Below are 51,193 nucleotides of genomic sequence, written 5' to 3'. Positions count from 1 at the left end.
ATATTTAAAAAAAAATTATGACAATCGTCCATTTTTTTGGGCTCACAAGGAGCTGACACTATTTTGGTAGGAGATTTTCTGTGCGCGTTTCCGTATATCCGTATAATTATCCACAACTAAATTAAGCCTCAATAGTTTTGATGAAAAACAAAAATGGCTACGGCTAAATTTAGGAAATTTTAAATTACATTCTATTCGCTTCGCTTTATTCGCCTTTCAATTAACTACCTTTGAATTCATGTTTGGTGAATGCCCGTTTCTTGTTCTGTTCTGTCCATGAATAAAACCAGTTCTAAGCAAATAAAAGTATATAAATAATCCTGTAGAAGCCGCGTCAGTAAAAGTTTGTCACAAAGTGTTTCTAATTATTGCGTTTATGAGTTTCTCATCAAAACGTGGCCACAAGACAAGTCACGATAAGCTTTGTGGTGGTCATTTCCTTCTTAGACAAACAAACAAAACAGAAAATGATTTTCCTGACTGACAGTTATAAGTGAAACTGTTACGCCTTCTAGTGCCTGGCATCTTACATATGAACGTACATAAATATCTTCTTCGGAAATTTTTTGTTTTGAGGTGTCGCTGTCCATACATTAGAGTAGCCTCCAGATACAGTGAACCAAAAAGACACTGGGACGCTAATATTCAAAAATTCAAATTTACAAATATAAATCAAGAACTTATTCACAGATTTTCAAGAAATCATTTGTGTTTAATTTATTTCATTTTTAAGTAAACAATCTGCTTACAAGATCAAAGCAGCAAGCAAACTAAAAGAAATCACGCACGGTCTGATGCATGACTCTCTCTGTGGAACACTTACAAGACTCATAGAAAACAGACTATCTGGCTTCCAAGAAAAAAGACTATAAAATGCGAATACCCGACAGGAAGGATTAGCAGACCAGAGCGCATCGTATGTAACAGAATGCAAGAGTTTTTAGAGAAACCAATAGGGCTTTCCCCAAACCAATATGGCTTTAGAAAAGGCCGTTCAACCATAGACGCAATACAAGCTGCAATGAGTATTGCTCGTCAAGCCACTAGCGGCAGGAAATGGAAAGGTGCAAAAAATCATAGCAAGCTACGTTGAAAACAGGATCCTGCTTTATGATACTGACAACGGAATACGCACATACACGGTTTGATTAAAAAGTAATGAGCCTTCCAGCACGGAGCGTCTGCCAAGGGATCAACCGAATCGGCTGGTGGGAGAAAATGATCATTGGACCTTCCCCATCCACTAGAAACCGGTCCCAGTTCGCTGGCAACAGCGGTGCAGTCAACATCGCTCCGCGCGTGAAAGCTGTTTTAAAAGTGTGTTCGGATTAGGCAGTGGCGAAAATGCAGCGATCGTTGGAGCAACGTTACTCGATCAAATTTTGCGTAAAGCTAAACAAAACGAGTACCGAAACCATTGGGCTACTCAAGGAGGCTTACGGGGACCAATCTCTATCCAGTGCTCAGGTAAAACGGTGGCACAAGTCGTGCAAGGAAGGCCCCTTCATCACTTCAATTCGCTTCAAATCACTTCAATTGGACCCATCATCACGACAATGCGCCAGCGCACACCGCCTTCCTCTGCACCTCTGCATTGGCCAAGATGGGAGTTCCGGTGCTTCCCCACCCTTTCTACAGCCCAGACCTGTCCCCTCCGGACTTCTTCTTGTTCCCGCGCCTGAAAAGAAAGCTGAAGGGGAGGCGTTTCGACTCCATCGAGGCGATAAAAAATGTTTCCTGCAGTGGAAGGACCGCTACCAGCAGTCTATTGACGCTCAAGAGTCCTATTTTGAAGAATATTAGTTGTATAAGCCAAAAGGTTTAACGAAACTGCTTAGAAAAAATAAGGCTCATTACTTTTCAATCGAACCCTGTATAAAGTAACTGGCGGTGTTCCACAAGGTTCGGTGCTTGGCCCAACCCTTTGGAATACTGTGTATGACAATATCTTCAAGCTTGACCTCATTGGGTACGCGGACGCCATTGCGTTGGTGGTAGTGGAAAAGCATCTGGACGTGCTGCAAGCGTTATGCAACGATGCTATTGTAAGAATTAGAAGATGGCTTCGAAATGCGAAGTTAGAACTTGCAGCTCAAAAAATTGAAGTCGTATTACTGACAACACGATGGGCACGCGAAGAGTTAGTGACTACGGTAGCTGACCGTGACATAAGGTCGCAGCCATATATTAAATATTTAGGAGTACTCATTGACTCGAAACTGACTTTTAAACAACATCTGCAGTCAGTCAATGAAAAAGCCGTAAGAATAAATAACGCATTATCTAGACTAATACGTAATATTAGCAGCCCTCGCGCAAGTATACGGATACTCCTGTTAACAGTCATGAGCTCAGTGATTCTGTACGCAGCACCAGTCTGGACAAACACGAAGCCATCGTACCTCCAACACATACGAGCCACATACAGACTTGGCGGCCTGTGAGTAGCCAGTGCCTATCGCACTGTCTCAGATGACGCAATCCATGTGACTGCGGGAATGGTGCCTATCGACCTTCTCGCGGTTGAGATGTAGGTATAGGTTACATAACACCATTGGGCAGAAACTGTCGGGCGTGGTTAAAAGAGAAGAAAGGCTGCGAACAATTGAAGAATGGCAGATACGGTGGGAGCAATCCAAGAAAGGTAGGTGGACCTTTGAATTGAGTCCAAACATTGCGAGGTGGATTGAGCAAAAACACGGAGAAATTGATTTTTGTATCACACAGTTGCTTACTGGACACGGTTGCTTCAAAGCATACCTACACAAGTTCCATCTTGAGAACGACCCATACTGCCCGCAGTGCTCCGAAGGACAAGAAACGGCGAGACATATCTTGTTCCAATGCTCGCGTTTCATTAATGAGCGAAATATGCTTGAGAGAGCGTTTGGTGAAAACATAAGTGAGAGAAATCTTCTCCCATATATAGTATGTATGTGCGAAAACGAAGAACCTGGAAAACTGCATGTGTAGTGGCCGCAAATATCGTGAAGAATCTTCAATACGCGGAATATGCACGTAGGTCCTTGTGTTAAGAAGACAATGTACAGAACAGAATGACAACAACAGATGATTGAGTAATACTATACTCACAACGGCCTCCTGACGTACTACATAACGGTGAAGTTCCAGGAGGACATACCGTAGGACATTAGGAGGGGTTTAGTTGGGTTAAAGTCCCACACCACGGCTTCGTCCATAGGCTTTTGATGCTTCCCCTCCTCCACAAACAAAAAAAAAAAGACCAGAGTCATATCAGATGGTCACCACATTTACACTGATGGACAATGGCACTGGATCGAGAGTGTACTTGAAACAATTATCCGTAAATTGCTTCTTAAGACTCCTAGATCGGTGTAGTGTCTTCGAAGATGAGATCTACGTTGTAGAAAAAGCAGCAAAACCAATAAGACGAATGGACTTACCTCCAGCAAACCTTACAATTTCTGTTGATAGGCAAGCAGCGATCAAGACACTGCCCTCAGCACACGCCAACTCAAGATGCAGGAGGTCGCTCTCGCTTATTCAAAAACACGACAAATTACCCTACTGGGTCCCCGACCCCGAGTGGAGGGAAATGAAAGAGCGGATGAGTGTGCAAGGAAAGGCTCTAAACTGGGCCTTCAGCGATGGTAGAGGACATAAGCTTTCCTCTCAATGAACTATACACTGCGATTGACTTGAGCGTAATTGCGGAAACCTATAGAAGGTGGGCTCTAACTACTAACTGCGGTGTCTCCAAAGCGCTCTGGCCAAAACTGAATTCTAAAAGGACAAAATATCTGCTTTTGGTTTCAACAAAACAACTACCAGCGTTCTCACAGGTGTTATAACGCGTCACTGCACTATTGGCAGCCTAGTCAGTAGAATGGATGTACCTCACAATGATTTCTGCAGGAGTTGTGGAGATGAATAAGAAATTGAGTTGGTACAACATCTCCTCTGTGAATGTCCTGCACTTCAAAAAAGCTGTACCAAATATCTTGGCGATTATTTCTTTGAAGAGCTGGGAAATTTGCAAAATGTCTCACTGGAGGGACCAGTTTCCTTCTTAAAACGATCTAAGTGATTTAAGCAACTTAGTTAAGGGATGGGCATCGAATGCAGGTATCACAATGGGCTTTAGGTCCATCGAGTGCCTTGTCTTAGACAAGTAACTTAGCTAACCTAAACTGACGTTACGTACCTTTTTTGCTTTTGAAGTGAAACTTCTTAGGCGTCGATGGACGGGCGAGAATGGAGAGTAAAATTTCAAGGCCATGCAACGTTTTGGGCATTTTCGTTCCGCGAGAGAGAAAAAAGATAAAACGTAGAGGAAAAGGAGAGAGAGAGTTATACCTTATCTATATCTTATTTTCTATTTATCTATTTTTCCTGAGTTTTTCCTTGTGGTTGCTAATTCTAGTGAGAAATAACACTACCTACTTTTTGGCGCTTGTTTGTTGGTGCAAACTTGTAGGTAATATATTTTTGGTGCCTTCTTTTTGGCGTTATATTTCCTTGGTGCCTACTGTTTGGGGCGTTTTTTGGTCCAAATTTTTTGGCGTTTTTTTGGTGCCTACTTTTTGGCGCTTATTTCCATTTCCTGGCTAGTGCTTCTGCGTACTATAAAGTGCTATCCATTCCGGCGTCAGACTTATTGGTATTGCCTTGCGGTGCCGTTGCCGCGGTCCTGGAATTGCTGCATTTGTGCGGGTGATAAACGCTCTGAGTAGTGCGCGTTGTTTCCACGGTTTGTGTCCGGCGTTTACCTACACCGATCGACCTTTCTCCGTTTTTTGTTAATTTTGTCGATTTGTATTCTCTGCAAATGTTGTGAATTTATTTAGATATACATATATTCTTTCTCTCTCTCATTCTCTCGGGAGAGACCCGTCTTTCCTTGTCTGCCTTGAAAGTTTCACTTCTGTTATGAATACTACGCTACACTCACTTTTTTTATTGATAAAAATACTGGATTTTTGGGTAAAAGTCATTACTTATTTATTACTCGAAAATGTTCGGTACGGCTTTAAAGACCGATCTTGGGTCGTTTTTTAGTGTTAACTAATCTTTTATATAAGAATACGGTATTAAAATGGAATTTTTGTCTGCCTGTTTGCCTCAATTAGCAACGAAATGCACTAAGCAGACTTTCAATGTCAACTGAGGAGCTTCTAATGGACTCCTTTCTGTCGTTATAGCCATGATATATTGCACAAAATTTGATGGTTCTGGCATTGAGATGCATGGAATTCATAGATATATATTAGAAAAAAATATTGGTTTGTTTGTAAGTTCCGTAATTGTAAATCAACTGTGAGTGGCGGTAAAAATCTAATTTCAGAGTAATAAGGGTAATAAATTGAAATAAAGTTATGTATATTTATAATATTTAATACCGGCATGCAACTCTTAATACAAGAAACTAATTAACCTCATATCCATAAACAAGTAAAGTTATTGGCGTACTTGGCAAGTTGATAGCTACAATCGCTACGTAAAGGCCAGGTAAAAGGGCTTAGCGTGGCGCAATCATACTTGTAGACACACACTTAGTAGGTTGTTCAATAAGTTTTGCGGTTATCGAAAGGACATGACTACTAGCCAAATTTTGTTTGTTATGTTGGTGCACTCTTCAACGTGTGGGAAGTTTAATTTCAATCTGTCAATTCTTTCTTTGTTTAAAAGCCATTTATTAGCGTCGACTTTTGACAGTATTTTCTACAATAGAAAAAAGCAAATATCGTGCAGTGATTGAATTTTTATTTTTGGAAGGCTTAAAAGCAAATGAAATTTATCAACGAATGAAGTATTGGGTTTCAGTAAGTATTGGGATTCAGTGACCGCACAATGGGTGCCGCATTCGCCAACAATGGAACAACACCACATTCGAATGCAACTTTCTCAGCAACATTTTGAGCGTTTTCGAAAGGATAAAATGGATTTTGAGCGTATGAGACTCATCTCTGTATGAGACTTAGGCATATCACCATGATCCTAAATCAAAACAAGAGTATAAAGAGCGGTATGAAACTCGTTCTACTGTTCCGAAACGAGTTCGTTTTTTTGGAATGTGAAAGGAATTTTTTGTGCGTTACTTGCAAACTAGTAAAACAATAATTTCTGAATATTACTCTAACCTTTTAGATTAGCTGACGGAAAAAATTTATAACAAAAGTCTCAGTTTGAAAAAGAAAAAAAATCAGGACAATGCACCGTGTCACAAGAGCATTTTGACAATGGCTAAAATCCGTAAATTAAAGTTCGAATTGTTAGAGCGTCCCCGTATTCACCAGATTTGGCCACCAGCGACTTCCATCTGCTTCCAGAGCTAAAAAAATTCATGCATGGCAAATATTTTTTATTAAATGATGAGGTCGTAACAGATGGGATGGACTTCATAAATTGGAATCTCATTGGTAGAAGTTTTTCAGGGAGACTATAGTGAATATTAGGTGCGCAACTATATGCCGCCAGCAGTGTGTGCTAGTCGATTCTAACATTAACTTGAACGTCATAAACCAATCTTACAGGTAGACATTTGATAAACGAACTACTTCGACACATTAGTGATTTTGTTTTGGTATCATAAACTTTTGGTTTTGTGAAAATGTCTGATTTTGTGCCGAATAATCGTCATTTGCGGGAAGTGTTAATTTTTCTCTTTCATTGGAAAAAATCGGCGGCTGAAGCTTCTACGTCGTCGCCTCGGCCGAATATTCACGCTGCGAAGGTTATTCTATGTATTTGGTGGGACCAAGTTGGAGTTATTTATTATGAACTGATAAAACCGAGCGAAACCATCACTGGGGATCGGTATCGACTTCAATTGATGCGACTGAGCCGATCACTGCGCGAGAAGGGGCCGCAAGACGCGGCGAGGCATGAAAAAGTGATTCTAGAGCATGGCAACGCTGAGCCTCACGTTGCCAAATTCGCTAAAACCTACCTGGAAACACTGAATTGGGAAATCCTACCCCACCCGCCATATTCTCGAGATATTGCGCCGTCCGATTATCACCTGTTCCGATAGATGGCACATGGTCTAGCTGACCAGCAGTTCCATTCATTTGAAGACATCAAGAAATGGCTTGATTCGTGGATAGCCTCAAAAGATGAACAGTTACCGCGACGATATACGAGATCTACCAGAAAGAAAGGAAAAAGTAGTAGCCAGCGATGGGCAATACTTTCAACGATTCACTTGTAACCATTTTTTCAGAATAAAGTTGTATTTTCATCAAAAAAACAGCGAGAACTTAGTGGCGCACCTAATAATAAAATGCATTTCAAACCATAAAATTGTGTTTTTCTTACCGAACCGCAAAACTTTTTGAACTACCTAGTATGAATCTAATTTATTAATATGGTATATTTGCCTTTGAACTAATTTCAATAAGCAGGGTAATGGGTTATTTGTATTGTACAATAAAATTGCAATGAATTACCTGATTTTACTCAGTGGTGCAAATTTTTACAAATCCACATTTCATGCATTTTATTATACTAATTAAGTGATACATGTTTTTGTAACACAAAAATGTCTAAAATGATCAAAAACCAAACACCACTGGTCTCAAAACGGTAGCAGCTCATCATTTGATCCATGCGAGACCACCGGACTATTGACAAATACGAGGTGAGTTCAAAAAATAAGGTGAATTTTCAAATTTCGCGGGCTAAGTACATTCGGCTTTCGATTATTATTTGTTTTTTTATGTTGGTACACTCGTCTCGAAGCTATGTTCACGGTTTCAGCAATATTGCATATTTAGTTGTTTGTGAGAGACTAAAATTAGGTAAGTGTTTTGCGTGTTCGGCGATTTTCTGCTATCAAAAAAAAAAACAAAATGGAGCAAAGAAGTGGCATCAAATTTTGTGTAAAAAATGAAACTAACTGCTCAAAAATACTAGTGGTCTACGGTGAGAGTACTCTGAGTCAAAAAAAAATTAGTGGAAAAAAATGCATGGCTTCATGGTAATGCACCTCCTACCTCATCTTTGCTTGTGAGAGATTATTTGGCCAAAAACAACACCGTTATCATGCATCGGTCACCGTATTCACCAGATTTGGCCCCTGAGACTTTTTCCTGTTCCCAAGATTGAAGAGCCCCATAAAAGGACGTCGTTTTGCGATGATTGAGGAGATAAAAACCGAATCGCTGAGAGAACTCAAGGACATTCCAAAAAGTGCATATCAGAACTGCTTCGAGGATTGGAAAAAACGCTGGCATAAGTGTATTATATCTGGAGGGGACTTTTTGACAGATATAAAATAAAAATTCATTAATAAATAAATAAATAATAGGACTATGAATAAGTTCGTGCGGTTTTACAACAGATGGCGTAACTTGATTATTATTCCATCGATCCACATTTCCAAACATTCATTGGAGAGCTACTGTCGTAAGGCACAAACGTCAGTATAAGTTTTTTATTTGAAGCGTAAACAACAATATTTTTACCACACTTGAAAAGTGGGTCCATTACGACAATCCAAAACGTCGGGCAACGTATGGATACCCTGGCCATGCTTCAACATCGACGTCGGCGCAGAATATTCATGGCCTGAAGGTTATGCTGTGTATCTGGTGGGACCAGCTGGGTGTTGTGTATTATGAGCTACTGAAACCGAATGAAACGATTACGGGGGATGTCTACCGACGACAATTGATGCGTTTGAGCCGAGCACTGCGAGAAAAACGGCCGCAATACGCCGATAGACACGACAAAGTTATTTTGCAACATGACAATGCTCGGCCACATGTTGCACAAGTGGTCAAAACATACTTAGAAACGCTCAAATGGGATGTCCTACCCCACCCGCCGTATAGTCCAGACCTTGCGCCATCCGATTACTATCTCTTCCGATCGATGCAACATGGCCTGGCTGACCAGCACTTCCGTAATTACGATGAAGTCAAAAAATGGATCGATTCGTGGATTGCGGCAAAACCGACCGAATTTTTCACAAAGGGAATCCGTGAATTGCCAGAAAGATGGGAAAAAGTAGTAGTAAGCGATGGACAATATTTTGAATATTAAATTTGTAACCATTTTACGTCAATAAAGTTTCAAATTTCGAAAAAAACGCACGAACTTATTCATAGTCCTATTAATTATTTTTTGAGAAAAATAAAATTCACCTTATCTTGTAAGATATTTTTCTTAAGAATTATTTTTTGTTATATTAAATTTATGTAAATGCAAACATGTGGCAATACCCAGCTGAACGCCAAGTAAATACATAAACCAGCAAACCTACTCAAAGCTGAAAATGCAGGTTAACTCACGATACCACCTTAGAAACTAACTTCTCTATGATATAGACTGAGACATGGTGGGAGGGAGCGAAAAGATCCGACAGCGGTGGCTCTCCCTGAAATGATATTCACACGTGGGCTGAAAAGTCCCGGGCCTACCACAAAGATGGCACTAGTTTTATTGCACTCACCTCTCTTTCAGTTAATACTGGCCTTGAAAAGGCAGCTATTCAAATTTCACGAAAGCGCAACAATCGGCTGGAATGGTTAAGACCTCGGTATTTTGGGATGTGCCACTATCTTAAGAAGGGAAACACCATCGACTGTGACTAATATATTGCGTTATTGAAGCGCTTGAAGGCCGTCCACATATGGCAAAGAAAAAAATGTGTTTCATCAAGACAACGCACACTGTGACTTTTTATCGTTTTAGGATGCCAAAATTAAAAAAAAAAAGTTCTGCGAAAATGATTTTCTTTCGGTATGTTGTGTAAAAATTACCAAATTTTACGACAGTGTACTCAAAATGTATCAAAACTATAGTTTTAAGAAAGATAACCGTTTACAAACACAAGCCGGTGCGTCAATTGAATAATTTTTATTTATTATCCGAACATCGCTGTGAAGTTTGTCAATAGATATAATACGAATAAGTATCAATTTCATAAAATTGAGTACTTGCTGATTAAATTTCAACAATTTTGTACTTCAGGGGTAAGTAAGAGGATTATAAAGTTTTTACTATCGATACAAATCCGCTCAGTAAAATATCACTAAAACAGCCATAGCCTAATATTATTTTTGATATTTTACTGAGAAAAACTTATATTGGTCCATCGAGTTCCGTCCATTCTTTAACAGCGAAACGACCTTTAGGTTTCTGTGTCTCAGATACTGGAATAAAATTTTGCTACAATTTGCTACCACAGCTTTAAAAGAAGTTTTCATGGTGTTCCTCGGGAAGAACTTTTTGAAATTTGGCTGACGAGCTCAAAAGAAACGCGTCGTGATGCGGTGTTAGAGCAAATTTTTGCGGTGATCGGAAGAGACGTGGATACTAAAAAGCTAAGAGAGCGTATAAAAAAACTGTGTTACCAATTTTCTTCAAAGTGGGAGGGATCTTGCCGAGTTAAGGCCCGTGTTCTAGCCCGTAATTATAGTTGGTTTTCCAAGAGTGAAGACTTTGGAAAATACCATCTTGATGTTGGGCCATCAACTTCATCCTCTATTAGATCCAATGTAGGTAGACCACATGTGGTGTTTTCCGATTCTTCTCTTCGCACAAAGAAAAGAAAAGCAAAGAGTCTTTTGGCAGTATCAAATAGCGAACAAGTATTAATGGCGGCAGAAATGGGGCTTATATCAAACGGTAAGAGAAATTCCGCAATATTATTTAAAGAGCTGTGTTTGTCTTCACCGTCAAGAGGTTCTGTGTTGAAAAAATCTCGACTTTCGAAAGAGCGCAACAAAAGTTTATCGCCAGATTCAACATAAAATACTGTTCCATTCAAGACATATAATATCGTCATGCATGGTTCCTATTGGTCAGCTTTCCGAAGAAGCGCAAGAATCGAGAAATAAAGATGTAAGAAATTATCGCGAATGGTATACAATGAAAAGTTCACGAACTCAAACCAATGAGGATTTATTGCACAGGCTTCTAATATCATCCGATCCCTATATTTGCAGCTTACGTAAGCCATCGAAAACCAAGCGCTGGACTTTGCCTCAAGATGTAATTGCATTGCTGGCCCAGGAAGAAGTATTATGAATAATTGCTTTCGAATAAGTGTTTATGTTTTGTTATTTTTAATCTTTAGAAACTGTTTATTGGCTTACTATTAATAAAATAAAGATTAGTGACATATTTATCATTGAAACAATTTGTGATTATCTCCTTCATTGAGCAGTATAATGTAGTATGAAAAGGTGCCCAAGGGCTGAATGAAATCTTTTAAATATTAGTCATAAGTCTCTAAGCTAAAGTTAAGAAATCTAAACAAATTGTATTTAAATTGGCACTGGAAAATGCTTTTAAAGTAGAAAATATGATTATGTGAAATTTTACCTTATATGTGGGCAGGGAGAAAAAGTGGTCGTATTACGCCCATTTTTATTCTCAAATCAGATTTAGGTATCTGCAACCACACTGCAAAATTTGAAATGAATTGCTCCATCGGTTTGGCTGTTATTAATTTTGGCATCCTAAAAGTGAAAAAAGTCACACTGTGCAACGTACCGTGTCACAAGTCAATCAAAACAATGACAAAACTACAATACATGAATCGAACTTCGAATTGCTCCCACATTCACCGTATTCGCCAGATTTGTCTGCCTACTGGCCGTTCGCAGACCTATAAAAATGCTCGCCGGTAAGAAATTGCGGTCGAATGAAGAAGTTATCGCTGAAACTGAGACCTATTTTGAGGCAAAAGATAAATCGTGCTACAAAAGTGGTATTGAAATGTTAGAGCGGCGCTGGAATAATTGCGTTGTTCTTGATGGGGATTACGTTGATGAATAAAGGTAATTTTGAGCAAAAAAAAAAACTGATTTTCTTTGTTGGGCCGGGACTTTTCAGCCCGTGTGTTACAGTTGGTGGTAATAGACAGATGCAACATCTGACGTATTGCATCAGGACAGTAACTGACGGTGAGTGTAAAGCTCCTTCTGCCTCCCGCCGAAATACTTGACGATAGTACCGAGGGGATCGGTACTTTTATAATAGGATATTTAGTGCGGGTTAAAGTCCCACAATGACGGGGAAAAATGCCCGACGAATTGAGCGAAATCCCCGACGGAGGCAAAATATCTGACCGTAGCATCCGTCGCATGCTGAAAAATGATCTCAAAGTTAAGCCTTACAAGATCCAAAAGGCGCATGACCTCACACCAAAGCAGCAACAAGTCAAACGTGAGAGAGCGAAGGAGTTGCTTCGCTTGGCCGAAAGTGGTCAATTTCTGAACATTAACGAGAAAATTTTTCAAATTGAGCAATTCGTAAACTCGCAAAACGATAGAGTTTATTTGATCGACCGTTCATACGGGAATTCGAGTCATCGATTGGGCACCAGGAGGCAGCACCCGCTACATGTAATGGTGTGGGCCGCTGTAACCGCAGATGGCCGCTTCTCAATCGTTTTCATCGAACCTAGCGTCAAAGTTAATGCTAAATATTATCGGAAAGGTATTCTGGAAGTTTCTTTGAAGCCAAGGGCGGACAAACATTGCGGTGGCAGACCATGAACGTTTCAACAGGACTCGGCATCGTCTCACAAAGCTCGAGTGACCCAAGAATGACTAAAAAACAACATTCCTAACTTCATAATGTGCACACAATGGCGTTCAAATTCACCAGACGCGAAACCGATGGATTATTCTCTTTGGGACATTTTGGAGAGGAAGGTCTGGACTAAAAGATTCACCAGTCTCGAGCCGCTGAAAATAGCCATTGTCCGTGAGAGGGTCAGTATATCTGTAAATCACATTCGGGCAGCTTGCGATTCGTTTCTGGTTAGGCTTTCGCGACTTCCTCCTCTTAAAAAGAAAAAATCTGTACATATGAATATGTATGTATGTATGTGCAGATGTAGAACTACGTAGTTTTAAGACCACCCTTTTATTCCCGTTTCCAAAACGCCACATTGAAATTGACAAACAAAGTTAAATGTTTTCGTACGAGTATATTTGATGCTTAATTGTGAGTTCATTATAAAAATATTTACTACTAAATAAGACAAAATTCTTTACATGGGAATTTACCTATCACAGTTTAATTTACACGATTAAGTTGTTATTTGTTTTAAAAGTAGTTGGGTTCTTTTTCTTGTTTTTGTTTTTTGTACAAAATAAAATGTTAATATTTTTAATTTACTAAATAGGCAGCACTGGTAGCACGCCGCTACTCTACCGCAAACGCTTTCGCTATAATCAACTTTCACTTCCTAATCTACAAAAATGCATTCGCTCATTAATGCACTTTAGCGCGCGATAAACTTATTTGACCGTTACTTCCTGCATCTCCACAGCAGTCGCTTGATATCGCTGCGATTTGACGCCAGTGCGGAACTGATCTTCAATGGCGAGCAGCGTGCGTCCACGCGTCTCCGGCAGCACTGTGTAAACATAGATCGCCGCCAAAAATGCCATAATGCCATAGCTCACAAAGCAATACTCATTGCCCCAAGCGCCGCGCAACGAGGGATATGTTTTGATGCAAATAAAGGCAAAGCACATGCCCACGGCCACTGTCAGTCCGGAAGCAGCGCCACGCACTTTCTGTGGGAACAGTTCGGATATCATGAAGAATGGCAGCGTGTAGAGCCCAAACGTACTCAAAACGATGAAAGCAATTATGGCTATGACCGGTAGATATGGTATGCTTTGTAGCCACGAATTCCAATTGTGAGTGGCCAGCAGAAACATGCAGAGGCACATGCCGAACGCCGACACCATACCCGAACGACGGCGTCCCCATCTCTCGAATATAGTACCCAATAGAACTGTGGTGCCCACGCGCCCAATGCCGATCAGTACAGCGCACATAAATGGATCTATGGTGACGCCAGCATCTTGCGATATCTGCACAGCATAAACGACAACGACGAAGATGCCCGTCAACTGTTGGAAGGCGAAGAGACCCATTAGTATCAGCAGCGGCTTGTACACTTCAGGTTCACGAATGCACTTCAAGAATGGTGTTTTCTTCACACCCTCACCCAGCTGTATAGACTTCTGTAGCAAATTGAATTCGGCCTGGACCTCGGGATGTGTAATTTCACCTTCATTCAAGAAGAAATGTAAAAGAAATGAGAGAAATAAAATAATCGTTTATTCATTTCTATAAATTACTTGATTTTTCCAAGCCACGAAAGTAGTTTAGCGCCCGTTTTGCCTCTTCATAACGCCCTTTGGACACCAGCCAACTGGGTGACTCAGGCATAGGAATTACGCAGAGCATTGCCACGATTTGATAGGCACAACAAAGCATTGCAATTAGTTGCCAGTCATTGCGTATGAAATAGCCAACCAAATAGATTACCATAATGCCCGCAGCAATCGATACCGAGGTGCCAAGAATGAGTCGTCCACGTATGCGCGGCAAACTGATTTCGGCGGAGTAGACGCCAACCGGCGCACTTGCAATGCCCATGGCAATACCTAAAGGCAGAAAAATGTAACAAGAAATGTATGTAAATATTAATGAAGAATTTATGAGAAATCAATAAAGAGAAATTAATAAATTTTTTTTAATAATTTAATTGTTAAGCAAAGCAAATAAGTATCAGAAATTCGCTTTGTATCGATTCAACCAGTCACCACCACAGGTGGAATACTATATAATCAAAATCTCGCTCGCAATAAAAAGCCAATGAAAGAAAGAAGCTCGAACGTCATTTAGTTAGTTATTTAAATATTTTTTTTTATTTTTCACATACATACATACAGCCCCCAATATAAGTACTATAGTATATTTTCGCCACTTTTGTCAAACTTTTTTATTTTTTATATTTCCAAAAATCTTAAAAGTCAAGTCACGCTACAACAAATATCACACAATTCATAATTTCGAGCTTTTTTAATCAGAATTACGAACAAAAGCAATTTGGTACACAATTTTATGACCCCTTTAATTTTAGTGCAAGTTTGGAGTGGTTCAAATTCTTGACAATTTTTGATAATTTTTTTCCCTAGCGGTGTTGCTTTTTTTCTCCATATAGCAAATGCACGAAAAGTAATAAAGTCGGTTAAGTATAGAAAATCCCGTTATTATTTATTACATTTTTTATATTAAACTGTGTAAATTATTTGAAATAAAATATTATTGACAAAAAGGTGCCATTCATACAAATGCCAGAATTACAAAAAAAAAAATATTCAAAAAATATGCAACTTTTTGGAATTGGAATTTTATTGCTAATTTTTTTATCTAGGGTTTAAATATTTTTAATGTCAATCATTATAAAAATAAACTCTGTTTGTATGTTTTGAGGGGGCAGCTCCTTCAGCGCTTTCAAATTTTTCCGACAACGGAACCCAAAACTCGTAGCCTTGCAAAGGCAGGACACTCACAGAGAAAGTGCTCAGTGCTATTCGCCTCCTCCAAGCAAGACAAGTATATTGGGTCCTCAATGCTTCCAATGGGGCTCATATGCTGACCCCATGGGTTGTGTCCTGTAATGATACCGACCATCAACGGAACGTCTTTCCCTCCAAGTTTTAGTAGAAAGTTTGACAATGTTCTGTTCGGACTTGTCACACAACACAGCGTTCGAGACCGGACCATCGCTCTTTATGTAGATTGCCTACATAATCGCTGATCCAATTCATGATTCCTGCGGAACTGATTCCGATTATTGGCTCTGGTCCCTTTGGGGAAACCGCTGATGCACGGTTGGTCAATTCATCGGTAATTTCGTTTCCTTGAACACCGGAGTCTCCTGGAACCTATATAAATACAAGACTAGTTTGTCTTGCGACAGAATTAAGATTTTTTTCACATTCTTGAACAATCCCCGAGGTTTGCTTCGCGTTCTCCAGGGCCTTCAGTGCAGCCTGACTGTCACTGAAAACTCCAATTTGTTTCCCGCTCCATCTCCTCTCGATTCCTGACCCTATTTCAGTCTTGGACCCATCGGTAAAGAAAATATCTGTCAAGAAGGATGTTAATTCCAGTACTATTCCAAAACGTTAATATAGCGATCGCTTAAAAAAGGGATGAACTATTCACGAAAAAGTGTAACCCATCCCCCAACACCATCATGCGAGATATGCGTGCAACCAGTGGGAGGTAGCCCAAACGTTGGTCGCAGCTAAAATCATGACTCAAAGTGATTGGAAACGCAAGGGGATGCAGCAAGAGCTACAGCTGCAGCAGAGAAGGTGGACGGTTTAGACGAACCGACGAGAAGCACAGACTTTTGAGTGAAACACTCACTTTAATATAGCACAGCAGACAAGTCAGAAGTGGGTTAATATAGCTTTAGAACCACCTATGAACACAGTGAGAGTGAATAGGACTATCGATGGGGTATAGCCTTCATAAGCCTGTAGAAGAGAAAGCTGTTGTGTCATCGGACATAAACTCGGCTCCATTAAACTGTTACACTTTTATGTAGAATTTAGCCGAGGTGGGCGAATTGTTATAGTATTAGTGAGAGCGTACGCCACATACCTTTGGCGTGACGGCGCCTTTGAGATGTTTCTGACATTTTGATTCAAACGTTCTCCAAGAAACAAAAAAAAAAATTACTCAAAATTAGTTTTTTATTTGGTAAAAAAAAGTTGTTCTAAAACCAAATTGGATGATTATTAAAAATATTTATAAAAACTCGGTAAACTTTCATCAAAAAGTAAAAGTTTTTAACCACAGTTTTTAGAATTTTTGCAATTTTATAGTCCATTTAATATTAGTATAACAAATTGCAAGTTTGAAGTAGTAAAAGGTTCTAGTTGATATTTGATCATTTTCTCTATATAAAAAAAATGTCAAGCATTCCTTACAAAAGTTGTTGAAAGCTTTGTTAAGGCTATTTTTGCAACAATGCATTTTAATATTTATATTATAAATGGTGCGACAAAAATATAGCGCATGTTTTCTACATAAAATACATCCTTTACCGCATATGGGCCCATATATAGTGTTGCAGTTTTAATTCAATTTTATTACCAAAATATTATTATAAAATAAATCAAACTATTTTAATCCATCAAATATATATTTAGCAACAACAAAACGTAAAAAAATTGTCCATGATTTTATGGCATTTCGCGAAAACCTCACTTTTATGCGAGTGGGTAAAAAAGCAGAATAGAAGCGCCAGTGATTCATTTTGAAAAACCAATAATAGAGTAAACGTAAGTACTTTTGGTCACACAAAAAAAAAATATTTTTCATATTCATCTTTTTCGAAGACTAATTTTTTATTTATAAAGCGCGGAGTGGACTTTGATAATTTCACAGAGGCATCCTAAGCATTTTCTTATAAATATTTTCAATATACCAAAAAGTGAATTGTTCTCTTAAGGTTAAATATGGCCTAATAAAATTTACACTAAACAACACGATGATACAGGGTCCGGCACTCGAGGTGTAACCAATTAAAAAGGTCATAAATTTAGTTTCGAAAATTACCTTTATTCAATTCAAAGTAAAAAAAGTCTGAAAAGAATACAAAATTAAGAATCAATTTACTCTGGCTCGACATGACCACCTTTTGCCTTGACTATGGCCTTGAGACGCTCCAGAAATGAATCGCAAGCTGTCCGAATGTGACTTGCCGGTATTTTGGCTCACTCGCAGACAATGGCTTTTTTAGCCCCTCGAGACTCGCGGATCTTTTAGTTTGGATCTTACTCTCCAAAATGGCCCAAAGAGAATGACCCATCGGTTTCGGATCTGGTGAATTTGAGAGTCATTGTGTGGACCTTATGAAGTTCGGAACGTTGTTTTTTAGTCCTTCTTGGTTCACTCGAGTTTTATGAGACGGTGCCGACTCCTGTTGAAATGTCCATGGTCTGCCACCGAAATGTTTGTCTACCCACGTCGTCTAAGCAACCTCCAGAATACTTTCCCGATAATATTTCGCATTTACCTCGACACCAGGCTCGATGAAAACGATTGGAGAGCGCCCATCTGCGGTTGCAGCCGCCCAAACCATTACCTGTGGCGTATGCCGCCTCCTGTTGCTGGTGGCCAATCGGTGCCTCAAATTCTCGTATGAATGGTTGGTCAAATAAACTCCATCGTTGGGAGTTTACGAATTGCTCAATTTTAAAATTTTGTTGACACAATTGACCGCTTTCGGGCAAGCGAAGCAACTCCTTCGCTCTCTCAAGTCTGACTTGTTGCTGCTTTTGTGTGAGGTCATGCGCCTTTTGGATTTGTAAGGCTTGACTTTGAGATCATTTTTCAGTATACGGCGGGTGGGTCAGGTATTTTCAGTTCTTTCGCCATTTGATTGGTACTTCATCGGGGATTTCCCTCAAGTCGCTCCTTAACTTTTTGAACCTTTTCCCGAGACGTTGCAGTCTTTTGATGACCACCTCCATGACGCTTCGCGATGCTACCAGTATCATTGTAACGAGTAATGGTGCGATAAACAAAAACTTTATTTACTTTAAGGTGCTCGAGTTCTCGAACAATCGCTGGTTGTGATTTCCCAGCCAATGCAATCTCACTACTACGTTTGAAATCCATTACTGATTTTCTTTTTTGCGTTTACTCCCGGCAAAATGCTTCCGCGCTCTTGTAAAAAATACTTTGGGCTGTTATTTAGCCAACAAACAGACAGCTGATGCCCGTGCATCAACTGCGCGAGCAGTCTGAAATTGGTTACACTTCGAGTGCCGGACCCTGTATGTATAACTAACTTTTCACAGGGCTGTTGAGAGTAAACTTAACCAATATGCGATTCAAGTCTTTCAGAGGAAGTAAGCATCAAATAAAAGTAATTTCTACTCACCAATACAAAATCGCGACACCAGCAACTGTATAAAAACCACATCGGTGTTACTTTCCACCGCTGAAGCCATCAACGCCCAAGCAACCAGCGCAATCACATTCAATACAACGAGAGTATTTTTGCGACCCATTTTGTCCAACAGAATACCAGAGAGTAGACCACCTAGTGGACAGGAAAGTGTGTTGATCGAAGCTAATAAAGATAGAAATGGAAATCAGTAAAAAACTGAGCGAAATAATTCAGTTGCATACAAACATATTTACATGCATATATACGTACATCTGTACACACATTCATCCGCAATACGTTCACATGTTTACTTACCAAACCACGACGCCTGCGACTCGCTGAGATGGACACTCTCATTGGGATCAGTCAGCTGACGCATGGTGACCGTTGGCATGCCCAAAGCCATGCCGGCCGAGAGGAGCCCAATATTGCCCAATAAAACCATGAATCCTTGGCGTCGCACTGCACGACTCTGTTCGCCGAGCGGTATATGTTGGGCTGGCCTATTCAGGTCTGAAACGATTTGTGGCAATTTTCCATTCTTCGTAGTCAACGACACCAATTCCTCTGGTTTGGCCGCTTTCAGTTCCGCCATGCTGTTATGGTGGCAGATGAAAAACTACGCTTTTATACATATAAAATAAAAGGAATACTAAAAAAAATTATGTTTTATAGCGAAAAACTATCCGCCTAAGTGTTGATCACTATGTAAGTGTCGATTATTGTACGCCAATGAGGCTTATCAATAATTTTATTATTTGTTTTTTTTTAAGTAGTTCCTGACCCTATTTGAACCCTAATACGAAATTATATTCGATTACTTATATTTATTACAGATTAAGTGGCGATCATTTAAAAATATAATGACGTTAGAAGTAAATCAAAAACATACATATTTACACCTGTGTACACAATAATAGCAGCGCGACATATTGCGTGCTTGTACTTCATTTTTATTAAATTTGTATAGGGTGATCAGATTGGAGGCTCTCTTTCCAACAGGGTTTCTTGACAGATCACGCGTCACTGCTGTCAAACTACATAAATACATTTTTTTTTTCAGTATTCATTGACATTTCATCACGGAAAGAAAGAACGTTTACAAATCGAAAAATTGTAAAGGGTGGTTAAGTTTCAAGGGCCGGTGTTGATTGTGAATAAAATACAATTTTTTTCGGAAATTATTATCATTTCTCCGTATTATGATAATACTCTTATGGCTCAATCACGTACAAAACAAAATATCGACCAAATGGCCACTGCAGCCTCGGCGGCACACCTCCATCCGATGGTTCAAATTTTCGATAACGCTGAGGCATAATTGAGGTTCTATGCCGTTAATGTGCCGAATTATCTCATCATTTAGCTCTTTAATTGTTGCTGGCTTATCGACGTACACCTTTTCTTTCAAATAACCCCAAAGAAAGAAGTCCAACGGTGTCAAATCACATGATCTTGGCGGCCAATTGACATCGCCGCGACGTGAGATTATTCGGCCATCAAATTTTTCGCGTAAGAGAGCCGATGTGTGACCAGTGGCACCGTCCTGTTGAAACCACATTTCGTCCACATCCATATCTACCAATTCGGGTCATAAAAAGTTCTTTATCATCTCACGATAGCGAACACTATTCACAGTAACTGCCTGACCAGCCTCATTTTGGAAAAAATATGGCCCAACGATGCCACCGCCCATAAACCGCACCAAACAGTCACTCTTTGTGGGTGCATTGGTTTTTCGGCAATCACTCTTGGATTATCATACGCCCAAATGTGGAAGTTCTGCTTATTGACGAATCCACTAAGGTGAAAATGTGCCTCATTTGGACGATTAAATTGACCGAAAAAATCACGAACTGCGCGATATGCATTTTGATTTGAACGCCAGTTTTCATAGTAAGCCCGAATAACTTTAACGCGTTGTTTGATTATATTATATATCTTTCCATGGTTCAAATTGAGTTAGTCTGGAATTGAAAAATGTCAAATGAAATGTAAGAAAAAACTTGACGTTGAGGTGCGGTTCAACATCGGCCCTTGAAATTTAACCACCCTTTATTACGAAAACCGACGCTCTCTGAGTAAGTGTTCATCGCGCGCTTAGGGCAACTTTGGTGTTCACCGATGAGGACCATTTTTGGCTTAATGGCTAAGTCAAAAAGCAAAATTTCCGCATTCGGAATGAAAAGCAACCCGAAACTATTCAAGAAGAGCCATCACATTTATTAAAGACAACCGTTTGGTGCGGTCTACATGCTGGAGGAATCATCAGCCCATATTTCTACAAAGACGAAGCTGGCGCCAATATTTATTTATTTACTTATTTGTCTTTGAATGGATACATTCTTACCGACTATGATAAGCTAATGTACAATAGCTTAGTAGTTACTAAGAAAAAACGATTTAAGATGATTGACTAAGATGCCATACGGCCGTATAAAATCAGCAACAGAAGAATTGAAAAACATATTTAAATCTGCATATGCCCTAGGAATCGGAGCATTCACCCCGTAGTCGGTTCTCGAGAAGCCAATTTTAACGGTTTCATATTGTCGGAGCCTCATATTGGGAATATTAAATTGAATTTTACTTAAAAGGCAAAGACAATCAAAAGATCCAGAAATGATAAGAATAATAAATGAGCACGATAGAATAGATCGTCTGCTATCAACGGATTTTAAGTCAATCAATAAACATCGAGAGCAGTACGATAGTACAGGATCAGAAAAGTTTAAAGATCCAATCTCGCAAAACGAAGAAAAACTTTCTGAACTCTCTCAACCCGATTAGAGAAATCTCTTTGGTACGGTCTCCAAATAACAGCGGCATACTCTAATCTTGATCTAACAAAAGCAGTGTTAGAGTGTGTGGATTGATAAATGCAGAACAATTTCGGCGTACAAAGGCTAGCACCGAGTATCACCGTCTTATGACATGGTTAACATGGCTAGTGAAATTCAGCTTACAGTCGAAAATAACGCCTAAGTCTTTAATTTCTTCAACGGATTGCAAAGGTAAGTCAGCATGAACCAATATCGTTAATAAAGAGAATAAAAAGTAGGGGTCCTAGAATACTTCCCTGGGGGACACCAGAGGTCGCAATAAATGTACGGGATGTCTTCTTATCAATAGCTACAGCGCGGATATTGGACAAGAGTATTCGGTGCGATACTTTGTCAAACGCTTTAGAGAAGTCTGTAGAAATTGTTTTAACTTGAGATCTTTTCTGGTAGGCTGAAATGCGGTAATCATAATAGACAAATTAGTGACCTGGAGCGACCTGAAACGAAACCATGCTGGTTGGTAGATATTAGCAAAATATAACAGTGAATGGCGAACGCTATCGCGCCATGATGAACGACTTTTTAATGCCGGATGTCGGAAATTGAAGCCGTGATCTGTACAACGTTTGGTGCCAACAAAACGGCGATATTTGCCATACAGCCCATGAAACAATGGATGTACTCCGTCGTTGTTTTGGTGAGCAGTTTACCTCTCGTCTCGGAACAGTAAACTGGTCACCAAGATCGTGTGATATCAAACCTTTGGACTTTTATTTGTGGGGGTATGAAAAGTTTAAATCTTTGTGGATAAACCAGATTCAACTGAGGCATTGGAAGCCAATATTACTAAAGTTATTCAAGAGATACCAAACGAAGTGCTCCAACGAGTCATTCAAAATTAGGGTTTTGGTGTTTAGAGATGGCCGAATTACGGCGTAGTTGCGGCCAACATTTAAAAAGGATTATTTTTAAAAAGTAAATGTCATAAATGGTTCTACACAAAAATAATAAAGACTGAACAATTAATTTGAATTTTTGTTGTTTTATTTCAATTTAAAACCTCTAAATTGATCACAATTTATTTAATACTAATCCTACAGACTGGCACTGCTCCCTGAAATATTATATGATACATCAGGTTCCCTGCCTCAATTTCGGAATTGGTTGAAGGCCAAGTTCTTTCAGTAAACTTTCCACTTTGCGGACAAGTTTCAGAATGTTTGCAACAGGAGCATTCATGATTTCATTCGGATCCATTTGATCTCGATGAAAGATATGCCGTCTTGTCTTTGCCAAGGCAGGTTACTGTTAAGTTACAGGCAATACGGACAACATAAGCTCTAGAGTTTCATCATCCTCCAGACAGAGTCTATACTCTGCTAATTTAAGTAATAGTGAACTGTCGGAAACCAACTATTTTCCTGATGTCTATTTACGCATATTATACGCTTCCCTATTGTAGGTAAAAGGTCTTATAAGCCTTTTGGCTTGACTGAGTTCTTGTATGACTTCCAAATGGGTAATTCTTAGAGCATTTTCCGAACTGTTTACCCTGAATTTAGCTTCTGCCCAGTTGATGCCCAGATATGCAGTGTCCCGCTCTAGCAAGTTCATCAACAATATTTTTCCAGAGTGACCCGGAACCCATCAAAACGTGCGCTGGTATCAAAACGGCGGTTCAGTGCTCCTTGAGGAATGGCAGACTTGCACTTCAACCATTTCACCTACCTATCTACCTTCCCGGAACCCAGCAGAGTACAATTTCATTTACTGCACTATGTTGGTTAAGACGTTCGTAGACTAGTTTTGATTCCACAGAATGTGAAGCTATTGCTTTTCATGCAGCTTGAGTTGCTGAGTATAGAGTTTTGTGTTGCCCCTCTTGCCCCGCACAGAGTGAATAGGCTTCGCCCATTGGTTCGGAGATTTTCTTGTTTGGACCTTAGATTCCCGCACTGACTCCAGTATTTCTTTCCGAACCGGCCGTGAACAATTCCAGAATTCTGGTATCGACTTAAGGTACTTTCAGCTTCCATTCATTGCGGTCTGAGATATGATTATGAGACTATTTATATGGGAATATAAAAAAAATTCGATAAATTTTCATAAAACTTTCAAACTTTGAAATCAGTCGGCCTAGATGCACGAGTATTCCAAAAGTATAGTTTCTATTCTGACCTTAGTGCTATTATTCACGCTTGGCTCTAGTGGGCGCGAATAAATGTAAATCTTTTTTTAACTTGGTTACATTTTGCACACTTTACTTCCAACATTGGTCACAACTATTCTCTGCCTTTACGTATAGGTACTGCAAAACCAGTCGCGTACTAGTGACCAATAAAAAGCAACAGAACAACTGCTGAAAAACGGCATCAGCATTCATAAATCTAGTCAAAATAAGAAATGAAATTATTGTGTAATAAACAATTAATTTAAAATCAATCAAAATTAATCAAAATGCTGTAGGCGCATTGATGCGAAGCAGCGGTCAACTTGAAGAGATGTGATAATTTTTCAGCAAGCGGCTTTAATTGATTCTGTTTGGGGACGGGAGTGTGTGAAGCCTGATGCCATTATTTGGTACATGCATGTATGTATGTATGTATCTGGCATTTATGTTTGTCTCTCTCGGCAACTAAGGCGCACAGGCTTGTACGTAGCATATCGACTTGCATCTGTAAGCGGAGCATTCGAGTCGCATGCCTCGGGCATGAAAGTTCTAGTAATTGCCGCTTCATGCATTTGCTGACTGCACAAGAAAATCTATCTTTTTGCACATAATACTTTATCAGAGGATTTAAGATATTTTTAAATTTATAAATAACCTATGTATGTATTGTTACTCTTACTTATAATCAATTGAAAAAATAAGAAAATAAAAAAGAAAAAAATTGTGTTTGCCATATAAATTCTCTATATGCAGTGCCTTCAACTTCAGGTTATCTAATATCGCAGCATATGGCAGTGATTAGAATCTTTATTGCCATGCGAGGAGTGTGGGTATTTATTATATTTATTAAACAATTCACTATTGACACTTTAGTCACTATAGACGCACGTGCAAGTCGAATGTTGAAGCAGAATTTTCTGCAGTTTTCGTATTTTTATTTTGTGAGCTCAAGGCCGCATTAATAATAAAACACCGATTTTATACAATAGACTATCTGGTTTCCAAGATAGATCTGAAAAAAGAGTGTAAAATAAGAACATCCGACAGAAAGGCAAACCAAAGTCATATCAGATGGTCACCACATTTACACTGACGGCTCAAAGATGGGCAATGGCAGTGGTTCGAGAGGATACTCGGAACAATCATCCTTAAATTGCTACTTAAGACTCCCAGATCGATGTAGCGTCTTCCCAGCTGAGATCTACGCTATAGACAAAGCAGCAAAACCGATAAGACGAATGGATTTGCCTCCGGCAAACCTTACCATTTCTGTTGATAGGGAAGCAGCGATCAAGACACTAGTCTCAGCGCGCATCAATTCAGAATGCAGGAGATCGCTCCCACTTATTTAACAACACATAAACGTCCCCTGCTGGGTCTCCGGTTACACTGGAGTGAAAGGAAATGAAAGAGCGGATGAGTGTGCATGGGAAAGGCTCTGAACTGGATCTTTAATGTCCTCAGCATTCCTCTAAACGAACTGTACACTGCGATTGAATTGGGCGTAAACGCGGAAACCAATAGAACATGGTGCCTGACTACTAACTGCGGTGTCTCCAAAGCGCTCTGATCAAAAATGAATCTTAAAAGGACAAAATATCTGTTTGGGTTCAACACATCAACTAATAGCGCCCTTACAGGTGTTAAAACGTGTCATTGCACTATTGGCAGCCTAGTCAGTAGAATGGGTGTACCTCACAATGACGTCTGCAGGAGTTGCGAAGATGAAGAAGAAATTACGGCGGTACAATACCTCCTCTGTGAATGCCCTGTACTTCAAAGCAGCCGTGCCAAATATCTTGGCAATTATTGCTTTGAAGAGCAGGGGAATTTGCAAAATGTCTAACTGGGCGCTCAAGTTACCTTCTTAAAAAGATGGCTTAAGCAACTTAGTTAGGGGATGGAAATTAAATGTAGGTATCACAATCGGCCTCAGAGCTTTTGTCTTTGAAAAGCGAACCTAAACTAATACTATCGAACGCTTTCAGAAAATCTATAAAGAGGGCATGCAGGTTAATTTTATGCTCACTAAATTTATCAATAATTTGGCAAACTACAAAGCTTCGTGCGGTCGTCGATCTTCCACTGCTAAAACCACTTTGGTACTCGCCCATTAATAGTTCAGCGTACCCAATCAATCTCTGGTGTAGAAAGTTCGTGAAGGTTTTATACGCTGTACATAACGAAATACCCGAGATAATTGATGCGGTCGCGTCAGCCAGCTTTATGTTAGATTGGTACAATTATGCAAGTCCGCCATTCCCTTGGTATAATCTCAGGTTCTCATATATGTTTTGTAAGACTTAACAAGGCATTTTGAAGTTCCGTTGGTCCATTTTTGTTGAGCTCGGCAGTTATGCCATCTTCTTCACTTGCTTTTTTATTTTGTAACTTTTTGCTCGCAAGGCTAATTTAAGCTTTTCGCACCTTTTGCAGTTACTTATTTTAGTTTTCCTTTATCTTATTACCTAACGCGACAATGTGGTAGTTGACATGATACCCTTTTCAAGTACAATCACAGCGCTCATCTTGTGTTTAGTTTGGCAAATTAAATACGATTTTTGATAACATCAAATTATAAACAAGCTGCTCATTCGAATGACGCCCAAACCCCCCAAAGCAAGTGACTGCTTTTATCAGGCGCATTACTGGTTTGTTATCAGCCATAGAGGAGTACGAGTGTTTATAAAATGTATATAATTAGCGCTTACACCTCTTTATTGAAAGCTTGGCCGAGCGCCTCCTCCAATTTGTGGCGTAAGCGTATCGATGCTGTTCCACAAATGGAGGAAGGTACAGTTCTAAGCGGACTCCAAACGGCAAATGGTTTCTATTAGGAGATTCTCTATGGCGCAAATACACTCCGAGGTTTGCCATTGCCTGTCATGGGGCGACCGCTATTAGAAAAAATCTTTTTCTGTCATTTGCTGTTTCATGCCCGCAGCTTCAAACCTATGTACTTCCGAATGGTAGTCGCGTACTAAGACATTCGGCTACGGCCGACGTTGATGTACGTAGCGGTCAAGGTGGTTGCATTTAATCTATAAGTACTTGGTAGATATGTATGTGTGTATATGTATATGTGTGTGTGTGCCTAATTTCTGCGCACTAGACTAAATAAGTGCTCATATTTGTAGCAAATATTTACGAAGGAAATATAAAACAATTAGTCAGTGAGATGCATATTTGCTCAGTTGAAATATTGTGGAAATTAAATTGGTTTACCTGAGATTATGCGTAAGTGTATTTGCATTCAAAATGTAGACGTACTTGTTGTGATGTAAGTAAATACTTGTACTAGGTATTATTTTTAGATAATTAGGTGCTTGCGAATATTTTATTGAAATATTTACAGAAATATTTATTTAAGCATTTAAGACTGAAATTTATATTCCGGCTGAAAACTTTCGGGCCATGGGGTAATTGAAAAGTTATTGAGCCTAAATTTGTACTAAGAAATATAGATGTATTGACTTTTTATAGTTTTAGGGACGTCCGTTTTTTGGCACATTTATGAAAAGTTTTGAAAATTTATTTGTTTCGCATTTAATTTTTAATGAAAATATTGTTCATTCGCCTGCAAAAACCATATTTAAAAAAATAAAAATCAACCAAATGTTGTGAGCAACAAATTATTGGCATGACAAGTGCTTCAAGGATTTCGCGTGAATTCTGTTGCATATATACAAATTCTAAAGACAGTAGTGAAACCATGGACTCTGCTCCTTCACACAAAGCGAGGGTAACACGTGATTGGATGGCTGCAAATGTCCATAACCCAACCTTTTGGCCGCCTAACTCTCCAGACCTTAATCCTTTGTATTAGTACATTTGAGGGAATTCTGCGGCGGTATTGAATCTCTGAGTGACACCGCAAAATGGGTTAGGATCCTGAAAAGGGACCCAACCGCAAAGCTGGGGTCACTTAGAAAATCTGATGGCTCCATCACGGACAAGCAAAATGAGACATTCAGCTTGCTGATGGACTCTCACTTTCGAGGAAATCAGATAAGCATTGGCCGGCAACAGCCCTCAACGAAAGAGGCTGCTGTCAGAGCTCGTACACCTTCTCGGCGTAACTAGTACGTTGCCAGGTCTGTGCCGAATGAAGCCGCCATTCAATTTGCCAGCGAATCTTTTGGCAGCTAAAAGTTCCCCGGACCAGATGGCATTCATCCCGCCACGCTGAAGGAAGGCATAGAGTCAGTGACTGCAGCCCTGAAGAAAATCTTCACTGCATGCTTGGCACTGGCTTATATACCACGCTCGTGGAGGATGGTGAGGGTCGCTTTCATCCCTAAGGTTGGGAGAGATGACTACACCAGCGCCAAAAGCTTTAGACTAGTGGAGTTGCACATGCGTCAGGAGTCGCTGAAAGTGGAAAATCCTGCCTATCAAAGCGGAAGATCCTGCGCGTCGGCACTGCTAAACCTTGTTGCTAGGATAGAGCAAGCCATCGACAGAAGGGCCTACGCTATGGGCATCTTTTTGGATATGCCACTTTCGACAGTATGTGCAGCTCTGCCAGCAGACATGGTGTAGACCGGGTGCTGGTGAATTGGATTCGTTCAATGCTAGCCCAAAGAAACGTCACGGTGTGGGCAGAGAAGGATCTGCTGGTATCGTCCGGGGTTAATAGAGGCTGCCCCCAAGGTGGTGTGCTGTCTCCATTGCTCTGGTGCATGGTGATCGATCCTCTACTCATCACCTTAAATGGCGCTGGAGTCTACACGCAAGCATATGCGGACGATGTTGCCTGTCTGATAACGGGCTCTTCGCTTATGAACATCTGTAGAGAAGTACAGAAAACACTGGATATGATTAACACTTGGTGCTGATGGGCTATCGGCAAACCCCACCAAAACTGTATAATATACAGTGTACATCCTCTTTACCAGAAGAAGGAAGCTTGATGGACTCGTTTGCCTAAGCTAAAAGGAGTCACAATCCAGCTATCCAAAGAAATCAAATATCTTGGAGTAATCCTCGATAGTAAACTTCTTTGGAAGTCAAACGTTGAAACAAAAACATCCAAAGCACTGACAGCCTTCTGGCAGTGCAAAGGTGTCTTTGGGAAAATGTGGAGTCTTTCTCCTACCAAGGATCTATACGGCCATGATAAGACCTATTCTCACCTATGGTCAAGAGTCAGAAGGACCTTATCGAGACTATAACGCAACATGAATTTGTACATCATGAATTTTCGCCAAAAGGTTTGACAGTTAATTTAGTCTACTATTTGGGCGTTATGAGAGGTTTATGTGAAGCAATTCGCCAAAAAAGAAAGGATTTGTGGGAAAACACCTGCTATATTTTGCACCATGATAAAGCACCGTCACACAGCCATCATCACTCGTCATCACTTTAAGCGCATTCAGCTGGCATGCCTCCCTGCGATTTTTCTTTTGTTTTGATTGAGCCAAAAAACCACTACGGGGAGCGCATTGCAACAGCCGAAAGCAAGTAAAGGAAAAATCGAAGAAGGCTCTGGCGGCTATAAAGAAAATAGAGTTACAGAATTGTTTCGAGAGCTGCTTACTTTGAAGGTACAAATTAAATAATAATATCACTTTTGAGGGATAAGCTTGAATTCTGAATTTTCTGAATATATTTCGCGAACTTTTTTATCAAGTTTACCACCTTCAGTAGTCACGATAGCCTCCGAAGCTAGAGCTGCGCTAGTTGAAGTTTATAAAGGGTGTTGAATGTTGAATGTGAACCACACCTAAACGTCAAGTTTTCTTCTGCATTTCATTTGACAGTTTTCAATTTCAGACTAACTTAATTTGAACCATGGAAATATACACAATCGAGCAATGCGTTAAAGTTATTCAGGCTTATTATGAAAATAGGCGTTCAAATCAAAATGCATATCGCGCACTTCGTGAAGAAAATCATCTTCAGTGATGAGGCACATTTTCACCTCAGTGGATTCGACAATAAGCAGAATTGCCGCATTTGGGCGAATGATAATCCAAAAGTGATTGCCGAAAAACCAATGCACTCACAAAGAGTGACTGTTTGGTGCGGTTTATGAGCCGGCGGCATCATTTGGCCGTATTTTTTCCAAAATGAGGCAATTGGCCGCCAAGATCACGTGATTTGACACCGTTGGACTTCTTTCTCTGAGATTATTTGAAATAAAAGGTGTACGTCGATAAGGCAACAACAATTCAAGAGCTAAAAGATGAGATAATTCGGCACATTAACGGCATAGAACCTCAATTATGCCTCAGCGTCATCGAAAATTTGGACCATCGGATGGAGGTGTGCCGCCGTGGTCCCGGCGGCCATTTGGCCAATGTTTTGTTCCATACGTAATTGAACTACACCAGTATTATCATAATAAGGAGAAATGACAATAATTTCTTAAAAACATTGTATTTTATTCACAATTAACACCGGCCCTTGAAACTTAACCACTCTTTATAATAATTCTATTGTCATGTAAGCTTTTGCCAAGTAAAATAAAAAAGCGAAGACAAAAATTACTTGCTCATAATTGAAAAGCAAAACTATTTTGCAACGAAAATTTAGAAAAATATTGTCCAAGTGTTGGGTTATTATATACAAATTAAACGGAACGGAACGCACTATTTGTAACACAAAAAAAAACAATTCTTGAAAACATGCCATTAATTGGCCTCAAAGGCCTTCCACTCGGTCATCAGCATCCTCTTCACTGTTGTTAAAGGAGAATTGCACAACTTATTTCTCAGAAAATTAAAGATCAGATGGAGCTTCATTTCTTCGTGTGCTTTTTTCAAAAACCTATGGCTCCAGGTCGAAGATAGTCCTGAAGACTCCATGTCATTCAATTTCCAAACTTTTAGCTGTGCTTACCAGTCATTGAAGGATCGGCACTCACGCAGGAAAGCTGAGTTTACCATTTAATCTCCATTGCAGGAGCTGTGGGGACCTTTCAGAGAAGGAGACTATTGAGCACTTTTTTTGTTAATGTCCGGTTTGGGTAGCTAGACGACTAAAGTCACTGGGTGCTCCTTCCTGCGACAGCCTCCAGGCAGTGATCCAACCAAAACCCCAACAACCGTCTCCGTTACATTAATAGCTCTGGCTGACTGCAGATATCTGCCTGTTGAAGGTTTCAAATGGTAACAAAGCGGCGCTTTAGTGCTACTTGGGGACTGTCGGTCTGGTTTACAACCATTTCACCTGCCTACCCTTACCTTTTTTCACTGAATTAACCCCATCCCCCATCCCTGATAATTATTTGCACCACACAGATTGTGAAGTTGCTTGAACACTTGAAGCGCCCAAACCTCTGCGATTGTACTTTACTACAGTTATGTAATGTCTACTCGGAACCCCTTCACAAAGCTGGTATTCAACACTTCCTTCTCTTGAAAAAAATTTCACTTTACTGTATTTACTTGGAGGCAAATCTCGCGCTTTATTTTGTGTTTATGTGCACCGAATTAAAATGTAGACGATTTACATTAACTATTTCTCTATAAAATTATTTATATTTTCTAATCCCTTAATAATTTCCGGCTATGCCACTTACATTCTCAACACTTTCTGCTTCCGGTTGCAAATGAAATTTATAGTAATTTCAATAAATTACGTCAATCGAGAATAAATGCAGTATTGCAATCCACAAAACTAGTCTGCACGATCACTCTTCCGTAGCAGCTGCACTGGTACGCGTAATAAAGACTATGCGGCAAGTCGAGAACTGGTCGCACCACTTTTCCAGACACGTCTTTTAAAGCTTACAAAAACGGAATTATGCACCAAACAAGCAAATAACTGCTAAACTGACACAAAATGCATGCAGACTTGCTTGCACGAGTGTGGTATGGACTTGAGCAGCACTGCGAATGATCAAAAATAGACTCGAAAACTCGTTTTTGTACTAAAATAAACATCAGATGACGGCACACGGCGCACAGCTGTTTTCTACACTGATGAAGTTCAAGTCTGACACATTTACTTCATGAACTCTCTTGCTCTGAACGAGCGATTTGTTGGACGATTACAAAGTTTCAAATATGCCTCTATCGCATTATACATCAATGAGCGGGTTAACCACCGAAATAACCGTCCGATTTGAAGCAGCTACGACAACCAACTAAAGCACAAATGTCGCAAAGCTAAGCGCTAAAGTGGCGGCATTCAAACCCTGCGGTGTGTTTGCTCACACCAGCAAAATATCTACAAGTACTAAAGCGCGATCATGGGCGCGATCAACTAACCAGAGGCCTGTTTAGCTGCAGCTCTGGAACTTGTGAAATAAGTTTGTGTGCTGATAATTTTTATTGGTATTAGTAGTTTGGCCTTTGCGCGATCGCAATCGTAATCACCACAAAGGAGGAATAATAATACAATAAAACGGCAAAGCAAACAAGCAAAATTGCAACGTAATCAACTATTAGTTATCAGTTGCAGAGAAGCGCGTTGTGCTCCATGGTTCGCATAGCAGCCAATCGGCTATGTTTTGTGATCGACGCAGGCAATTGATTGCGTACATGTATGTGTGAGTATATCCCCTTGTATAACCCACAAACGCAATTAAAAATCCATTCTTGGAGAGACCATCAGTCTTATCAACATCTTCATAAATAGTTTTGGTACTCAGGCGGAAATATTCACGTGCCGACAGTGATTAGCTTGGGTTGAATAGTCGCTGAATGTTTGCAAAAGCCCTGCAGAGAAAGCTGAGGGTTAGGTTAGAAAGGTTGTGTCAGAAAAATTACTGTAGAGTGTAAAAGTGCGATGAAGTGCCATACAATTCGAACAAGATCACGACATACTGAAACCTTTAAATACGGTAGACAATGACATGAAAACACGGATAGACGTTTTGATTTATATCTCTTGAATTTCAATAAACACTCAGTACAAGCAAATTTCGGTTCATACCAGCGATCAGAAGTAATATATGTAAGCTTAAAGAAATCGTTGTAGCCTTCAACCAGAGCTTTGTTATTCTGTAACTTCAAATGATGCTTTTGATCCACCACCAAAGCACATATGAAACAAAACCTATTGCGATTATCGCACATTTCTTTTTCACAAATTGTAGCAAAACAATAAAACTATGACGTTTTAATAAGGTTAAATTATAATAACAATCTTCAATGTACAGTGTTAACTTAGGTACACTTGGGAGCTTTTTCATATTTCTATTGGAAAAGAAATGCGTGACAATATGTCAGATATTTTCGAAAGTTCTAATCAGTTCTGTTGTATGCAGTACAGTGTACTCTTATGTATACATATATACTCCAATAAATATTATGTATCTATCATATAATAGGTTTAGGTAGGTAAGTTTGGCAGCCGCATCGCACATAGAGACAACGATGCCACTTAGACCACGAAATGGGTACGTTGTGAACCGCGGGGGCTGAGCTACATTTCCCTTACCATATTGAACCATCCTGAACTTTTGACAAAGCATAAAAGGTGGTTGATACCTAAAATGTATAGATTATCTATATTCGTTAAGAAGTGAGATCTTAAAAATCGGTTCCTGCTTCTGGCTGGAGCTGGGCATGTGCAAAAAAGGTGTTGAATTGTTTCCAACTCATCCTGATTTCTGCAGCTACGACAGAAATCATGCGTGTAAACGCCTAATCTCTTTGCATGATTTCCTATGAGAGAATGTCCTGTGAGGGCCCCTACTCAGGTCCTGATTTGAAGACTAAGTTTTATAATACTCTTGGACAGACGTAAATTTAGCCTTAGCCATGTTTGCCTAGCAATTTCACAGGTGTTAACGCTAATCCATCTTTGATTTGCAGACCTGATTAATTCTTCCTCAATGAGAAACTTACAAGCTGCGAGAGGTATCTCCATAAAATTACTTATGTCTGGCATACAGGTACCTTCTCTTGCAAGTTGGTCAGCCCTACAGTTCCCTGGTATATCTCTGTAGCCTGGAACCCAGCATAAGATTATACGATATTGTTTGGTCATCTCATTTAGAGATTGGCGACAACGTAAGACACTCCTTGATGTTGTTTGGAATGCATCCAGGACTCGTAGGGCAGCTTGGCTGTCTGATAGAATGCAGATATCCGTTGATGATATTCTGTGTATCTTTAGCCATTTTAAGGCTTCATGAATAGCGTTTATTTCCGCTTGAAAAATACTACAGTGATCCGGTAGTTTAAAGGATTCACTAATAGAAAGCTCTTCGCAAAATAACCCTGATCCTACACCGGTGTCCATTTTAGACCCGTCCGTGTAGATCTTAACGGGTGTGTTGGGTGTTGGATCTTCTTCAAACCATTCCAGTCTAGAAGGGATTTTCATTAGGAAATTCCTTTCGAAGCAGAGAATGGGAGGGTGATAATTACAGTCACTGGGTATATCCGTGTAGGAGTCTAAGATGGTTGAATGTCCATGTGTGACAGTCCTCCATTGTGAGCTCGCTTTGAGCCTTAAAGCGGAGCAGGCCGCTGAGTATTTGCAGAAGAGATCTAGGGGTGTCAGATGTAGCATGATGTCCAAAGCCATGGATGGCGTGGTTTTCATGACGCCACATATTGCTAATTCCGCTGATCTCTGCACCTTATTCAATAAATTAGAATAGGTTTTTTTCTGCATAGCACACCACCAGACAACATTTCGATATAGAAGAATGGGTCTGACGACAGCAGTGTAAAGCCAATGAGCAACCTTAGGTTTAATTCCCCAGGTCTTACCTAAAGCTCTTTAACAGGTATAAAAAGCTAGGTTCTATTTCCTAACTCTTTCTACGATTTTGACTTTGACTTCCAAGTCAGTTTCTATCTATGGTTAGTTATAAGTACTTGGTTTCTTCCGAAATCACAAGAGCTTCCCCCTTGAGTATAATTGGACTTAGTTGAGGGATTTTGTGTTTCCTAGTGAACAATATGAGTTGTGTTTTGTCTGGGTTGACTCCTAGACCACACTTTTCTGCCCACCTAGAAAGTATGTCTATATCATTTTGTATTAAGTCTCTTAATGTACAGGGTTGGCCATATTAAACTGGCCCATGTGATTATTAAAAAAATATGGAAAAAGAAACATTTTTTTGTGTTTCATTGTGAAAAACATTTAATTTAGTTCAAGGAGATTCGTTTACATCACTTTTTGAATATGATATCGCGCAAGTGGTCGCCCTTAGCTCGTATAGCGTAATGTGCCCGTTTTTCGGCGTTTTCCATAGTTTTGGCCAGCGTCTCGGCCGATATGGCGGCTATTTCCCGTCGGATATTGGCCTTAAGTGCGCCTAGTGTCTTTGGCTTGTTGACGTAAACCTTAGATTTCAAATAGCCCCAAAGAAAAAAGTCCGGTGGCGTCAAATCCGGTGATCGTGGCGGTCAGTCAAAATCGCCGCTTTTTGATATCAAACGGCCAGGGAACAAAGTCTTCAATAAGTTGACGGTGGCTCGTGCTGTGTGTAGTGGTGCGCCATCTTGCTGAAACCAGAAGTGGTCCATACCATTTTCACGAACAATCGGCATCACAAAATCGGTTATCATGGCCCGATAACGCTCTTGATTGACGGTCAATGGTTGGTGTTGACCATTTTCAAAGAAGAACGGCCCAATGACCATATCAGCGCAAATGCCACACCAGACTGTAACTTTTTGGTCGTGGAGAGGTACCTCTTCAATAATTTGAGGGTTTTCAGTGGCGTAGAAACGGCAATTTTGCTTATTTACGGTTCCGTTCAAGGAGAAATGGGCCTCATCACTCATAATGATTTGATGCCAAAAATCCTCATCAGTTTGGGCCATTCGGACGACAAAATTGGCATATTCCAAGCGACGAGGCTTATCGGCCGGCAACAGTTGTTGATTTAGTTGTATTTTGTACGGGAATATCCCCAAATCCAAACGAATGATACGTCGTAGAGTGGTCCGAGGGATGTCCAACTGAGCAGAACGACGATTACCTGACGTTCGCGGCGATGACTCGATACTGGCTCGTACGGCCGCGATATTTTCGTTAGATCGTCTTGGCCGCTTTTTATTTGGACGTCGGGTATTAGCCACAGTGCCGGAAGACAAAAATCTTTTGTGCATTTGCTTGATTGCGTTCTTTGACGGCGCACTTTTCACTTTATTTTTTTTTCTCCACGCACGTTGCGTTTTTACAATCGAGAAGGAATTTTGAATGTACAGCTGAACAATTTCAGCGCGTTCTATTGGGGTGTACTGTTTCATGGTATAAATCTCCTTCGACTGACGCTTCCAACGCGGTATGTCATTAGCTGATCTGAAATTACAGTAAAAAGTTATAGGGTTACTCAATGGGTCAGTTTAATATGGCCAACCCTGTAGATACAAATTTACCAGAGGCAGCAATGACAACATCATCGGCGTAAGCTATCACCTTACAGCCCACCGATTCCAGTATTAACAGAAGTTTATTTACAACTGCATTCCATAAAAACGGTGAGAGGAATCCACCATGCGGTGTACCTCTACTTACCAATCTCCTGAGCACCGATTCTCCTAGTTCCGCTTCAATGATTCTGCTATTTAGCATTTTACCAATGAAGCCTACCAAGCCCGATTCTACCCCAAGATCAGTGAGTGCTGCAGTAATTGCCCCCCCTTCAGCATTGTTAAAGGCCCCTTCAATATCAAGAAAAGCAGCTAAAATAAATTCCTGTTTGTGCAGTGAACTCTCTGCCGTGTAAATAAGGTTATGTAGAGCTGTCTCTACCGATTTCCCTTTCGCTGTGACGTAGAGATAAGATTTCTATCTATAGTTAGGCTTAAATGAAATTCTATCAACCTCGCCAAAGTTTTCAATAGGAAGGATAAAAGAGATATCGGTCTTTAGTTTTTTGGATGGGTATGTGAGTTTCTACCAGCTTTTGGAATGAAAACAATTTTGACTTGTCTCCACTTAAGAGGTATATGACCGTAAAGAAAGGAACCTTTGAAGATTGCTAGCAGCCAGTGTGCTAGATATCCGGCGGTCTTTTGCAGTTCCACTGGGTAAATATCATCTGGACCCGGTGATTTAAAGGGTTTGAAACTTTCAATCGCCCATAGGATCCGATCCTCAGATATAGCATCTATTCTGACTTCACGACAGTGTTCTGTATCTTTCATGTCATGCCCAGTAATGTCGGAGCAGCCTGGAAAATTAGTGTCGAGTAAAAGTTCTAAAGACTCTTTACTGATTGTAGTGGAAGTGCCATCACTTTTCTGTAGCAGTTCCCAATTTTGAGCACTTCCCGCTAAAATCTTACGAAGTCTGGAGGTCTCAGTTGCCCCCTCAACCTCTTCACAAAAGGATTTCCAAGATTGCCTTTGGGCATTTCTGATTTTCTTCTTGTAGATTTTCAGGGCATCTTTATAATCTTTCCAATCTTCTGCGAGACGTGTTTTCTTTGCCTCATTAACAGCACTTCTACTTGTTTTTTGAAGTTTGCTTAGTTCAACCGTCCACCACTTAGGCTTGGGTTTACCCCTCAGTCTTCTTATGGGACAGGCTTCCGCTAAGCCAGCATTCATGTTGTAGGTAATCTTGTCATCATATAATAACGATTTAGCGTCAGATATACCTTCATACCAAACTAGTAAAAAAAAAAAAAATTTAAAACTCACACAACTCTATAAATTTTAATTCAAGTATAGTCAAATATAGCTCATTCTCACAAAATTAAATTTACTATAACAGTAGTGTACTAAAAAAAATCATCTATATCGGATAATATCGTCAAAATGATGTCAAAGTTGAAAAAATAGAGAAAAAATAAGAATTCCAAATACTTCCGCCTACTGCCTCGTCAGTTGTCATTTCAGAAAAATTGTCAACACTCTGTCAAAAAGGCTTGTTTTTATTCTTTCGAACTAAAAAGACAAATTCGAAATCGGATGGAAATTGGCAAAGTTAGGAGTGATTGTTCACATCAACCTACTGAAAAACGCTTTTTCGGCCATAAAATGAGATTTTGGGGGTGTATTGGAAATTTCTCCTATACCATTTTTCTTATTTTTACTATACTTACAAATTGTGCTTGGTCTCCATAAAAGTAGAATATCACTGTTGCACAGTGTAATCCAAGAGTGATTGTCGAAAAACCAATGCACCCACAAAGAGTGACTGTATTTTTCCAAAATGAGGCCGGTCAGGCAATTACTGTGAATAGTGTTCGCTATCGTGAGATGATAACGAACTTTTTATGGCCCGAATTGGAAGATATGACACACACAATGGCTCTTTTGCGCGAAAAATTTGATGGCCGAATAATCTCACGTCGCGGCGATGTCTATTGGCCGCCAAGATCATGTGATTTGACACCGTTAGACTTCTTTCTTTGGGGTTATTCGAAAGAAAAGGTGTACGTCGATAAGCCAGCAACAATTCAAGAGCTAAAGGATGAGATAATTCGGCACATTAATGGCATAGAACCTCAATTATGCCTCAGCGTCGTCGAAAATTTGGACCATCGGATGGATGTGTGCCGCCGGTGCCGCGGTGGCCATTTGGCCGCTATTTTATTCTATACGTAATTGAGCCATACCAATATTATCATAATAAAGAGAATTTACAATAATTTCCTACAAAAAATTGTATTTTATTCAAAATCAAAACCGGCCCTTGAAGCTTAACCACCCTTTATATACATATGTTATGTAATATTCATTATTAAGTAACGAATTCGACTGGGAGTTCTTACTCGTACTCCAAGTTATTCTTCTTTAAATTGTAGGTAAAAATAGTACTTATAGTTATTGTTATGACAGCTTGTATGAAATAAATGGAGATCTAAAAAAACAAAACAAAAAAGTTTTTAACTACACAAAAATTATGGCGTAGCATTTGACAACATTCCAGCAAACTAGCGATATATCCATTCTGTTTGACAAGTAAAACACACCTACAGTAACACAATTGGCGTGATAGGTTTCTATCACCGCGAAATATCAACAAGTGGCAATTAAGACACCGTTAAAACATTTACTTAACAGAGTACTTAACATGTGTCCGTACATACGTATGTCTGTCACTATCAATAGATAATTTCTAAAACAAGTCAAGCAAGTGACGTCACTGCTTCCACTCGTACGCACTGCCGCTGCAACAGTTATCACACCACCGCTACATTCGCCGTCATATTGAGAGCCTGATAAAATATATTAATATGTGCTTTACTTTTAATGAAAACGGTATGCGATTTTTATTACGCCGCTTCAACAGAAACTGGTACAAGTTAGTCGCATGAAATAATAAACCAAACGGGAACAATAAAAACGATTTCTCAGAATATGCAAATTGTTCTAGCGAGTGGAATTCATTTGGAGTGCATTTCCGCTGGATTATATGTTTATGATTTATTACAATCAATTTATGCGAATATTTGCATATTAAATTTCATTTTTTGCGGGCGCTTTATTCGAGTGCGCTTGTGCCTATGTAGCATTCGGGGTGGCGGGTCCCCACTGCTCTGGTATGAAGCGAATGGAATAATAAAACCAATCGTTCCTAGTAGAGGCCGCTCTTCGGCAAAGCTTTTGGTGCACTCGTAATTCTTGCTTGCAAAAGAGCTTCACGTAAAAATCAACGGCTGTAGGGAAGTACTAAATACGAGTATATGAAGAGAGATCAGATTGGAGATCATTTTTGCCAATAGGGTTTTTTTGACAGATCACGCGTGACTACTGTCAAATTAAATACATAATTTTTTTCAGTATTCATTGGCAAAGACTTACGCCTTAACAACGTTTACAAATCGTACAATTCTATTACAAAAATCGACGCTCTGTGAAAATCATCGCGCGCTCAGGCCAACTTATGTTGAGTGATGAGGGTCATTTTTGGCTTAAAGGCTACGACAATAAGCAAAATTGATGTATTTGGGCTTAAGAGCAACCCGAAGCTATTCAAAAACAGTCATAGGGCTTCGACAAGACTCAGTTTTGCGTTGGTTTCGTTAATCTATTTTGATTTCTGACAGGGTAGGTGATAAGCCTGCCGCTACCAGTCCTAAGTGGTGGGAATGCCCACCTGTCGTTACTTAGGAACAACGCCTTCGTTACTGCTTGTAGCGCCATCTGTGTTTCACATTTTTCTGGCAGAAGGATCACACAGATGGTTGCGGATTTCGCTAAATTTCGTGTGTCTGCGCTATTACCACGATCGCCCGCTTCCTCTTGCTGGCGCCACTGATGCAATGCCACTGAGTTTGCTTGTTTTAGCAGTCACAATGCAAATAATGCGTTGACTATTGTGCGGAAGTAAGTATGGAAAGGATAAGTTTTTGGGGTTAAGGAATGATTTTTTTTTCTAGAAACAGGGAGAGTAGGTAAATTTGGAAAAGTACGAGGAACGTGCTTTAGTTAGGATTCGAACCCCTAACCGCTGGGATTGCAGGCTAGTGCACTTACGCTAGACTACCGAGGCCGGTGGTTAAAAACAACTCTTTGGTGCGGGCTATGGATTGGGAAATCATCGGCCCATATTTCTTCAAAGACGAGGCTGGTAGCCGTGAATGGCGAACGCTATCGCGCCATTATAACTGACTTTTGATAGCGGAAATTAAAGCCCGTGATCTCCACATCATTTGGTTCCAAAAAGACGGATATTCTTGATGTTGTTTCACATATGGAGGGACCTGCCGGCTTAATCCGACTCCGAACGGCAAATGGTTTTTATTTATGTGGTAACTTTTCATGGCAGAAATGCACTCGGAGATTTACCATTGCCTGACGAGGAGCAAGCGCCATTAGAAAAAACTTTTTTTCATTTTGGTGTTTCTCGGAGATTTCGATCTATGTTCTCTCCAGATTCCGAATGGTAGTCGCGCACCAACCCGTTCGGTTACGACGGCCGCTAATTGATCACCTTTACTATTACTTTTTTTTCACCGTCGCACCAGTGGTATGTGGGAGGCGCACCCACTAAAAAACACAATCTCCATTGTGTAACGCGCGATAGGAGTTTTTGGGATGATTTAAGTAAATTTTTTAACTTCAACCAAAACTTATTCGAAATATAGAACTTCTTACTTCGGGCATTCACTTAAATGCAAATTATATGCTTACACTTTTTTATTAAGCCATCCCCACTTTAGTGCGCTAAATAACTGTATAAAGCACAAGGACTAACTGACTTATTTTCATTTAAGTTTAATACTTTTTATGAAAATGTAGTTTATTTTTCTAGTCAGAGAACTGACTAGCAAGTACAGCACTCAGACACAATTAAGTCCATTGTACTCGTAACCAGAGTACAGTTTCCTTTTAAATTTTCTTTAAATCTACCCGACCTCTGAACAAATCTGAATAGATCTTGTGGTGCCAAGGAGCCAAGGTAATCGCTTCTTAATCAGTTCCAAAATCACTTCTTCTGCCAAAGAGTTCAAGCCTAATTCGAGCGAAGGCAGGGCAGAGACGTAGAAAGTAGTCCGCCATCTCATCCTCCTTTCCACATGCTGAGAGATGCGTACCTTTACTATGTATGTTCTTCGCCCATAGAAAGTGGCCCGTCATCAGTCCAACCAGCTGCCTACAGTCATTTCTGGTTAATGATCGGAGGAACTGCGCCAGTCGGTCGGACATGACAGATAACATCAGTTTTGGCCATCTGCAGCCTCTCTCTCTGCCTGCCAGACTCGCTTGTGGGTTAAAGTAACCCGTTTGCTAACCGTGGCTTTGACAGCTGCAAAAGAGAGTGGTAGAACAGGTACCGGGCCACAGAAAATGGTCCCAGAGCTTATTCTAGCTAAAGAGTCAGAGATCACATTACCCGCGTTACCCTCCTGTCCCAGGGCAAAAAAAAAATTATAATTAACATAATAAATGTATACAAATATATTAGTTTGGGGTAAAATTAATACGTTATTTTTTCGTAAATTTTTTGCGCAAACGGTGTAAAACTGATTAATGGTCGATCTTTAGCTCCTGGGCGATGCTAAGACTATTAAAATGCCGCTCATCTTCGATTATTTTTGTGAGTTTATCGACATTTTTGAAGTTATCGACATTATTGACATTTTTTTTAACATCAAAAATTGCCTCAAGGGAATCGACGAAACCAAATTTGCACGTAACTAACTGTTACAGCTTTGGCACCATAAACACCATTCACCTGGCTTGCAATGTCATCTTTGTCAAAGAAAAGCTGTAAAGTGTACCGAATTTCCTCTTTGCTGACTTCCATTGTTAACTCGCTGTAACTCACAACTGCACAACAAACAACAGCAAAACAAAGCAAAAAAAAAATTTAAGTGTGAAATATCAGCTAGACAACAAACATAAATTCTGGATTGTTTGATTGATACTTCACGAGATATCGATCACTACAGCTATCTACCGAGAGTTGGTGTTTCGTGGTCGAGATTTCAAAACTTTGTGATTTCTAAATGATAATTACACACCAACCCCCTTTCAGCTATCCAACTTCTTCTTCTTAATTGGCGCGATAACCGCTTACGCGATTTTGGCCGAATTTAACAAAGCGCGCCAGTCGTTTCTTTCTGGTGCTAACCGGCGCCAGTTAGACACATCAAGTGAAGTCAAGTTCTTCTCCTCTTCCTCTGCTATCACCAGCTGGTACCGCATCGAATACTTTCAGACCATTCCAACTATAAGTAGAAAAAATGCATGCGGCCAATTTTGTCTACGAATAGAACCGTTTTAGTAGCGAACTGGGTGAACCGTAACCCCTGACAGGCAGTGCTTCTTTTATTGTAAAAAAATAGTTTAAAGTTATTTTCCGCATATTTAATAAAAAAATAAATAGTACCGAACTTTTTGTGTCCTAATGTTTGGATAAATTTTAGTAAGGTTGTTGAGTTCACAGGCCTTAGCTCATGCAAATATCGTTGTATTTGTGAATTACTACTTAGAAATTTCACGACCAACTGTTGTTGCCTAAAGAGAGCAAAAATAGAAAATGTTGAGTGTCTCACAGACCAATTCTATGCTCTACAAATCAAAAAGTGTACGCTACTTATACTGTTGTAAAAATATTAAGAACGGAAGACCAGTCAGAGTGCAACAATAACAAATTCCAATAAAAATGTTTGCACTTTTACTTTTGATTTCTCTCGCAGCGACTTATGTACGTGTATTGCGTGATATACGAGTACTCGTAAGATATTCTCCGGCTTGAGATGTTTATAGGAATTTAATACACCACCATCAGTTCACTTAGTGTCATAAGAGAAATATATGCGCATATGTATGTATGTATGTATATACATAAGCTTCATCCGCTACATAGTCTACGATTGCGGTCATTGCTTGTTCATCGAATACCGCAAACAATTGAAAGCAGCTCCCTTTGATGTAATGCACTTGATTTCAATGTTCAATAAATTTTTTGCGCCAATCAAAGAAATTACAACAATTTACGATATGCATAATTATGCAGATCGGTTTCAATTACAAGTGCCAACATCCGCATACAAATATACGTACACACAGATGTATGTATGTATGTATGTAAGCGCTTTATTGATTGACATTGTAGGTCTTGGTAATTGAACCCATTTGCAGTGCATTTAGAAAAATTAACAAAAAAGGCATATTTCACTTGGTGCCTAGTACTTACATTCACATACACGTGCACACATTGAAATATGCAATTCGTAAATGGTACAGAGTGTATTTATTTTTAAATAATAATATATTAATGTATCCAAACTATTTGCATAAATTTACATGCACGACTATCGTGAAATTCATTGCATCGCAGCAGCAGCTACGACGATTAGAATCTCATTACAGCAGAGCTATTCGCTGAATGGTACTGAATGCGCCTGCCTATCCACACCAGTTGTGAGAAGTTGTAAATCAGAACAATGCACTGTAAATTTATAGGTTTTACGGGGAAGCGCTCGAGAAAAGTTTCTAACAAAAAATAAATGCATGTAAATTGAAAAGTTACTTTGCATATACGGAAGTCTTGAAAAAAGGGATTTATCTTATCAGCCTCATTAAAAAATAGATTTGCTAACTAAATGAGTGAGTGACTGGCTGCCAACTGCTGACTGCGGCAGGCAACTGCTTGTAACTGGGCTTAAAATGCAACTAAAAATAAATGAGTAGTAAATGCAAACAAACAAAGTGACGCGCGTGCGAGTACGCTGACATACCCGTATTAATGGCAGTGATCATAACGATTACCGTAATGACCATCAGAGCGCGCAGCTTTCGCCTTTTATCTTTGCAATCAGGTCGAAATGTTGTCCTCGAAGCGGGCACCAGATGTCACATGGTGCTAATGTAACCAAATACGGTGACTATGTTTTTTTTTTTTTTTTTTGTTTTTGGTTGGGTTAAAAATGCCTTCGCACCATATAACGGGTGATTTTTTAGCTATTATCTTTTTAAACAGTTGGTTTAAACAGCTGACGCGCGATTCGTATTTTGTTTCACTGTCAAACATCTTCAGTTTGGTGTATAATTTAAACATGAATCGTCTTACAAACGAACAACGCTTGCAAATCATTGAATTTTATTATAAAAATGCGTTTTCTGTTAAGAAAGTTTATCGCGCGCTTCTTCCATTTTATGGTCAGCTTAATCGACCCACTGAAACGGCTATTCGAGCTATTGTGATTAAATTTAGAACCAAATTTACATTATTGGACATCAAACCACCAACACTCTTACGTAGAGTGCGAACTGAAGAAAATATCGCAGCTTTATCGGCCAGTGTTAATGATGACCATCAATTATCGATTCGTCGCCGTTCACAGCAATTGGGCCTCTGTTACTCAACAAAGTGGAAAATTTTGCGAAAGGATTTAGGTGTGAAGCCTTTCAAAATACAGCTGATGCAAGAATTGAAGCCGAACGACCTACCGCAACGCAGAATTTTTGGTGAAAGGGCTCTTGGAAAGTTGGAAGTTGGCCGAAGATCCACTATTTTATCGAAAAAGTGTGTTCAGCGACGAAGCTCATTTTTGGATCAATGGGTACGTAAATAAGCAGAATTGTCGATTTTGGAGTGAAGATCAGCCAGAAGAATTGCAAGAGCTGCCAATGTATTCTGAAAAATTCACAGTTTGGTGCGGTTTATGGGATGGAGGTGTCATTGGATCGTACTTCTTCAAAGATGCGGCAAATCCTAACGCAAACGGTGAAATGATATCCACCTTTTTTGCCCAAAATGCAAGGGCTTGACTTGCATGACATGTGGTTTCAGCGAAACGGTGCCACATGCAACACAGCACGCGCAAAAATGGACTTGTTGAGAGGCGAGTTCGGTGAACATTTTTTTTCACGTTCGGGACCTGGCAATTGTCCACCCATATCGTGCGATATAACGCCTTTAGATTATTTTTTGTTGCGCTATGTTAAAGCTCATGTCTATTCAGACAAGTCTTCTTCAATTAACGCATTGGAAGACAACATTAAAGCATTTATATGTGAGATACCAGCCGAAATATTGGAGGAGTATGTCAAAATTGGACTAAGCGGATGGACCATTTGAAGCGCAGTCGCGGTCAACATTTGCATGAAATAATCTTCAAACATTAAATTATATGGACTGTACTATCGATTTAAATAAAAATTTCATGCATTTTTCTGAATTTTACGTGTGTTTTTTTGAAAAACTTTCCTATAGCTCTTAAAAATCACCCCTTACTACTTATGCAGTAACCGTTGCTACTACGTTTGTGCTGATTCCACTAAAAATATCCCTCCTCTTGTCTTGAATTTTTTTCTCCACCCCGGCACCGCTTCCGCATTGCTTCGAGGTAGAGGGCCAAGACGACGTCCTAAGAAGAACACTTACTTACTTACCCTCCGTCCAGGGTCGCCTATGAGAACCTATGAAACCTATGCTCAATGCTCTTCAGCATAACTCCATATCCTCCACAATATTTGCGACGGCATTCCATTTTTCTTCGCCTATCATCATTTTCTCGATCACTTCTTCCGGTGTGAATACACCAATAGCTCGTTGATGTTCCCTCTATGTTCCACCTCTCGCATTTAAAAAAAGTGTGCTCCGCATCATCATACTCAGTATCTCCTCCATATATGCAGTTTGGTTGGCTCACTTTTCCCATTCGCCACAAATACTTGCGAATGGACCCATGCCCGAACAAAAAGTGTGTGAGGTAATAGTTGACCCCACCGTGCTTTCTTTCTACACACTTTTTTAGATAGGGTACTCGTATTAGTTTCGCTGTCCATCTACCGTACCGTTCAAAGTTCCATCTTGCCTGTCAAAGTGTGAGCGTTTGAACTCTAATATCGGAGCAGCGTGGTACTGCGATTCCTGTGGTTTGCGCCTCCCATCTCCGTTTGCGCTCTTGTGCTAGAATATTTCGGGATGGTTCCGCTGATAACTAACACCGCTGCTTCGGATACTGTGTTGTATGAAGAAGCCATGCTGAGGGCGCAGGTGCGTTGCACAGAGTGCAGAGTTTGCCGCCGGCATTGCACTTTTAGCGAATCTGTCCATATTTTGCATCCGTATAAGAGAATCGAGTTCGTCGTGTCCATTAAAAGTTTTCGCTTGTTCTAAGCTGGACCTTTGCCATGAGCTTTCTTAACATGTCGCTTACTTTGGCAGCTCTTAAGGCAGCATGATTTATGTGCGCCCAATTAGTTAGCCTCTTGTCTAATTGCACTCCTAGGTATTTTGCCACTTTTTTTGTCGATAATGTGGCATCGAATACTTGTGTATCTACTTCTAATGGGATACGTCTGTTGGTTAGGATTACCTCTGTTTTCTCTGTGTTTTCTCATGGTCCTCTAGCCATGTTTGAACTCGGACCATCACTTGATTACCTTCCTTTTGGCTTCGTCAGGGTTTCGATTGATTATTACAGCTGCGATGTCACTAATACGGTGACTATCGAATCTTATTTGTTGGAGTATCGGCAGCGTGCGCGCCTAGTATGAGCTGATGCTTTTGCAAAAAAGAGACTTCACTTTTTTCCAGGCCTTAAACAAAGTAGTTAATCCAATTGAAATTTTACAAGCATCAGTCAGGTCTCATATTCTCAATCAAAGCACGAAATCTTTGATTTTCTTGAATTGTTGCTTCTCAGTTGATGCTGATGGTCATTCATGGCGCGCTTGGTGCTCCACGTTTCCTCAAACTGCTTTGAATTGTTTGTGTCTCTTCTAAATTTTTTTTTTTTCATTGAATGGCTCCTTGCACTAACTCGAGAGGTATTTCACAGTGCAGGTACAAAATGGATGAATTCTGCGTAGAAGGGCAGGTCACTACTTAGTGGATACCAGGACACCAAGGAATAGACGGAAATGAGAGAGCCGCTGAGCTCGCTAAGCCAGATATTCGCTTGCCGAGATTGAGCACGTCGGTCATATACCCATCGCTCTCCTTTCTGAAAACAGAACTAAATGGCGAACTAGAAATGACTGCAAAATATTGGTTTGAGTACTGACGGGACACTGTCTCACCCCACATCACGCAGCAAAAATTGGATTGGTCCAGAGCGTTGCGTGCGACAAATGCAACAAAGCGAATGCTAGGGGGACTATGGAATACCTACTTTGCCATTGTCCTTCTCTTTGAGTGACGCGGAAATCGTGTCTGGGATCAATAAATTTTTCATTCTTAAAGATTATTGCTAAGAAAAGGCTGTACGGCTTGTTGAAACTCGCCAAGACGTGCATTAATAATTACATAAAAAATATCTTATACTCCAAATACATAGCACTGGTAGCTTAATGGACCCTAGAGGTCTAAGTGAGATCTCTTTTTACAGATCAGCCTGCACTACCTAACCTCACCGATGGATATACCTGGGTAACGATTTCTACTTCCATCCACTAAAAAAAACGATTTTAATGCAGTTTTCAGTCCCATGACTACCAGCTGAAAGCGAGGGATCTCCTCAAAAGACTGCATTACTAACTGGCTAATTCGTAATCGTTCTTTGAAATTCGCTCGACGCCTTTGAATATATTAAATTTTGAGTCGAACACAATAGCTTTATTACTTATCGAGACTACAACGCACTGTGGCCATCTGTTGCGTCGGAGCTTTTCCGACTACCTCAGGCCCGGCATTAGATGCCCACCACTTGATGTATTCATCCAAAGAGAGACCTTGAAGGCTATCTGCAGGCTGAAACACAATGGAAATTGGTACGGCCCCTGTCCGGCATTGGACTACAGAGTAGGCATGGACTTCGATCCAGCGATCTTCGCAATGTCCCTTGACTCCATGACAAGAGATACAGTGGTGTGCAGCCTGAGGCTCAACTCTGGTCAAACTCTGAAAATGTTTTCACATTTTCACGAATGGCTCCATCACCGAGCACGGCTCCGGCTCTGGGGTCTACGTAGAATTCAGCGGGACAAAACTGCACTTTGCTCTAGGAATGCATGCAACTTTGTTTCAAACGAAGGTGTATGTTGTTCAAGAAGCAATGAGCTCTGTTGTGGAAAACAGATGGAGAGGCAGATCTATATGTGTTTGCAGCGACAGCCAAGCTACGCTCATGGCCGTAGACAGCCCCCCAACCACTTCAAGGGTAGTCGAGTCCTGTAAATCCGGGCTGAACTATGTCGGTAGACATAATAGAATGATGGATACCGGGACACGTGGGTATTGCGGGTAACGATATCTCTGACTCTTTAGCTAGGATGGGCTCTGAGGCCAACTTCCTTGGCCCGGAGCCTATTTTGCCACTCCCTTCTGCAGCCATCAAAGCCACGGTTAGCAAATGCGTTGCTACAACCCACAAGCGAGCTTGGCAGGCTGAGAGAGGCTGCAGATGGACTAAACTGATGTTACCTGTCATGTCCAACCGACTGTCGCAGTTCCTCCTGTCACTAAGCAGAGGAGACTGTAGGAGGCTGGTTGTACTTATGACGGGCAAAGCACATGGAAAAGATGGCCATCGCAGACAGTGTACTCTGCCCAGCATGTGGAGAGGAGGATGAGATGGTGGACCACTTTCCACGCTTCTGCTCGGCCTTCGCTCGAATCTGGTTTGAGGCGTTTGGCACTGATGTGTTAAGAAACGATAACCTTGGCTCCTTGACACCACAAGAACTACTCAGATTTCTTCGGAGGTCGAGTAGATTTAAAGAAAATTGAAAAGGGAATCCGAGTGCAGTAGAATAGACTTAATTGTGTCTGAGTGCTATACTTCCAAGTCTGTCCCGACAAAAAACAAAAATAGTGCTTTACCATCACCAAAGAACCCACCATTAATTGGTGGATGTGTAAACACTCTTATTACACCAAATGCGATAATAGCGGACAATGGTGAACAAGACTGCATCTCAGATATCTGAGAATCACCTTAGCATTAACCAAAGTTGAGGTCACATCGAGGTCGCTACTAAAATCAATATCAAAGTTGAAAATCACTTCATCACTAATGTCGCCGTCTGTATGGAAATCGAACAATAGGCGCTAATTTCGGATGGTTTTAAATATTTATAAGCAAGCAAGTAAGTTTTCCCTTAAGCCTCTGTTGCTTGCGCTGCGTTTACTTCAGTTTACCTAATAATTTTCTTATCATGTAAACTTTTAAAATAAGAAAATAAGAATTCTCACTGGTCAAACGGTGGAAAATCAATGTCCAATAATAACAAAAAAATCAATCAAACATAAGAAAAGGCAAAAGCAAAAAATTGGCACTGGAAACCCCAAAAGTGTCTTCAGGCGCTTAGGGGCTTTTCACTGTTCTTTATATTTTGCTTAAATTTATTAAATATATTCGAAAGAGATATGACACCTTTTGCACAATAAAATATTTAATGCGAACAGAAAATTTGATTTAATTTAATTAGCAAACAACGACTTGGCGCACCCGACTTCTTATTAAAAAGTGATGAACCCCTAAATAACGCGAGAACTAAATGAAGGGTTGTCGAGCTTTAAAACGTCGCTTAGGGGAAGAAAGCTGCATGAGTGCAAAAGTCAAACAAAGCTGAGGTAGTTAACATATCCACTAGAAAGTATGCGTGCGGACTAGTACCGCGCCGAATGGGACTAGGGCCGAAATACTGCAATTTAGTGCAAGCCTATTTCAGTTTAGTTTATTTAGAAATGTTGTCAGTCTCATACATTACATCTATACTACAATACTTCTAAATTTATGCAGAACGGATACTTGAGTTGCTGCGCCTGTAGCGCCTTTTGTATCTAAGGCGTTCACTCTGTTTTTTCTGCATGTTAGCGGAAATGGTTCAAAAGTAGTTTACTCTTAATCGAAAGGATAGATTTTTGAAATTTAAGAAAACATTATTTTTTTGAAAAATTTTCGAAAACTTGTAAATTCACATAGAAAGTAATATCATAAAAAATATGTGTGCAAAATTTCAGGGAGATCGGTCAATAACTTTTCGAGTTATCGTGTACGTCAATTCGAAAAATATAGTTTTGAGAAGAACGCGTCTAAAGTTTGAATACATGAAAATTCAACCTTTCCCAGCGCTCGAACGCAAAGAAATGAGTCGTCACGGTTGACGAACTATAATATAATATAATACTTAAATTTACGTTCTCAAAATTGTTTGACATATTTTTAAAGGATTATAAAGGGCGGTTAAGTTTTAAGGGCCGGTGTTGATTTTGAACAAAATACAATTTTTTTAAGAAATTATTGTCATTTCTCTTTATTATGATAATATTGGTATTGCTCAAATACGTATGAAACAAAATATCGGCCAAATGGCGGCACACCTCCATCCGATGGTCCAAATTTTCGACGACGCTGGGGTTAATTGAGGTTCTATGCCGTTAATGTGCCGAATTATCTCATCTTTCAGTTCTGGAATTATTGCTGGCTTATCGACGTACACCTTTTCTTTTAAATAACCCCAAAGAAAGAAGTCCAACGGTGTCGTTGACGTTTAGGTGTGGTTCACATTCAACATCGGCCCTTGAAATTTAACCACCCTTTATTAACATTTTATGAAAAAATAATTTTTTTTTTTTCGAAATTTTACAGGTATCTGTCCTCTTAATCGAAGGAATAAGCAAAATATAGGCTAGAATTTAGTATAATGCCTATCGCTTTGGAAAAAAACGGTAAAAAGGGGGTGATAGAGGGGTGTATCCCCATCTTAAAACTGAAAACAGAACCTGCCGGAGGCTTATAGTTTTTAAGTAATTTAATGTTAAAGTTCTATAATTTAGCGAAAAGTTGGTGTTGCCATACACCTGAAATGAAAACGAAGATCGCACGCAGGGATGTTCAGTGGAAGGTTCATTGTAAAACTGCAGTATTTTTTGCTGTAATTTAAAGTTGAGAAATAAATTTGAAAATAAAAACATACAACTCATTTAAACTTAAAAACAATGATATTAAGCGTATCACAAAAAATAATAAAGTAATTAAAATTAAATTAAATTAATTAACACAGTATTTTTGCGTGGAACTCTTTATCGCGTAGGCGGCCTTCGGCCGCGCTTCAAAAAAATAACCCTCATCAGTCCAACTCCGGCTACGCAATCCACAGTATTTTTGCGTAGAACTCTTTTTCGCGTGGGCGGCCTTCGGCCGCGCTTAAAAAAAATAACCCTCATCAGTCCAACTCCGGCTACGCAATCCACAGTATTTTTGCGTAGAACTCCTTTTCGCGTGGGCGGCCTTCGGCCGCGCTTCAA

General features: G+C 40.0%; 1 protein-coding gene across 3 annotated transcripts; it reads right to left on the bottom strand.

Annotated features, from left to right (window-relative positions):
* Positions 1–12,908: 12,908 nt before the first annotated feature.
* LOC128867549 (facilitated trehalose transporter Tret1-2 homolog) lies at positions 12,909–49,385 on the bottom strand. Of its 3 annotated transcripts, none has more exons than XM_054108896.1 (5): positions 49,317–49,385; positions 19,034–19,314; positions 18,710–18,901; positions 14,097–14,405; positions 12,909–14,026 (listed from the first exon to the last, which is right to left on the bottom strand). In XM_054108896.1, exons 2-5 carry the CDS (start codon positions 19,311–19,313, stop codon positions 13,242–13,244), a joined length of 1,566 nt encoding a protein of 521 aa, XP_053964871.1. In that variant the 5' UTR covers position 19,314; positions 49,317–49,385; the 3' UTR covers positions 12,909–13,241. The 3 variants fall into 3 exon arrangements, with proteins under 3 accessions (XP_053964871.1, XP_053964870.1, XP_053964868.1); XM_054108895.1 differs by lacking the exon at positions 49,317–49,385 and adding an exon at positions 31,197–31,879 and having other exon boundaries at positions 19,034–19,370; XM_054108893.1 differs by lacking the exon at positions 49,317–49,385 and adding an exon at positions 31,197–31,878.
* Between the last annotated feature and the right edge of the window lie 1,808 nt (positions 49,386–51,193).

Source organism: Anastrepha ludens, chromosome 6 (genome assembly GCF_028408465.1).
Source record: "Anastrepha ludens isolate Willacy chromosome 6, idAnaLude1.1, whole genome shotgun sequence".
Classification (NCBI taxonomy): Eukaryota; Metazoa; Arthropoda; class Insecta; order Diptera; family Tephritidae; genus Anastrepha; species Anastrepha ludens.
This window is presented reverse-complemented; position numbering and strand designations above follow the sequence as displayed.

Excerpts from the sequence above, each read along its gene's own strand:
- LOC128867549 (XM_054108896.1), bottom strand. The coding sequence starts at position 19,313 with ATGGCGGAACTGAAAGCGGCCAAACCAGAGGAATTGGTGTCGTTGACT. Across the intron at positions 14,406-18,709 it reads GGTGTCGCGATTTTGTATTG|GTATTGCCATGGGCATTGCA; the intron begins GTGAGTAGAAAT and ends TTCTGCCTTTAG. Across the intron at positions 14,027-14,096 it reads TCGTGGCTTGGAAAAATCAA|GTGAAATTACACATCCCGAG; the intron begins GTAATTTATAGA and ends TCTTGAATGAAG.